We start from the raw sequence: 72,089 nt of genomic DNA, 5'->3' as shown, positions 1-72,089 counted from the left end.
AGCCAGACCCATGTAGCACTTGTCATAGTACAAAAGAATTTCGGACAACTCCAGCCTTCTCATATACTTTCATCAATATGATTATTATTTGTACTGCAGCAGGGCCTAGAGACCAGGCCCCCTCTGCAAACATGTAACAAAGATGGGGCCTGCCCCAATGATTTTACAATCTAATCATAAAATTAGACAACAGGTGGATACAGACAGACTGGGGAACAAGGGGGCAAGGAAACAATGAGATTATACCAGTCAGCATAATAGGCAGAGGTCCACACACAGCACACCAGATGCCTAATCATGGTCAAGTTTTTTTTAATAGGCATCATGGCAAACAAGAATTTTAGGGAGGAATCTGAAGGACAATGTATGTACATTTTTACGAAGAGCTCCCATCTCATGTGGCCTGGGATAAAGCATAAAGGCGCTTGTTGGAAAACTTTACAATTGGGCAATCAAGACTGGCTTTGCACCACTGCTATCTATTATCTCTTCTGGTTAACTACATGAGGGCAAATCCTGCCTTTATTTCCAGCGATGTAAATCTGGAATGACTCCATCAAAGTCAGTGATTGTCTGGATTTATGAACGTGTATATGAGAGTTAATTTAGCCCCTACATTGCCAATGGAGAAACACCTATTCAGTCCACTGCAAGATAAATGTCTCTCAAGCCTGACTCTTCCTTACAAATATATACTGTATATAAACAGAGAAATGACCTTATCAGTAAGATACATGACAAAGGTTGGATCCAATCTTTTAGTCTATTAAAACCATATTAAATATGTATTTCACTCTTCTATCTATATGGCCACCTTTAGTTATTTTTTCATTTAAATGCCACACAGTCTTTAATGTATTTATCCCCACAACGCTCTGAGGTATGGAAGTGCTATTATTGGGGTCATATAGATGGGGAATTGAGGCAGGGAAGTTAAGCAACTTGCCCAAGGTCATACAAGGCATCTATGGAAGAGCAAGGATTTGAACCCAGGCTCCCAAACCAGTGACCTATCCACTAGACTATCCTTCCTTTCTATACCACCTGTTGTATGTTGATCCCAATACGCTTTTTGCAAACTTTAATTAAACCTCACAGCATCTCTGAGAGGTAAATAAATATGGTCGTATCCGTTTTGCAGGTGGATAAACTGAGGCACAGGGAGGCTAAGTGATTTGCACAAGGCCAAATGAAAGGGCAGTGTCAGAGCTAAGAACAGAACCCAGAAGTCCTAGCTCTCTCACATATGCTCTACCCATTCAAAACCAAAACTGATGACTCCTATTATCAATATTTGGTCAAGTTAAATGACAGAAAGAAAAGCAAGCAATAGGCTATCAGATAATATTCCTCCTGCAGATACATGAAAGAATGTCCCCTCCCAAGCCTATATAGAGAAACTTGGAGGCTCACAGATAAAATACATTGAGTTATGAAGTTTCTTTGCTTTGAAAGAGTAAAAGTACAAGGATTTTTATTGTCTGCAATGTTGGTAACATTGCATCATCCAAAAGACCTTGTTCATTTATCAGCATTTCTTAAAAATCTTTTGTTCACAAACTTGTGTATGAGCAAAGAAAAAAATTCAGCTCTATCTAATATCAGCTTGCAGCTGTTCGGTGACAGAAGGACTCAAAAGCTATGGATATGAACATGGGAAAATCCAACCAAAGCAGAATGAAGACACAGCACGCAACAGCTGCATGACAAGAATATGCTGTTTCTGCAGTGTGAGAAAAAAATAGCTACAGTTACAATAAGCATCAGAAAGTTGTCAGTAAACATTAGAACTGTGATTAAACTTGGAAAAGAAGCAGCATTTCTCCAGGTATCTCATGCTCTTCAGGGCAGAAGCCATAATCCCCAGCAGGGGCAGAAAAGTATGAGCCAGGTACAAAGTTCTTTGCACTAACTTCTAAAGGCCAGAGTCAGCAAATCTCAATCTGTCTCTGTCCCCCATGGAAAATGGAAAGGGGGTGGAGACCTGTTGAGCCCCAGCTAGCCTATGTATCCTTGATGACTACATGATTTTTCTCTTTACACCCCACTCTTAATGGAATGATGGTCTTGTTGATAAGGCATTATAGCAAGACTCAGGAGATCAGGGTTCTATTCCAAGGTCTATTTTGGTGTTCCTATGTGACATTAAATACTTTATTTCATATCTAAGTCCCTCAGTTTCCTACCTGTAAAATGCAGATAATGCTTCTCCAGCTTCCAAAGTGTTGTGAGTCTAAACTTGCTGAAGCTCGTAAGGTGTGCAGATACTGGAGGGAGTGCTATCAGAAAGTCTATGAATAAAAAGGAAAACCTGCCAAAGAACAGATGGATTCCTCCCCCCCCTCCCCCCGACTTTGAATCTCAGTGTTAAATTATTAGTAGTGTTAAGAAAGGACCCATAGACTCCAGCTGGGATCAGGACTCCATTGTGCTAGGCACTGTACAAAGACATATCCTCTAGCTTGAAAAGCCTAGAGTCTAAAAAGCCTTAGTGAAGGGAGTTGCAATACTCAGGGCAAGAGGAGATGAAGACCTGCATGAGGGTTCAGCAGAGGTAGAGATGAGACAAGGTAAACAACACTGATAATCTTATGCCAGTGATGACAGGAAGATTAGCAGACACAGGAGATGTGGGAGGAGATCAATTCAGGGTCAAGGAAGAAACCAAGGTTGAAACCAAGTGGAGATAAATGGGAGGTCTGATTAAAGAAGAGAGGAGACTGGTTCAGTGTTAATTGTGGTGTTAGTAAAAATGGCAATTCCACTTAGCTCCATTCACTGATAAGACCCAATCCTATGGATCTTCTGTTCCATTTTTAGAGCTGCTCATTTGTAAACTGCAAGATCAGTTCTGCTCTTATGGAAAGATTGCATTTCAAACTAGTTGAACAACATTTAGCATTCAGAAGAATGATTTGAACACTTGCAGATGAACAGAGACGGAGCCAACTGGGAGGCATGGGTCATTCTTGGCAAACCGTGGCCATCTATGCTGATGGCAGAATGGAGAGAACTGTACTGAAGGGGAAAGATTTACAGGCCAAGAAGAAAAATCCTGGCTCCTCCAAATGAAGTAGTAGAGCTGCTGGGAGGAGGTAGGGAGGAAAGGTGAAGTCTCTCTTCTAGGGAACGTACAGTATGCCAATCACCGTATTACATAGGTGCTGTTCGTATGAATGACTCCCATGCACCACAGCTCCCTATACTAGGCTGGAACCAGTCCTTTCCCGTATCACATTGTCTCCCAGCAGGCTACAATCATGCAGCCCACTGGAGTTACTCCAGCCTATTCCAAAAAGGCCCTGGTAGGGAAAAGACCATCTCTTTCATTTATCTGGGAAGAATGGAGCATCAGTAGGAACTCTTGATCCCCAGTTGGGGCTGTTCTTGGTTGGAAGCTCCCCCATCAGGACAAACAGGTAGGTGCTCCCAACAGAATTCAGCTGGGTGACCTCCTTCCTTTTGACTACTCCAGGACCACCAGTTTTTTCCTAGGCCCATGGAGACAGAACTTTCCTAACCACACAGCCCTTATCAAATGTCATCTCTAACAGATGGGCATTCAGTCAATCAGGACAGAACCATTCTCCCAAGTAGGGCCATCAGATTCGGCAGGTCTTTACCACAGGCTCTGGGAAAAGGGAATCATAGAAAAACCCAATACACAAAAATCATTGTTACCTCCGTCATTGCTGAGGAGATCTTTCCCTTTTGGACAATGGAGCAGTCTATGTAACTCCCAAGAGGCCTGCAGCAGTGGGTTTGGCTCTAATGAATCCTGTGGGGGATCTAGTCTCACCTCAGCACAAGGGCTGTAATGGGCCTTAATTTCCTGCACACTGGGAAAAATCTTAGTGGTTTACTCAATCCTTATTCAAGCAAAACTCTTACTGCTATCAATGGGAATAGAAAGGTATTTGGGATTTGGCCCACCACACAGGAGAGAAAGCTATACCTCTAAACACACACTTATCCTAAAAATACCTGCACTCAAAATGTTTTTTTCTTAACCCCAAGGATCAGAATCTAAAACCGGGGTGGGGGTTGCCTAGATGTAACAGAGGGCAGAGTTTAGAACTAAGGGAGGAATTCACTGCATTGCTCAGGGGCTAAACACAGGGCCAAACACAGGCGTTTACTCAGGCAAACTTCCACCAAAATCAGTGAGGAAGCAGAGACATCAGAATTGTGCCCTAAGAGCTTACAGAGTGCATCGGATATTGTGAATGGGGTGGATTTCACCTTACATACATAGATTGATTACTATGTCTATAAATTGCGCACTGAAATGCCCAATGGGGCCAACTGCCGGCTAACTGAAATATCTGGCTGTAAACATCACCATCAAGAGTCACAGCGTTTTAAAATGCTTTTATTTTATAATTAACTTTAAAATTATATTCTTAGTCTTACTTTGTATTACAGTAATGCGTAGAAGCCACAAGAATAAAACATTACATTACACATGAAAAATGAGTGAAGCAAACAATATTGCTGACATTATTATTACATGCAACATTATTCGTGACATTATTATTACATGCAACGTTATTTGTTTACTTCACCCAACATTTCTGAAATTGGTTCATTTCCCAACAGCAAAGTATTTCAAATATTTAACTCTAATAAGAGTTGCTAATTCTGCAAACAGCAATGAATGGTTTAATTGTTCACATTGACACAGGTTATTTATTTTTTAAATGTTTTATGTCCCTTGGTTATTTTTCAATTTTTGGTTAGACAATTAAACTTTGTTCATTCTATTTGATGTTTTATTGAGTTAATGAGATAAGACCTACATTAAAAGAATCAGGGAGGATTCCATGGTTCCAGGAATGCAAGGAGGAGTTCTATAGTATTGTCCCGATGGTCAAGCAAGCCAGAATATTTTATAAAACTAATATTTTCCAACAGATGGATTTTTATCAAGTTTGCAACAGAAATAATCCAAATGCCAGTGGAAAAACAAACAAAAAGCCCTCTCCCCCTCAGAAAATCCACTCGTTTTCATGATTCATTTGCATGCTGTATATTCTTCTGTACAAAATAAAAAATGGGGAAAAGTCCAATTTGTCCCCAATATGTAGTACCATAGTATCCTTAGACTCAATGATTCACATGGCAGCACCAAAATACCTTGCATTTTTGTAACACTTGAGCTTGGAGGATCGCAATACTCTTTATAAGATATCCTGCAACTTGTCTTTATGCAAGATGCCTCATTCACTTCAGTAGCGAACTCCACGCAGGACTCAGTGGCAGGATAACCATGCAGAATAGTAGAATCACTCTAGTTGCCTTTAAAATACAGTTGCTTCTCAGAATAAACATGACAACTGTTTAATAGCTCACAGAAATACTACACAACTATTTAGGGTAGTAAGAGAAAGAGAGTAACAGATGCAATTGAAATCCCAGAGAGAATTAGGGAGGCAGAATGTAATTATACCAGTTGTGATTTGGGTGGGACACTACAACTAACATCACCATATTTGTGAACAGTTCCACTGACTGGGTTAATGGTAAGCAATGTGGTCTATTGGGTGAGACACAGAGTTGGGAATCTGAAACCCTTGAGTTTCAATCTGTCACTTAATGTATCTGGGCCAAATTCAGTTTGGATGTAAATAGGTACAACTCACACTGTTAGAAGTCACACCTTCTTATGCCAGTGATGACTTTGGTCCTCTGTATATAGCTTTCTCTTTTTGTGAAGTAGGAATATTACTTATGGATGGAATTTTTCAAAAGCACTCGGTATCGATCCAATTCTGCTCCCGTTAAAGTAAAAGGGAATCTTCTTTTACTTCAATGAGAGCAGAGGTAGGTCAACACTGAGCACCTGGGAAAATCCCACGCTACTTCTCTACCTCCCAGTGGTGGTAGTTAATATTCATAAAGCACTGACTATTGTTAGAGTCTGGATTATCGCAGATTATCTGATTAGGTAGTTGGGCCTTTTGTGATATCAGTTATTTACCACCCAGCTTCCAATTGTGCATTTCTAGGATCTCATAACAGAAAGGAAAAGAAAAATCCACCCACTCATAATTTTGAATGCACGCAAAAAATAAAACTGGGGGAAAAGATCTTTATAGTCTTCCAGCCACTCTTTCCCTCCCATTTAACATACTAGATTTAGTGGGAGTGATTCCCTTTTTAAATGTTTCCTGTAACATTCCTTCCCAACCCACTACTTGAAGAATTTGTGTTTTGAACTTTGATTTATTTTGTAGCTTTACATTCAATCTTTCTTTCAATTTACATTTATAAAAATAAATGCTAATTCAATGTTGGCTTGAATAGAACCAATACCTTATGCATTGGATATTGGATGATATGCTATGAGAAAGAGACAAGCCACCCCAATTGGAGGGATATATGCAGCAAGGAGCTGCAAAGATTGATGATCACCCATGGGTTTGTTTTTGGGGTGTGTGTGTTTTATTCCACTCCCCCCGTGAATGATCTGCAAAAAACAAAACAAAGTGTTTTTTCCCCCTTTTCCCAGAAGTCTCAAAAGTGAGAGATGTTGCACAAGCCGGAGGGGGCAGAGTAATAACACAACAGGACTTTGAGAGGTTAATAATAACCAAATAACTTTCAACCTGAAAAATGCAACCTAATTTGTCAGGACAGCAATGAAGGAAGCTCAATCAAGAGTGTGATCTAGTGAAACTGTCATTGCTTATTATTTGTTAAACACAAACTATATCTGGGTGTTGTACAAGGCATGTAATACCACAGACATCTCGTGCCCTGAAGAGCTTACAATCAGTACAAGATTCAAAAGGCAAGGGGCGGGGGGTGGGGGTTGGGTTTGTTCAGTTCTTAGCATGATGGGGCCCAGACGACACCTGGGATTTTAGGCAGCAAATAATAAGAGTGAAGTCAGTTAAACTTCACTGTTGTAAAATTGACAAAAGAGAAGAAACAAGACTTTACATTTTGATGAAGCTAAACTTCTTTAGACTCTCAAACTCTCTGCACCCAAGAATGTGAAAATAAAGGACAATTTAGGGCTGATGTGGATTTAACTAATATCTCCCATCTACCAAAGTTCAGAAAAGTGGCTAAAAATAGTCAGTCTTATTCCCTCTTGTCATGGTTTCTTTGGTCTTCATCATGCTACTCTTTAGCAACTGCTACTAAAACATAATAGATAGGGACAAGCAAACCCTTATAGAAAAGTCACTTGGAATTTAGTAGAAAGTAATGACTATTCTATAAATTTTTGGACTCACCTACAGAATTTAAAAGAAAATGATCTGTCTGCCAGTTTGGAAGGGAGATAAACCATCATGCTGCAGGGTGTAAACCAGCCTCCAAATGATGGAAGTTAGGAAGGAATTTTGTCTATAGAGAGGTTATTCAATAATTGTCTATGACAGGGTTTATTGCACTTTCCCCTGAAGCAGCTGCTATTGGTCTTTGTCAGATACAGAATACTGAACTAAATGGACCACTGGTCTGATCCACTATAGCCATTTCTATTAATAGAATTATTAAAAAAATCAATATAATAAATCTCACTCTATTAAACTCTGTGGGACAGATCTTTAGCTGATGTCAGCTGTCATAGTTCCACTGAAGTCAATGGAGTTCTGCCAATTTATAACAGCAGAAGATCCGCCCCTGTGGGTGAAATCCTGACCCTCCTGAAGTCATTTGCAAAACTCCCATTAACTTCAATATAGTACATTTGTGGGGAAGCAAAACTTAACCTGGGTTTCCCCCAGTGCAGGCTAGTGTGCTAACCATTGGACCTTCCTTCTTCTGTGATCACTAATATCAAATCAATAATTAGTAAAAATAAAGCACCAAAGCATCACTATGCTAAATGTAGTAGGCACCAAAGTATGTCAGTAAATTATTATTTATTAATTAATAATCATGACAAATAATATCAGTGGCCCTCCATAATTACCCCTTCACACATGTACCTGCTCTGCTTTCAACTCTCTGCTGCAAAATGAACTTTTCTACACAAAAAGAAAGAAGAATGGAATTGTTCCCACAAGTTTCCACACACCAATGGCCCAAAATCTGTAAGGTGCTGAGCGCTCTCAGTTTCTGCTGATTTCACTGGGAGTTCAGGAGACCTAGTGTTTGATCCTGATCCTGGTATTAAGGGGAGCTTTTCCACTGACTTCAATGGGTGAAAGATCAAGTCACTAATGCCTTGCAGTACACACATAACCCATTATGGGATCAAGCCATAAAACTGGTGAACTTAAGTAGAAACCAATACAATCAAAGATTCCATAGGTATCATATAGTGGTGGCAATCAACATGCAGTTCTTTAGCCCTCCTTCAGCAAAATGCTCATTGCCTTCAATGGGTTTTTTCTTGAGTAAGGATTGAGCCCTATATCTTCATCTACCTATGTTACTGGCAATTATAGATTCATAGATATGTATATTTTTAAGGCCAGAAGGGGCCATTATGATAATCTAGTTTGACCTCCTGCATAACACAATGCATAGATCTTCACTCAGTAATTTCTGCATCAAGCCCATAACTTTTGTTTAAGGTATATCCTATACTTTAGAGCAGGGGTTATCAAACTGGGGGTCGGGACCCCTCAGGGGGTCACAAGGCCATTACATGGGGGGTCGCAAGTTGTCAGCCTCCACCCCAAATTCTGCTTTGCCGCCAGCATTTATAATGGTGTTAAATGTATAAAAACTTGTTTTTAATTAACAAGGGGGGTTTCACTCAGAGGCTTGCCATGTGAAAGGGGTCACCAATCAAAAAGTTTGAGAACCACAGCTTTAGAAAGCTATCCAGTCTTGATTTAAAGACTTAAATTAATGGAGAATCTATCAAGTCCCTAGGTGAGGTATTCCAATGGTTAGTTATTCTCGGTGTAAAAAATGTGCACCTTATTTCTAGTCTGAATTAGTCTACCTTCACTTTCTAACCACTGGATCCTCTTCTGCTAGATTGTAGAGCCATCTGATGAATCTCTTACCCATATAGATATATGTATACCATGATGATTAAGTGACCTCTTAAGCTTTTCTTGGATGAACTAAATATAACGAGTTTCTTAAGTCTCCCACTATAAGGCATGTTTTCCACATCTAGAAACAGTCTGGTAGCGCTTTAGTGAACCCCTTTCCAAACTAATGCTATCATTATGATAAGGATTATGGCCCCAACATGCTGGGCATTGTACAAACATAGTAAAAGAAAGTCCCTGCCCTGAAGAACTTCCACTAATTAAAGAGAAGACATTAACAGGTGAATTTTGCATAAAATGGAAAGGAAGAATTCATTTAAAAATTCATTACAACACTCACCTTGGAATTCATCTGTTTATCAGTCTAACTGCTCTGCCTGAATGAAAGCACCATCCAGGTGCAGACACTATTTTATTGGAGGGCAAATGTTGCTTGCTGCATGGGTGATTCTATGTAAGTATAGGTTTCAGAGTAGCAGCCGTGTTAGTCTGTGTTCGCAAAAAGAAAAGGAGTACTTGTGGCACCTTAGAGACTAACAAATTTATTTGAGCATAAGCTCACGAAAGTTTATGCTCAAATAAATTTGTTAGTCGCCAAGGTGCCACAAGTACTCCTTTTCTTTTTATGTAAGTATAATATCTCAGATGATATAGTCTCTTGCCCAAAGAATTAAGAGTCTAAAATTAGCAATACAATTGCAACTTTTTTGTAGCTGTATGGGTGGGGTGCACACAGTTCCTATGATTTCTAAATCCTAATTTTCACACACATAACCAAGAACGGGAGGGGGTGGAAAGGTATATTTTTAATATGCTGCCTACTTTGAATTGGACTGTGGACACACAAAGCACAACTTTGAAAAGTTAAAAATCACATTAACAAAAGGTGAGCTCATAAATAACACTTGAGATGATTGAAACTGAAATATTTTTACATCTATTTTACATGTTATGATTCACGCTGTTTGTTTCCTTTCTGCATTTCTCTCAGCTCCCACAGTGAAAAAAAAAACCCATACAGCTGGAAGGGGGTTATTTTAGGTGGAGGTGGGGTAGGGGAGAAGGGTGGATTGCTTCCAGTCAGTTTCACTTTCAGATGCTAATGCCCCAGCCATGCTCCAGTGTTCATGTTAAAAATACACTGCAAGGGACTATTTATTTATTTATTTTATTTAAATAACCCTCTCTCCACTGGGCTTTAAAAAAAAAAAAAAAAAAAGGGTGCACACATTTCCGCTAGTCTTTGGTTTGGAGAAAAGGCATCCGATGAAGTGGGCTGTAGCTCAGGAAAGCTTATGCTGGAATACATGGGTTAGTCTCTAAGGTGCCACAAGTCCTCCTGTTCTTTTTGCGGATACAGACTCACAGGGCTGCTCCTCTGAAACCTCCCATTTGATCTGACAGTGTGCCTGGATATATCTTCAGGCTGCTTAGTTCCCTTATTTTTTCCCCCCAAAGGAGAAGCTGGGGGGTGGGGAATTAAATTACTCCTGGATAAACTCGAGGCTGTACAAGACACAAAATGAAGCCTCTCCCTAGAACTTTCGTCTTAAAAAGAAGAAGAAAGTTTCCTCCGCTATTACTACTCTATTCATTATCATTATTAATATAAAGAACTCTAGCGTATAGAAAAAAGCTCCTACAACTAAGGACAACTCCCTGTCGACCGGACTACTGCCCTTGAAGCCGCGGCCAGCGGGCTCACAGCGGCGCAGCACCCCCCCTAGCGCAGAGCGCGCGGCTTCCCGGGGCGCATGACACTGAGCCGCGGCAGCAGAGGCGCCCGGGAAAAATGCTCCCAACGTGTTGTTGGCAGGATGACGTTACATTTCCGCGAAAATCCAGCATGCGTCTGCGGCTTGCAGCTGCACTTAGGGGCATCGCTGCAGGGAGCGATTCCCCCCCCCCCTCCCCCGCCCGAGGCTGCACACCCAGCCTTTCCAAAAACTGGTGTCGTTTTTGCAAGGTGTGGGCATAAACATAATGCGTGTCTGTTTAAAAAAAAAAAATACGAACAGTGGTTGGTTTAATCATTTCTGCTCTTTGACTGCCAGACCAGCTCATCAGAAGAAGAGGGAGCGTATGTGAAAAGTTTTTTGGGGAAGGGGGTGGTATTCAACATATGGCACTCGATTAATCTCTAAATTGAGACTGTTAAAACATCTGCTGTCTCCAAATGTTAAGCGGTATTTTTTTTTTTAAGTAGCCTTATTAGGGAAGCGCCCCGGGCATAAGGACAAAATTAAGAGACAACTTGTTTTTGCTGCTTTATTCTGAAACCGACCGATAAGTCACAAAGCAGTCGGGAAATGACGGGATTTCTCATGCAGCACATAACTGCATCTACCACCCTCATCGCCACATACAGTCAAAGCAAAAGCCTCTTCTATACCCTAATGGAGGAAAATGAGAACCTCGTACACTTTTTTAACGTTAGCTTTTCAAAGAATAGACGTCGGGAGTTAAAACCGGTTACTTGAAATAATAATGCTTTTTAAGCGGTTGTACTGGAATGAATTTAGATAACTCTTTTTGCACAACACCTCAGTAGGTAAAAGCCACGTTGCTGATCCACAGTTTGCATGGTTTTTATTTTAAAAAAATGAACAAAATGTTTACACAATTCTGAAATGCTCCATCATCACGCATTATTTAAAAATAAAAGCTGAATTAGCATACCTGGACTCTAAGCTCTGAAAGATGTATATACAATTGGGGAAATAATCACTTAGTTTATTCCCCTTGATGATGGGGGTTGTTGTAAGTGAAGGTTCCCGCATATTTATCTCTCTGTTACAAGAATCCTGCTTTCTAACAACATAGTATTGATTTATCTCCAATCCAACGAGAAATCTATCAACTTTTAAAACTTAGACACTTTTGTCAATTATCTTGCGCCAATAGGACATTATATCACTCTCCCTTTTCCTTGAAAATAATAATAAATAATCACAATTACGGGCTTTTGGGGCTACAAAGCCAGACAAGAGAGTTTATGAATTCACTAGGATTTGGGGGGAGGGGGGGCGCGGAGTTCATTGGCACAACGCGCTCCCTGTTTACACGAGCAGCCAGGCAATAGGAAGGGGAAATGAATGAGGGAAGATAAAGTCAAGAGCCTTTCATTGAGTAGCACAGAGTAGCATAGACCTTAATGTATATGCATGGGTGCGGGATTCTCCCCTTCCTTTCCCCAAATGCCGTAATAAAATACAAAATTTGCAAAGTAGATATGTTTCCAGTGCTTTCTATTGCAGACCTTTATTGATAAGCTCTCAGACAATGACGTGATAAGAAGCTAAAAATGATTTAAACCATAGTTTGTATGACGCATGGATTTGAAATCACATGTGGATCTTTGCTTTTTGGGGGGAGGAGGTAGATGACTTTTGATGAAAGATAATATGAATAGTGTATACCTCATTATGATGGCTCTACTCATTAGCAAGTATCAAAGGTGCTGTAGAAAAGGTTCAGATTGTCTTTTTGGTGGTTAAACAAACATTTCACGTCACTGACTAAAATATCTACTCAGTTTCGGAAAATCCCTCTCAAACTTTTTGTGTTTTGTTTTTAAATGTAACTTTATTCCTCATGCAGCTAAACCAAGGCAGTTTCATCCTCAGTACATACTGTTTCGTTTTGAACTGCAATTTGAGGGTTGTGGGTGGGTGGGTTTTTTTGTTTGTTTTGTTTTTGGTTTTGGGGATGATTGCTAATTTCCAATCAGCAATTTTGCTCTTTTATTAATTTTTTTACAGTAGACCGGATACTGATTTCCCCCAGTTGATAAGGTCAGAAGGTTGTATGTGTGTGTCTCCCCCCCTTTTCCCCTCCTTGGTTTCTTTTGATGTAGTGAGGAATGCTTCTTCCTTAAAATATAATCTGCCCAGTAACAATCAGCGCGCAGCAGCAAAAGCCCCAGAGCTATTGGCTATGCAAATAGAGGGAGGGGAAGCAGCTCCCCAAACTCTTAACTCACACTTTTAAAGAGATATTTTCTTTCCCTCCACTTCACCTTCATTTTACTGGGGGGAAGGAAGGGGTGATTAGGAGGCGTGCTAGCCACATACACCTCTTTATTTTCTGCTTGGCCATCTTACTTTTCATGCAAACCCATCTTTAGGAGCATATAGTTCCTCTTCTCTGGTTCCAGCAAGGCTGCAACAGAGACTTAACAAACTTGACACACTTCACAAAATGCTGCCTTGCACAGGCTGGGAGGCACAGAGGAGTGGCAATGAACTGAGGTGTGCTGTAAAAGGTTAAAAACCACCCAGAATAAAAGTTAAACTCCATGGCTAAAATAATAGATAAAAAAAAAAAAAAAGCAAGGGCACGAATGATCCTCATAGCAAATCAAGCATGATGTAAATCACATTTATTGCCAAGTGCAATTTTTTTTAAATGCAATATAAAGGACAGCAGTAAGAATAACTGAAGCAGGAAAAATGCAGTGTTGAAGGCTGAAAGTCACAGAGCAAGTGCGGGACAAATCCGCCCCTCTGCTTCCCCACCCCCATTATATTTCCTAGAAAGCTATATCAGTGTGACCATGCAGTGCTAACACCGTTCTGGCTGTTAGTCAGAAATACATAGACATATTCGAGGAAGTTGCATTGTGGCCACTGCTAGATCTCCCCAAACACCAGCGTGAAAATACTGCAAAATATACAAGCATCAGCAAGCACACAGCCTTGGAATCTTCTTTTGTACGGTCTCTGTTTTGCCTTTAGTCTTTAGTTGGCAAGCAAAGTTTTCCTCCTGGTTGCAGGTCAGCAGGCTTGGGGGCGGGGGGGGGGGAGACGGAGGGAGAAAGGGTGTGTGGGGAAAGGGGTATCCGAAACCTTCTGTTTAACCTGGAAGAAGCAGGAGGATCTCCAGTGAGCAAGGAAATGTCATGGTTAACACGCACAAAACTAGGCTGATATTTAGTGAGCCACTCGGTTCCGTTCTTGCAATAAGCAATTAAAAAAGAAAAGAAAAAAAAACTTATATGGATCCAGCTTGCCCGGTGCAGCAGAAAGTCTGGAGCGATTTTGTTTGGTCGCTGTAACGAAGAAAAAGAGAAGCTGTCATTTTGTGTGTGTGTGTGTGTGTGTGCCCTATACAAGGGCCTCCTGGTTCCTTGTTAGCTTATAGAGGGGGAAAAAAACGCGTTTGATGTTACATCTGACCAGCTGCTGTTCTCCATAATAACAAGAGAGAATACTGCCTGCCCTAGTGAGTTGCGTCACTTTTGCTTCAACTTTAGGCTAGAAATCAAGAGAGCGAGAGAGAGGAGAGACAACTTTCAAGGAAGCAGGAGGGAGCTGGAAAGCCCTGCAGCCTGCCGCCCACCCACTTACCCCTCCTCCTTTGCCCCCTCCTTCCCCTCCTCCTCCCCCCCAAAAACTTTTCCATCAGAGAAAGAGGGAGATCTCTTTGGAAACATGGAGCTGCTGTGCTGCGAGGTGGATCCCATGCGGAGAGCTCTGCCCGACCCGAACTTGCTCTATGATGACCGCGTTTTGCACAATTTGTTAACCATAGAAGAGAGGTATCTGCCCCAATGTTCCTATTTCAAATGCGTCCAGAAGGACATCCAGCCCTTTATGAGGAGGATGGTGGCGACCTGGATGTTGGAGGTTTGTATTAAATTGAGAAGCAGAGCTTCCCCCCCCCCCCATCGGTCTGTCTCCCCTCTTTGCTCCCGGTTCGGGATTTTAGGGGGCTCCTTTGCACGAGGGTGGTGGCTGCAGAACTCATCCTTTTGCAGGCTCCTGAGTTTGTTTTGTCCCTTCTTTTCTTGCAGTGTTTTCCCCCAGATCATGGTTTTTGCTAATTCATTCAGTGCTTTTCTGAGGGGGGGAGGGGGAGAGGCAGACGGGGATGTGAAATGGTTGTGTCTCGGTCGTTTGAGTGCGAACCTGTGAAGAAAACTGCCCTTCCGGGGCTGCTGCTTTGCAAAGAGGGGTGCAAAATGGGGGAGAAGGAAAGTTGCAAAAGTCGTTTGCAAAACAAGGAAAAGAAAACTCTCCTCTTCCCCCAGGCTACTGGATCTGCTCGAGTGAGGCTTTTATGGCGAGGGGAGCTGGCCCAGATGCCGTGCAAAAAACAAGGGGTGACCGATCCCCCCCCCCGATTTTTGCCCAACAAGTATTTCTGTGCCCACGTATGCAGTGCTCAGGACGTGCCATTTTTTCGCCATGTTGCTTTGCATGCAACTCTGCTCAGAAGCGCCGAGCCGCCCCCACCCCAAAAAGAAGGGATCTGAAATACACCCCTTTCTCACCACGGCTGGCCCCCAGCTTGATGGGAGGCTGCTGGGGCGCCCGGTGAGCCGGGGAATCCCTCCCTCTCCCCAATATTTACTCTGCAAGGGCGGCTGTGGGCCCAGAGCCCTCCAGACTTTGCAGCCTTGCGCTGGCCCCCATCATTTCCCCTTAAGATCTAGCTTTGGGGGGACCCCTCCCCGCCCATCCCCCCCAGGCTGGGAAGCCCAGACCCTCCTCTTGGTTTTCATGTGAAATTTTCCCCTTTCCTCCCTGGGTTGGATTTTTGATCATTTTTTGAAACCATTTTCTCCTGCTGAGGATCTAGGCTCTCCCCACCCCACCTCCCCCCCTTGCCGAATCGCGGGCCCAGGGCTGGGGGAACACCCCGCTGGGGAATTTTTACAATTGTCGGGAATGATAGGGGGGTGCCTGGGGATGCCATCGCTCCAAAAACAGGGGCCCCCGGGGCGGTGTAGATATTTTTATTTATTTTTTGAAAATATGACGAAATCCAAAAAGGGCAAAAAAAAAAAAAAACACCCAAGAAAAAATTGGGTCGCAAAGTCTGAGGCGGCTGCTGCTGCTCGATGGGCTTTCGGCTCCCACACTGTGACTTAATTCATTTCTTACTGAATGAACCAAAGGAATGTGAAAGCCGATTGACAGCCTTCCCAGCCTCTCCAGAGATCGCCCCCTCCCCCCAATCTAGCAAAAAAAAAAAAAAAAGAAGAAGAAAAGAAAAATCATTTAGAACCATTAGTAAATTTCATGTGATCACTCATTTTCTTCTCTCTCCCTCTCTCTCTCTTGCTTTCCTCCCCACCCCCACTCCTTGATTGCAGGTCTGTGAAGAGCAGAAGTGTGAAGAAGAGGTTTTCCCCCTAGCCATGAATTATTTGGACAGATTTCTAGCTGTGGTGCCCACCAGAAAGTGCCATCTGCAGCTGCTGGGGGCAGTTTGCATGTTTTTGGCCTCCAAGCTGAAAGAGACAATCCCCCTCACTGCAGAGAAACTTTGCATATATACGGACAATTCCATCAAACCCCAAGAGCTGCTGGTAAGCAGCCCCACTCTACCTCCAGTGTGCCCCCCTCCCCCTCCACCATCAGCGCTTGTCCTGTCAACCTCCCCCCTCCTTCCAGAGCCCGGCAAATGATACATGTCTGAGCCCCTTTATAATTTTTTAAACAAAATTTGAAAAGTTGAAGGTGTTAAAGATTTTCCTGCCCTGATAGAAAATGATCAAGTTAAGTTTCCTGTATGAAAATAGCATGATTGTTTGAGGGGGAGATCTTCCCATTCCTTTTGAATGTCCTGTGTATAATTGCCTAATATTTAATAGTCTTGTCCTTTTCCTGTTTATTTAACACAATGTTAGCAAATGCCCTCAAAGGGAATCTGAAGGCTTTGGTTACTCTTTGTGTTTTTTAAGAGATTTATACATAGTTAGCAGAAGATCTCTTTTTGATAGCATGCACATACATATATGTACATGTGTTTAAATGGGCAAGAAACTTTCTGAGCTGGGTTCTTTGTAAAGGTGCTTTCTTTCTGGTGCTCTGGTGCTGCACTGCCATCCAGTGTCAGACATGCACAACTGGAAATGACCTCATCTTTGAACCATTGCCAGAATCTCTTCTGTTTGTAGTTTCTTTTCTGCTTTCAGTTTTAAAGGAGCTGTCTGCAATCTGAGGGACTTTTTAAAAACCCATGTTATGTCACTTTGCTTTATTCAGGTTAGGTACCAAATAAAATAAATATGCATGGAGGATTTTTATCACCCCTTGGAAAATTTGCTTTCAAACTTTTTTCACTATTGATGCAGTAAGCCTTGTTTCTAAATTTCTTTCGTTTATGGTTGAATCCTGCTCCTGTTGAAGTCAACGGGAGTATTGCTATTGATTCTAGTGAGAGTAGGATGGAGTGCTTCATACTGTGAAATTAACAAATTGCCTGTACAAGTGATAAATTTATAACTTAGAAAATCATGGGTAGCATTTGTGCCTTTTTTGTACATGTAGTTCCCAGTGTTAACTCAATAAGGGTGAAATTTATCGAAATTCAGCTCTGTTAAGCGTAATTGTAAAGAGGGGCCTCCTCCGCAGTGAGGAGCTCAGGCTCAGATCTTAAGATGAGAGAGCTGAATAAAGTTACTTTTTTTTTTAAATGCTTTCTGATTAAATAATATTTGCAAAGTGCTTTTAAGATATAAAGTACTGTGTAAGTGCTAAGTATTATTAGTTTATAAGAGTGCATATTTCAGTCAAATAGTTCTATTCTCACAGATCCTAATTTGTAGGATCTGGCCCTGAATTTACACAAGTACTTCTTATGTGAAACACCCATTGAAGCCAGTGGAGTTCCACCTGTGGAAAAGTTGCAAAATCAATCTAGAAGGAAGGGCCTTGCCCCAAAAATGCTGCTGTGCTTAATGCACTGTTAGTAGTTCCCCCAGTAGTTCTACCTATAGCAATAAATACTGTGGCCTCAATTCAGGAAAGCGCTTAAGCACATGCTTAACTTTGTTGATTTCAGAGGGAGTTAAGCATGTGCTTAAAGGTAAACACATGCTTAAGTACTGTGCTGAATAAAGATGCTCTCCTGACTTGGGGCTTGTGTCTGGTAATAAGTGTTAGAAAGATCAGTCCTTCATGAATTTAATTGTCATTTTATTAAAATATTTTATGATTTTCCTTGAGAAATTATGTAGGACTGGTTTCAGGTTATCCTTATGGAAACGTTTTAGTAGAAGATTTCCAGGTTTTGAAGGGTTCTATATTATCTGAATAGCAATGTTTCTGGTGCAGCTGTTATCTATTAAAGTAGGGTTCTTCTCTGAAAAGTGACTTTAAAAATGCCATTGTGGGGTTCCATGTTTATTGTCTCTCACAGATGCCAGTTCAGATCGACTAAGTTCACAAGTAAAAAAGATGTTTTTTCCAATCGCCAGCCCTACAAACTCAACCTGGGCTCTGCAAGTGCTGCTGGCTTTCTGCAGGCTCATGCATCCTGGAGATTAAAGAGTCTATAAATGGAATGTCGTTAATAATTCTGATGATGCATGAAGTGGAGTGGAATCCAGCTCCCTCTCTCTGATCTATGAGGCCTCTGTAGGACTAATAGCAGTAAAATGTATGAAAAAATTATTTTAGAGACTAGAGGAAGGAAACATGGCTCTGAAGGCACCCAAGGAGCAGATCTGTTGCCTGAGAAGGTGCCATTTTTATATATAACTGCTTTTTGAAGTATAACCACACTTTAATGGCCTGAACCATCATTCCTTGTGCACCTAAAAACTTCTTGTGACTTCTCTGGGAGTTTTGTGTGTGCAAAGAATGCAGGACTGGGTCCTATGTGGTACATTGTCAGATGTCGTACAGTCTTCTTGGATGTGTCGTATGCATTTCCCTTCTGCAAAACTTGCTGTGGCATAGGTGAAATACCGTGTGAAGCAAAGGACATTTCTAAAACAAATGTGGAGAAAATGCCGTGGTGCTAACTTTTCCAGTGGAAAAAGAAAATGTATGTGTTGCTTATTTGTGTGCATAGTTATCCTCTGGGCTTTAAATGGCAATAAATTAAGCACTATAGCCATTTAAAATAAGTTACTAGGGAAGGACCACAGTGACCTTGGCAATATCTAATTGCAGGATAAAGTTTCTGGGTGGGCATTCAAAACTGGATACAAAAAAAGTAAAATCTTGGCAGGAGCTGCCAGGCCTCATTATTTTCAGTGTAGCTTGACATTTCCAGTGTTTAAAAAAAAATGAAGGAAAACAAAGTCAACAACTTCAAAGCTTCAGAGGCATATTGAAAAAAGGTTTAAGCAAAACCAATTTAGCAGTGATATAATTACAGTCAGTAAAATGAGTAAGCTTTTTGTTCTTTTTCGTCAGGCTTGCCTATGGTTTTTCTTTTGTTTTCTTCCTTCAGGAGTGGGAGCTGGTGGTGCTGGGAAAGTTGAAGTGGAATCTTGCAGCAGTGACTCCACATGATTTCATTGAACACATTCTAAGAAAACTGCCTCTACCTAAAGACAAGTTGCTTTTGATCCGGAAGCATGCACAAACATTTATTGCCCTTTGTGCCACAGGTAAGACAAAGTGTTTTGGGTCACTGCTTCCTGCTTTTAGTGGTCTGAGAAAGATAGATTACAGCCAATGGTGATACAAAGGGCCCTGTCCTACATCCCTAGCTCACATGGGAAGGCCCATTGAAGACGATGGGACTATTCACATAAGGGCTGCAGGATCAGGCCTTGAGATCGTATGTTTGCTAATGCAGAATTCTTGCACTGGAGAACAGCAATAATGAGTTAAATCACTGTGGCCTGATTGTGGCCAGCTCTCATTGAAGTCAATGGAAATACTGCCATTGACCTCAGTAGATGCTGGATCAGAACCTTTGATTTTTCTGCTTTATCTGTTCATTTTTTAATTGGTCATAGGTGGTTTCTGAAGACAGATATGGTACATCCAATAATATCAGAAGCTGCGATGGAATGTTAACAGGTTCTTTATGAAGTCTCTTGTTCTCTGAATGTTTTCATGTATTATTATAGGGACTTCATTCTTTAGTATTGTACGGAAAAAGATGAATTGGGGAGAGCATTTTTTGTTTTAAATTGCCAAATATATATGTTATAATGACAATTGCCAAGGTGAAATATTATATGTAAACAAATGTCTTATTTGTGATACCACTATATTATGGAAGGAGAAGGAATGGAAACAACATCACAATTTGTTTTGTGTCTGTGACACTTTTTAAAAAAAAAACCAACACTTTTTTTTTACTTCACTCCAAAGTTAACCAAGAAACTAGGCAGTCATTTTCACTATGTGTTTATGGACAGTCGTATTTTCTGCTTCTCCTGTGTTTAGGTTTAACATACACCATGGAAATGTTTAAATAATTAAATTTAATTTCGTCTTTACATTTATTTATTTAAATCTTCAACGTATTTCTAGTCATTTTAATGTATGTAAAAATCCTTCTTTCAAAAATAAAACCTAGACATTGAGCCTTAAACTACTTAACAGCGTCCCTATTAAATTCTGCATCATGCTGTTGTTGATTCAGATTCAGTTGCTTACAATAGGTCTAGTCATTAGTTCTCTGAGGAGGAGGCAGAATTACATACAGTTCAGTGACAATAAGTCATGTTGCAGACGGAATGTATGGGGCTTTTTGGAACAGGGATTATTTCTACCTATGAACTTGTGCAGCATGTAGCAGAGTGGAGTCTAGACTGGGCAGTTGAGGTGCTACCATAATATAAATAATTACTATTATTTAATGACATTTGAGAGTTGATAACCGTCCTTTGCACAGTAGGCTAGTTCTGCTACTTGTATAGATTTTAATCTTTAAATACTAATTTTATGGACTATATTAATGTATATGCTTTAAATTTGATTAACTTTTTAACCATTGAGATTAACACACACACACATGTGCGCGCACACAATATGTGACAGACCCATGGCTGACATTGTCAAATGTAGACTTCAACTTTCTTTATGCTGTGTTTACATTGTGGGGACTATAGCAGCCTTGCTATATAGTATTTATGTCGGTATATCCCCCTAGTGTGGATGCAGCCTACACTGGCAGAAGGGTTTTTCCATTGCTGTTGGAACGCCACCTCCCCAAGCGACAGTAGCTAGGTTGATGGAAGCATTCTTCCATCGATATAGGTACATCTAAACTGGGGGTCCGGTCAACATTTTTTACACCCCTGAGCGCTGTAGCTGTGTCAGCTTCAATTTTGAGTGTTCACGAGACGTAAGTGTCAACTCATAACTACCCATCCTTTTTGTTTTTTAAACACCTTTCTGACCTTCTTCTACTGCCATCAGACCCTTTATTCGGGCAAGACTCCATTGACTTCAATGGGAGTAATGCTTAAGGACTGCAGGAGCACTCTTGGTCATTTATCAGCCAGTTTTGGCCTGATGAACTCTTTCCTTCAGGATTTATCTGTTGTTCTGTATATACTGGCTTCACCTCTTCTAGTGTCAGCATTAGGGGGTTAATCCTAACATCCCTGACTTCTTTTCTCTCCTGGAAGCTCTTGGTGTTTCACAGGCTCTCCTGCCCACACATCCAGTAGTTACAACACCCTCGCTGTAGCTTTGGTTCTGCCGTCAGTGATCAATCCTTCGGCACTTTGGGTTTTGTTCTTCTCAAACCAGCCTGTTCCTGCCTTTGCTTTGGTGCACTCATCCACTAAAGCAGTGGTTCTCCAGCTTTTTCATTCATCAGGGCACTTTGTGACAGAGAGATGACCAGACTTCAGTCTCCAGTTCCCTACTTCTCAAAATTATTCATACTGCAGATCCTTGGAGGGCCATCAACTGTAGTTTGTGAACCAGTGTCCTAAAGCCTGGGTACCTCTCCATTCTCTCTCAACGACTTCTCTGTCTGTTGACTCCATTCCCTCCCAAGCAACTATCAATATATATAACTCTATTCTTTACTCAGCCAATGACCAGTTTGCACCTTCCTCCATCTTGTATCTCCTCCTACCCTACCTGTGTTCTTTTGTGCATGGATCCTGTTCATGAATTCAATTCCCTTGGCTTGATCAGAGCTCCTTGTCCATCAGGAGATATGGAAAGCCCAGTGTATTGTATATAATCTCTTCAGAGTCCGTGGATTATCACTGTGCACACTGATGGGACTGGCTGTGGACAATGGACTACCTTCTTTTCCTCCCATCCCGTTTGCCACAATTTGTTGTGAGGAAATGATTACATTCGCTTTTCAGGAATCAAAAAAGTGTACATAACCTCACTACGGTTTCAAGATTGGGGGCCTCATTCCCCCTTGATTTACTAGCAATCTGGTATTGCTGTATTATTTGTTTTACAATAAATGCCACATTTTTGTTATATTTCCCCTTCTCAACTTCTCTCCTCAAAAGCGTTATTGTTCTTGTATATGAAGAAAAGTCCCTTCTTGTTGGACTTTCTTCCAACTCTAGTCCTTGTCACCTTTTCTTGCTCTTTACTTCATAGCTATCATCAACCACTCCATCGTCACTTGATTTCTTTTCCCTTTCTCACATAAAACATCTTACTCAGTTCAGGTAAAACCTACTCTTTTATATCGCCATTTACCCTTTCTGAGCATGGTGGCCTCCTCCAACCTATGACCATCTCTCACAGTACAACTTCCCTAGCCACTTTTTGCCTGGCTTTTGACCTTTTCCCACTACCAAGATTGACCCTCTGTGGGTGGTTAATGACCTTGCCGTTGACCGTGGATCATAGATCCGTCTCTTTTCACTTCCTGTTTGACCCCAGTGCAGCTTTCTTTACTATCAATCACTTTCTCCTCTTGAGTGTCTCATGTAAGAAACTGGTGTCTCCTGCACTTTCTTCCTCTAATTTGAATCCTAGCTCTTTAACTACTCCTTTTTCATTTCTGGTGGAACCTTTATATCAGAGGTTTTCAAGTTTTCTCCAGCCGTGACCAGCTGTGATCTCTTGTCCTGTTCGCAGTCCCATAATCCTTTGTGTCAGCAAAGGGATTGGCATCACAGCAAGCAACCATTGCTAGTTTTGGATGGGAGTGCTGGGTGGACAGTGGTGGAGTGTTGGATTGTGATGGGTGATTAGGGTTGCTTTCATAGGAGAATCACTTAGACATGATGGTGAGGGATGCAACCCCATGCTCAGGGTGTCCCTAAGCCTCTGACTGCCAGATACTGGAGTTGGATGACAGGGGACAGATCACTTGCTAATTGCCCTGTTCTGTGCATTCTCCTAAAGCATCTGGCATTGGCCACTGTCAGAAGACAGGATACTGGGCTAGATGGACAGTTGATCTGACCCAGTATAGCCGTTCTTATGGAGAGGAACTCTGCCCTCTTTTGCTATCTAACTTTTTCCTCCTAGGGTTAGATAGTAACCTTAGATGACATACTATAGATGACACCCTTTTCTATATTTCCCCTTAACTCAATCCTTCATCTCCGTGTCTCCCATCTATTTGTTTGTCTTGACCCTGGGGCCAGTTTCTGAAACCAGTTGCATGACGTAAATCCAGAGTGTCTCCATGAAGTCTGTGGAGTTATTCCAGATTTACATGAGTGCAACAGACATAAGAACACATCCCTCTCTTTGCTGCTGGCTGCCCTATAACATAGTGCTACTGAATTATTTGAAAAACCGGAGCTCATCTTGAGCATAAAAAGCTCTCTTTGTTCCTCCTCTCTGACTCAGGTCACACCCTCTGTAACCTAGACCTTAGCCTGAAAATTGAGGTCAGAAATCTCAGGGTCATCCTTGACCCCAAACTTTCGTTTCCCTTCCAAGGCTTTCTTGTCTTTAAATCTGCCTATCACCACCTCCTGAACGCAGAGTTCACCCTTACCCTGACACTCTGCCTCCGCTTAAATCCTTTTCCATCCCTTAATCACTTCCTGTCGTATCTATACTTCCCTTCTTCAGTGGTCCTATACATTTTGATAGGTGCCAGATTGCTGTGTCCAGATACTCCCTCCACAGAGTGGAACTAGATCATCGCTTATTCTTTCACCTTTGCAGGCTCCCTAGTTCAGTTTGGAGTTGTTCTTTTACTTGCGTTACCCTGTCTGCTTGGAGCTACCACACTCCAAGCCATGGAATGGCTCCTTGCGGAGCCAAAAGATGCATGAGTTTTAGAGCTGTGTGCTGGACATCCCAAACTGTGGCTGGAAAGAAGAACAGTCAGCATTTCGTTGACTTGAAATCTCCATTTGTTCCCCCCTCTTTCAGGTCTGTCAGAGTCCAGATTGCTGGCTCCCACCTTATGTTATGTTCGCCTATGAGAGGCAGGAAGTGCCAGTATTTTAAGGTAGTGCTACCCCATTTACTCCAAGGCCTCCAGGTAAACAGATATTTGGATGAAAGTGGAGGCAGCCAGACCAGGCTTTGGACATGCTGAGCTCCGAGTCACGAGCCCCAGATCACAGTGAAGAGAACTTGGCTTGGTTGTTCTATTGTGAGAGAGGGCCATATCTGTGCCTCAGGACATGCCCTGGGCACCCCTGCTTTGTTCAGTCTTCACCCAGCCTTCCCTCTTTCTGCCTGTTTTGAGGGCCATTGTGCTGAACTCTGTAAGGTGCTGTCCCTCCAAAAGAGAATACATGGTGCTATGCAGTAACTCTCAACAGCAGCCTGGATTTTCTAAAATCAGTGGAAAAAACAATGATACAATAAACGCTTTGCTGCAGATATTAATCTTTTGAAAAAAGCATACAGGGTGAAGTGGCCATGGTTACATGATTATTTCTGGTATAATGGGGTCTGAAAGAGGCATAGCCATACAGCGCTGTTGGGACACAAAGAAGGATTTTTGATAATTCAGGCGAAGGTGGCATATAGCAATATATCAGGCTTCACAGCAAAACAAACAAAGGCTCAGTCCTGCTGCTGTTAATGTTTTGCCATTAGCTTCATTGGGGCACAGGATCAGGCTCCAAATATGGTATAACTACATCTGAAGAATCAGATAAGACGCAGCAGATAGAATATCACCACATATGGAATCCTTTCCCACTCCCCCCAACTCTAGCCAGCACTAACAGGGTTGCAATTGATTAAGAGTATACAATAATGCTTTCATATCTTGGTCAATACAGTTAATACAGAGGCATAGTGTGGCATTTAGGGGCAAACCCGCTCCCTGCAGCTCCGAACCTGAGTTGCTGGACTTGTTACTGGGAAGATGCCTGGGGGGAAGTGCAGGACTGGATCCTTCTGCTGCTAACCCTTTGTATCAGACCCTCCCTGGCGTAAACTGGCATAATTCTATTGATTTCAGTGGGGCTGCTCTGACTTTCACCAATTATGGCTCTGGTCGCTAGATTTTTCATTTGTACAGGTTCTAACAGAAGGTGGGTCTCGATCCTTGATCGGGGTTCCTTACTGCTACCAAAACACAATAAATAATATGAATAATAATAATTAATAAGCAGAATAACCATCCACAAAACAGAGCTCATGATCTGCTAAGCAGCATGTTCTGTTAAGCTGCCATATTATACATCGTTACTTGGATCATGTTAAACATACTTTTCCCCATTTATCTCCTATGAAAGGCAGTGGTACTGACTCCAAATATTAGTGTTCAGGGTGCTTGAATATTCTGTGAGACTTTCCTTGGGGATTTCTGATCAAAGCCAATATACGGTCATATCTAATTTGTCTTATTTATGTGATCAGTGACTGAAGTCACTGGGACTCTTCAAGGCAAATAGAATTTGGTCTCCGTCCATCCTGTCTACACAAAGGAATGAAGCACTTAAATCGGTGTCATGTTTGCTTAATAGCCTTTTGTTTGGTTGTACGTGGTTCTAGTACGTAATTGCTAAAATATGCTAAAAAATGGGCTGTTTTTGCCTTTTAAAAACAAAGTAGTTAACATGGAAAATATAAATGCTATGTCTACTAAAAATACAAGAGCAAGAAACTTACTGACGAACACAGTAGAATTCACAACATGTATGCATAATAAAGAAAACAATACACATACTGTCCAACTGAAGTTGGATCAGAACCTGGAACAATTAAACATAACGTTTAGACTCCTCCTCTCGTTTCCTCCAAACTTATTTTTTCAAGTATTGGGCCACGTATGTCTCTGGGGTTACAGCATTGGCTGGGTGGAGTTTCATGATGGATTCATTTAGCCCGTTTATGTTTTGGAGAGTAAATATAATTTTCAAATTGGATAGATTGCTGACCTGATTCTGTAGTCCTGTTGTAGGCAGGGTGGATTTGATTTAAATCATGATTTAAATCGCTAGTCAGGAAGACTCGATTTAATCATGGATTTCTACATAAAAGTGCATTCTTGTTGGTTGTTATAACCTTAATACATATTCTTCACAGGTAGAGGAACTTCATTAAAATATTCCCAAACTGGGTCTCTTTTATGGCCTGCAGCCATTATAGGTTTTCCCTTCTAGTGAGAGAAATGTATGGTGGATCTCAAATCAATGAAGGCTACACTCAGAAAGACCTCAAGACTTCTGGAATATGCTGCTCAAACAGTTTCACTTTTGTTTCTACCGCCTGTCCCTCCCTTCTGAAATTTAACTCCAGACGTCTTCTCCTTGTCCAGATCTATTCCGCCCCCAATAATCTTCTATTCACTGAACTTTTTTATACTTTGCACTTTTAGAGAGCGGTAAGGGATTGACTCTGTGTACACAAATTTTCAGAGGGACAATAGGGTTGAGGTCTGTTATTTCCCAACTCTCTATATTATTTATTTTAAAACATTTTTGTTGTTAACAAGCATGTTATCTCTGGAGACAGAAATCCACAGTTTGAGAACTGCAAAACTAAGCATCTCTGATGCTGAGTCCCATTGGGTAGATAGAAAGATTAACCTAAATAATCTATACAGAAGCTCCTGGAACCCCATAAGATTGGGTGCCTAAATATAATTAACTATTGGAACTCATTTACAAAACTTGTCTTAAACATTACATGAATATATTATCTCATACTATAGAATTATAATTTATGATCCCTATTCCATGATGAGATATCTTTAGATAGGTTTTTTCCTCAAAAAGTATTTTCTCAAAAAAATCCAATTTAAATTAAAAAAATCTGATTTAAATTTAAAAATCATTGATTTTTATCCACCCTGGTTGTAGGTAAAACTTCCAGTGACTTCAGTTGGAATTCTACCTACATCAAGACAGGAACTGCAGACTCTTCATTTGTAACACTGAGAAAAAATTCTTTACTATATCCTAGAAATGAAATCTACCTTATTATAAAGCTGAAACCAGGACACTCACAAAAGGTAATTGTAAGTAGGTAGGCTTCCCACGTTGCTCCTGACACAGTGTGCACGTACACACCAGATATTGTCCAGACTTGCAGGATCTCTCTGTTTCAGCCCTTAGTTCCCTGTTGATTCAGAGAGACTTTCAACCTTTCATTTTCCTAGGTTGGTAATGAGGTCCAGGGGGCCTGGATGCCAGCTGAGTCAGCAGAATAGCTCTGCATCCTGGATTCTACAAGGTGCTGTCCTCTGACAGTTGCCACAAAAGTCAATAGTATCTTGCAGGATCAGACCCATAGTTTTTAAAGAGCTTGTGGAATAAGCTCCTATATACACTGATGATAGGTAGAATATGACTCCATGTGGATTTTGCCCTGGGTGGGAATAGAAAGTGAAACCATTTGTGGTTTCTCGTAATCTGCTTCTTTTCTTTATACTTTTTTGCTATTCAGACATATTGTAGCACTTCAAAATAATGCCCTTGCCATCATTAACCCTCTTTTATACTTTGCTTTGCAATCACATAAATCATTATGAAGATTTAGGGACAAATTCTTCCCTTGGATGCATGTGCTAGATTCCCACTACTTCCATGAGAGCCACACCTACATCTGACAGAAGAATTTGGCTCATAGCATTGACGTGGGTATCACACAGGGTGTGCTTTCATAGGATTCCCACGATATGGCTATCGTCATCATCTCGACCAAGCAATTAAAACACTCCTCTATATTCTTCAGGCCAAATGTTGAAGTCCTTACTCCTTTTATTTTACTTTTTTCCCCCCAAGGCAGTTCTATTGACCCCAATGGGCGTTTTGCCTGGGTAAAAACTGAGTAAAGGTTGTCAGGATTTGGCTCAGTGTCAATTGTAGGGGGAGGAGGGAGGGTGTAGTTGAAAATAACATTGTACAAAAAGCTTGTTTTAAATCTCTTGCTGGAATGTGAGGGGCTTGGAGGGGGTCCTGCGTCCCTGCAGATATGGTGCTTAATATTTATGTTTTGGTTGCACCTTGACAAACATTTCACGTAGTTATTGCTTTGCTTGAATATGGAAATATGTTAATTACAGCCTTTATTCTGCTGTCTGCTCCTTTCCTCAGCCTTTTCTATTCAACCCTCTAGGTGGCCCAGCACAATGTGGCTTCTTTTCTTTGAATGAGCTCTTTCCACGCTAATAGGGTCCCGGGTGATGTGGAGAACCATGTGCACAAAATTGGTGCACCGCCCCCCATTCCTTTGTGGGCATGTCAGGTTAAATTCATATCAGCAGGAAGGTCACTGCCATGATTTTCAATAGCGCGAGATGAGGTGATGACTTCAGACAATGGCGCCACACTCTCCAGTTGGAGACACTTGCCTTACCAGTTGCAGTAGTTAATTAATATGCTAAAAATAGAAGCCAGTGATACAAATCGCTGCCTGTTGTACAACAAAGACTGGGCATGTGTAGCTTTGATAGCCAAGTTTATGGTGCTTGTTATGGAGGGAAGTTAGTGTAGAGCTAGAAGCAATGTAAGACTTTCTGGATGCTGAGCTTTAGTCACTCTGGGCCTCTGGCCATTCGCGAGCTGTCTCATTTGCATTATGAATGACATTAAGGGAACTAACAAGGTTGTTGGGCATAGAAATGTTCTCATGTGACCGACCACACGTGGAAGCAGACCTACAGCAGTGCTAGTTGGCAGGGGCACTGTGGCTCTTTATTCGGCTTCCTAGGAGGAGAGTTTCTGGGAGTACATAACTCATAGATATAAAATAAACGATGAGAAAAACTACATTCAAATAACGTGACGGGCCCGATGTAAACCCCTAGGAGGCAAGGAAATTCAGAGTGAAGACTGGGATTCCACCCTTCACTTAGCCCATTGTGCCGAAACATAGGGCACAGTATGTATGATATCCCAAGGTTTGAGGGCTCCTGCAATACCTACTATTGGCACTGCAGGGAGGGTGAGAGAAGGACAGAGTTTCATTCTGAACTCTGAATCTCTGTGTCTCTGTGTACAAGTCAGATGTCTAATGGTATTTGACTTGATTTTCAGGGAGAGGATTTAATTTCTTTGATTATAGCACCGTGACTTCCTCAAAAAGGAGGAAGGCAGGGATACACTATATTACAGACATAAACCGCCTGTTATTTGTATATGTAGTAATGACATAATTTGGTAATTTAAAAGTTAGGGCCAGATTCTTATCCCAAGTTACACCAATGTAAATCTAGGCTAACCCCACTGACTTCAGTGGAGTTACACTGGATTTGCACTGATCTGCTTAATATCAGAATTTGTCCCATGTTCTTTATCGTATTTTAATATCCTTGTGAAGAGCCTGATTGGGCCTGATTCTTCTCTCATTTACACTGGGATAAATCAGGAGCATCTCCAGTGTACTCAATGGACTAGATCATCAGCTGCTGTAAATCAGATCCATTGACTTCTGTGTTACACCAATGTAAATCCAGATTAAACCCACTTCAGTCAGTGGGCCTACATCAGCCGGCCCCAGGGAACTAGATCAGTGTAAAACCAGTACATATGAAAGGAGAATCAGGCCCATTGAGCCAAAGTCTGCCTTCACCTTTGTAAATCCATTGAAGTCAATGGATGTACTGTAGATTTACACCTGTGTAAATGAGAGCAGACTTTGGGCACTAATTCTATCATGTAAATATGGTTTTGCACACTTTTTAAATCTTATAAACATTTATGTGCTCCCTAGACTGGGAGTGGGGCCTGGACAGTCACTCATGCACATAAATCTTTACACATTTTTAAAAACACCGATTTTCCTGATTTTTTTGAGCCATTTCTGTTTTTAAATTGGATTTTGGGGCCCTGTAGCCCTTCTTTCACATACTACTTCTTAGAAGATACCATATCTGCCCATAGTACAGCACTGCTATAGCATCAGTGGGCAAGTCTTGTGTTTCTTCAGTTGTGCCATCCATTTTTAAGCAGAACTCCCTGTGGAAGACAATAAGGAGCTCTGCTTGAAGTTCAGTTGTATGTTACGGCCCTGAGGAAGGCGTTCAGGGTTTGATCCATTATGAATACGTGCATTTACAGTCCTTATAAGGAAGTAGCGTGCTAGACTCTGATCTCAGTTTCATTCGGATCATTCCATTTGCTTCAGTGGAGTCACTTCAGATATATGCTGGTACACCTAAGATCATTGTGTCTAGCTCTGAAGACTTGGAGGCAGGAATCCTGATGCTATTCCTGGTCTCCAGTTGACTTACTGCATAACTGTGGGTGAATCATTTTATTTCTCAGTGCCGCAGCTTTGCTATCTGTAAAATGGGATAAAACAATAGTTACTTGCCACACAGGAATTTTGTGAGACATAGTTCTCTACTGTTTGTAAAGTGTAAAGCGCACTGAGCTCCTAGAGGGAAAGTGCGGTGAGCTTTATAGAACATATTTTGTGTGAAATGGCTGGCCGGCCTTCAGATGACAACTTCCTCTGCTCCAATGATCCTCTGTGTTCCAGATAGAGCCCTATGAGGAATCCATGTCATACCACCTCTCTTCCTCCTTCCTGAGGCCCCGCTGTGTCACAGACACCATCTTTCTGGCTGAGTATTCTGACCAGATTCCCAGTCCCTTCTTACCCTGTCCTCTTTAATTGACCCAAGGGATTGCTAGTGAGCAAATGATGCATTCCTCCCTGAGAAGAGCATGGTGTCACCACAGCTACTCCAGTCACAGCCAACTCAGTGTGTGAGGGACTGACACAGGGAATCAAACCCAGAGGGCCGAATCCTCAGCTGGTGTAACTTCACTGCGTCAATGGGGCCACACCCATTTACACAAGCTGAAGGTTTGGCTCGGATCTCCACCATGGTAGTTTGCAGGGCCAGTCTCTATTTTTGTAAATAAACTGAATATATTGACAAGGATCTGTTTCACACTATGTACTAATTGGGTTTTGAGAGTACTCATTTTAAATAATAAAATAAAAGTTGATTGTAAACATGCAATACTTTTTCTCCTCCCACCCACTTGTTTAAACTCTCCTCCAATCCCTATGAATAAAAACCAGCAAAAAGATGATTTTTGTTAAGTTACTGTTGAACTAAAGTCTTGAAAACCAAGTTTCAGTTTGAGCAGCGGTTTGCAATCAAGATAAACTGGAAACAGGAGTTTGTAAAGGCAATTTGGATATACCATTCACTATATCAGTGCTGAAAAAGCCTTAGAAAGGTAACTTATAAAGGACAAAGCAAATTGGGATTGTGTTCTTTTGTTTCTTTCTGACATATAAAGAATTCTAGAAAAGATTTTAAAAATTTTTTTTCTTGCTTCTTTATTAAAAGTATCAGGAATGTCAGTCTGGTCTTCCTTGATTTTGCTAGATGGCTCATTAGAGGTCTGAAATATGCATTATGGGCTTTCTCACTCCTTAATTGTAAAGGTGTGGCAGACTGAAGGGCAGGGGGGTAAGAGATATGATGAATTTTAACAAAGACTTCTTTTCTCCAAATAGTTTACCACATATTTGAGTTAAATATGTGTTAGTAGGGCTGTCGATTAATCACAGTTAACTCACGCGATTAACTCAAAAAAATTAATCGTGATTAATCGCACTGTTAAATAATAGAATACCAATTGAAATGTATTAAATATTTTGGATGTTTTTCTACATTTTTAAATATATCGATTTCAGTTACAACACAGAATACAAAGTGATCAGTGCTCACTTTATATTATTTCTGATTACAAATATTTACACCATAAAAATGATAAACAAAAGAAATAGTATTTTTCAATTCACCTCATACAAGTACTGCAATGCAATCTCTTTATTGTGAAAGTGCATGTAGTTTTTTTGTTACATAACTGCACTTAAAAATAAAACAATGTAAAACTTTAGAGCCTACAAGTCCACTGAGTCCTACTTCTTCTTCAGCCAATTGCTAAGAGAAACAAGTTTGTTTACATTTATGGGAGATAATGCTGCCCACTTCTTAATTACAATGTCACCTGAAAGTGAGAACAAGCATTCGCATGGCAGTGTTGTAGCTGGTGTCGCAAGATATTTACGTGCCAGATGCAGTAAAGATTCATATGCCTCTTCATGCTTCAGTCATCATTCCAGAGGACATGCTTCCATACTGATGACGCTTGTTAAAAAAATAATGTGTTAATTAAATTTGTGACTGAACTCCTTGGGGGAGAACTGTATGTCTCCTGCTGTTTTACCCGCATTCTGCCATATATTTCATGTTATAGCAGTCTCGGATGATGACCCAGCACATGTTGTTCGTTTTAAGTACACTTTCACTGCAAATTTGACAAAACACAAAGAAGATACTAATGTGAAATTTCTAAAGGTAGCTACAGCACTCGACCCAAGGTTTAAGAATCTGAAGTGCCTTCCAAAATCTGAGCGGGATCAAGTGTGGAGCATGCTTTCAGAGGTCTTAAAAGAACAACACTCTGATGCGGAAACTACAGAAACCAAACCACCAAAAAGAAAATCAACCTTCTGCTGGTGGCATCTGGCTCAGATGATGAAAAAGAACATGCATTGGTCCCCACTGCTTTGGATTGTTATTGAGCAGAACCCGTCATCAGCATGGAAGCATGTCCTCTGGAATGGTGGTTGAAGCATGAAGGGACATACGAGTCTTTAGCGCATCTGGCACGTAAATATCTTGGGACGCCAGCTACAACAGTGCCATGCAAATGCCTGCCCTCACTTTCCAGTGACATTGTAAACAAGAAGCAGGCAGCATTATCTTCTGCAAATGTAAACAAACTTGTTTGTCTGAGGGACGGGCTGAACAAGAAATAGGACTGATTCGACTTGAAGGCTCTAAAGTTTTACTTTGTTTTATTTTTGAATGCAGTTGTTTTTTGTACATAATTTTACAAAATTAAGTTCAACTTTCATGATAAAGAGATTGCACGACAGTACTTGTGTTAGGTGAATTGAAAAATACTATTCCTTTTGTTTTTTACAGTGCAGATATTTGTAATAAAAAATAAATACAAAGTGAGCACTGTACACTTTGTATTTTGTGTTGTAATTGAAATCAATACATTTGAAAATGTAGAAAACATCCACAAATATTTAAATAAATTGTATTTTATTATTGTTTAGCGGCGCGATTAATCGCAATTAATATTTTTAATCGTTTGACAGCCCTATGTGTTAGTAAAAACAAGCACAAATAGTCATCACTAAAAACCTCTTCTGTCTCAACTGCTTAGATTTCAATTCCTTTTGATTTCATATTCCAACTAGTTCTCCAGTTATACATAGAAATCCAGGGTAGATGAGACCTGAATTGTTAATGTAAAAAACAAGCAGAAATCTCTCATTCCCTCTTTTTTAAAAAGGGGGGAAGGAAGAACCATCTAGACCTTCTTTTTCCATCATAAGTGGGTTTGGAAGATAGATTTTTGTTGGTAAATGTTGGCAAATGTCGATTTCACCCCCCGAAAAATATTTCCATTGATAATAATCAAAATTTACAAATAGGTATAGTAAGAAAAATGCTGCTTGTGAAGTTTGATGTAAGGATATTTATTTTGTATATTTGACCTGTGATGTTGACAATTTGTGTTTTAATGGTTATAAAGCTTGAACTTCTTGAATCTGAATGTCTGTTGTCATTAAATAATTGTCTGACCTCCTCACCCAAATAATTTCCTGCAACTGAAAATTTAAATAACTAGAAATTGGGAAAAAATGAATAAAACCCATAATCCAACTAGTTCTCCAGTTATGCATAGAAATCCAGGGTAGATGAGACCTGAATTGTTAATGTAAAAAACAAGCAGAAATCTCTCATTCCCTCTTTTTTAAAAAGGGGGGAAGGAAGAACAATCTAGGCCTTCTTTTTCCATCATAAGTGGGTTTGGAAGATAGATTTTTATTGGTAAATGTTGGCAAATGTCGATTTCACCCCCTGAAAAATATTTCCATTGATAATAATCAAAATTTACAAATATGTATAGTAAGAAAAATGCTGCTTGCGAACTTTGATTTAAGGATATTTATTTTGTATATTTGACCTGTGATGTTGACAGTTTGTGTTTTAATGGTTATAAAGCTTGAACTTTTTGAATCTGAATGTCTGATGTCATTAAATAATTGTCTGACCTCCTCACCCAAATAATTTCCTGCAACTGAAAATTTAAATAACTAGAAATTGGGAAAAAAATAAATAAAACCCATAATTATGCACAACTGAAAATTTAACTAGATACAAATAGAAGAGTTTAAAATACTGTTGAAATTATAAAAAAAATAAAAATTGAATTCTGCCAAGCCTAATCACAAGGAAGGAAAAAAGGGCACAAACACAATTTCTTTTTCTTTTGCAGGTCACCTTTAAGCCTCATCTATCTGCATCTAGCTTCTCTTGCTCAGTCAGAGCAGAAAGGACTTCAGTATTTCTGGCTGGTAGTCTCTGTGTCTTACAGCTTTGCTGGTCTGTGCTTGGAATAATTCTTGGGTCCGTTTCTGCAGATTTTAACTTCGCCATGTATCCACCATCAATGATAGCAACTGGAAGCGTGGGAGCAGCCATCTGTGGCCTTCAGCTTGATGATGGGGAAAGTTCACTCTCCGGTGACAGCCTAACGGAACTCCTGGCCAAGATCACAAACACAGATGTGGTAAGTGTCCTGAAAGCATTGTTGTTTCTTTGCTGAGAAAGCTGTGGAAAATATGATCAACATAATTTGCTTGATCCTGCTAGCCCATGGGAGTTCCAGGGGCAGAGGACTTGCAGAACTGATCTATGATAAGCTCTATTCTATGATAAGCTCATAGACATCGTTACAAAGCTTTGGAATCAGCCCAAAATTGTGAGGGTATATGTACACTGCAGTTAAAAACCCTCATCTGGCCCATGCCAGCTGACTTGAGCTAAGGGGCTGTTTAATTGTGATGTTAGGGGTTAGGGTCCCAGACCTTGGGCTGCAGACCAAGCCCGAACATCTACATTGCAATTAAATGGCCCCTTAGCCCGATCCCAAGTCATTTGGCATGGGCCAGCTGCAGGTGTCTAACTGCAATGTACACATACCCTAAGTCACACTCTACCTGGCTTTTCTGTGAAAGCACAAGGGGTGTGTTTGTTGGAGAGAGGAAGTGGGTGCAACAAGGGGGCATCTGGCAGTCCCTGCTAGTGTCTCTTGGAATGCTAGTTACCCCAGAGGGAGTAGGAAGAAGGCCTTGGACCTGACTCCCATCAACAGTGGCCAGCAAAGCAGGCCTGTCACAGAGGAGAGTGCACCCTACATCCTTATGAGGGGTGATGATGTGAGCAGACAGAAGGCATTGGGTTTCCCTGAGATCCCCCTGGGAATGAAGTTTTCCATCTCCGATACCAGGGACCAATGCAAGACTGGTCAAATGTGGGCCTGTGTTTGCAGTCCATGGATGGTGCATCTGTTATTTTGATCTTTCATTGACCTATTTTAAAGGTCCTTGATTTAAAGTCTTCATGCACCATGTACAGTATATCCAGATAAAGAAGTCAATTCTCTTTTTATTCCATTTACTATAAATTCATTGAGGATGCTTCTTAGGTTATGAGAAAATCTCAGAAATAACAGAGGGGAATCTGGCAGTTGTTCGATGGTCTATGTGAAATGATTTTGGTGGTCTCAGGTCAGTTTCTAGTGAGTACATCACCCAAACCAAAACCCCACACTCTTATTGGCAGTCTCAGCAGAGAGTTCAAGGACTGTGAAAAGATCACTGAGAATGACCTACCCTGGGCATAGAGGTGGGTCCCACAAGTTCTTGGCTGAGCTATGCTGGGGGGAGCTTCATTGCTGCTGTCCAAGGTGCACCCAGTCTGTGGATAAACATGGGACTTTCACTTCTAGGATTGTTAATTGAGCATGTTTCACGAGCACTCAGACGACAAGCAAATGGGTGCTGGCTTCTGACAAGATGACGCTCTTCTACCATAAGCCCATCTGTTTAGAGCATGCCATCCTAACATGTATTAACTATAAATTGTTGTATTTCTTTTATCTTGCAAAAAGAATATTATGTGCATTTATTATATTTTTGGATGCATTGTTGTTTAAGCCCTGCTGTTTTTTCACCAGCTAATTGAAGTCTTTGCATTTCATTTCTGATTTCCAAGAATGGTCCAGTTTTGCAAAAAAAATTGGCAGAATTTTTTTACTTTTCCCCCCGTGTCTCATTGTTTTTAATGTGACATTTTGAATTTCTTTTAGTTGGAAACCACTTTGCACAGAAAAGAGGCAACATTTTGAATTTCACATACTTTTTAGGTGAAAGTGGTTGTGGTTGTGGAAATTTCACACACTCAGTTGCTGGGTCAAGTAATGAAATGAAATACTTTTTTACACAAAGTATTTGTTGCTTTTTGTACATCTTTACTATAGACACATGTAGGGCAAGAGACTGTGTGAGTGATATATAGCAGTATGCAGCAGGATAATGCAGTAAGAGAAATCACGTATGTTATTTAGGCTGCATGGCCTGGTAAAAGTGGAAATTAATTATCATATAGTGCTCCTTTAGCAATGGGGGACACACACAACCCTTATCATTTGGTGGAGGGGCAGTGGGAGGCACACAGCGCCCTTGGCATACGGGAGGATGAAGGGGCACACAGAGCTTTTGGAGGGATGGGGTGTAGGTGATGGTCCCTGAGATAGAGGGGGATGGGAGAGTGGCACACAGGGAGTTTGTGGGGGCGATGAAGGAACAAAAGGAACCCCTGGTATATGCAGTGAGGTTGTCTTACATAAGCTGCAAAGTATGTACTCCCCTGGTAATAGTGCTGAAAAAAAATAGTATCAGAAGGGAAATAAAACGTCATGTTACCACAAACTGTAACTAATAGGGATTAGGATGAGGCCTTCATGGGGGATACATTATCCCATATCTACCTACTGTGGGGCTTTTTGTGGCTTCCCTCGAAGCATCTGGTAATGTTAGAGACAGGATATTGGACCATGGATCTGATTGGCTATTGCAGTTCCTGTGCTCTTTAAAAGGATTACAGTAATACTTTTCTACTTCTCCCAACTTTATTTGTAGTTGTATGCAGTGAGCATTTTTTAGGATTGGGATTAGGTAGTGTCTGTTTACATTTCCTGTCATGTCTTTGCTTATCCTTTCCATGGAGAAGGAATCGTTTTAAAAGTTTAGGGGGAACTTTTCTAAGGAAGGCACTGGCTCCCATTGACATTCAGTGGAAGTTTGAGCACTTCACTGCTCTTTGTGCCTTTAAAAATTCCCCCATCGTATTTTTGAAGTATTTTCTCTGGGAACAGAAACAAGTGCAGCCACCAAGCCCTATATCTTAGAACTGGAGTCTTCATCAGCGTTCAGAGCTTTTTCCCTGGTGACACTTAGTGGAAGAGAGGCGTCAGGCTGCTGCCTAGGCTGTCACAGGACTACATTTTCAGTTATCACTGAACTCCATCTAGGCTCTGGATATTGTTTCCATAGTAATGAGTGTTCGTCAAAGGAGGGAAAGAGCCCCGGATATATTGCTGATGTGTCTGCAGGCCCTGGTAACGTTAGATGGGTTTGTTTTTGAGTGGCTCTGTTCTTCCTTCTCAATGAGTCCTGTGTTGGGCAGTTGCTCATCTGCTGTAAGGTTTCTCTTGCGCAGGATGCCATGGAGATCTTTTCCATCATTCCTCTTGTTTAGCATGGATGGGAGGTTTGGGTTGCAGTGGAATCAGTATGCTGACAATATTCAGCTCTGTGTCTCCTTTTCATCTGTCCCAGACATTGCAGACCTAGCGTCTAGCCAAGATTGTGGCTTGGAAGATTGCTAGTTGGCTAAAGCTCATTCTGGATAGGACAGAAATGACACTAGTAGAATGGGAGAAATGTTGGTAGGATTGTATAGAGGGCATATCTATTCCCTGGATGGAGGGGCAGTACTCACCCTATAGGGGTTAACAAGGTTTGCAGTTGTAGGGGTGCTGCAGAACCTTTAGCTGCTCCTGGATTCCTAGATATTAGGAAAGAGCATGTTTTTCATTGTTGCAAGCAAAGAGAGAGTGACCATTCCTCTCTGATGTAGCCCTTGCTACAGTAATCTATTCCTAGTCACCTCCAGACTGGTTATTGCAGTTCACTCTACCCTTGAAAAACAATCAGAAACCCCACTAGTGCAGGCTACATTGTTGTATTATTTTTATTTATTTCCAGATGTAATTCAAAGTATTGACATTTCACCTAGAAAGCCCTGCTTGCCTTGGGATTCTGGCTGCCTTAGAGACTGAATCTCCCTATGTGCCTTTTTGCTGGCTGGGGAAAGGGCACAGTGAAGTGTCCTTTTCTGTGGAGTTTCCTTTCCCCTTATTCGCACAGAGCCCAAATTAATTGATTTTCAGGGCATGTTGCCGGGTGTACCCAAGACCAAGCCTGAGAGGGAGGGGAAGGTTTGGCTTACTCTGGTGGCTTAGGGAGGTTCTATGCATCTTTTTCAGTTGACATTGTCAATGTATGTTTTAATGCATGTGGTTCCCTACAGTAGTGCCACCTATTATTAAAGTTGCCTGACATTTCCTGTTATAAGACCCTATTTTTAGTTGCTTGTAAAATTGCCAAACTTTAACTATTTAGGCTGTAATTTTCCGTGCTCTGGACTGCTGCAGGCCAGGACGGGTCCAAGTCCTGGCACCTGAACTGACAGCAGGGAGCTGTCTCTCCTGTGCTCTCATTGACTACCCCCACCCCCATTCTGGGCCCAGGCAGCGTTGCTGAAGAAGCTGCCTGATTCAAATGCAGAGAGGACAATAACCAGATTTGCGGAGGGTAGAGGAGTTTATTGGGACAAGGAGCCTGGCGGGGAGATTGGGACTGAAGGCTAGCAGCGGAGGTGAGAGAAACTGGGAACTGGGAGTTGGGGTAGGAGAAAACTGAGGATGGCTGGGCAAGGAGACTAGGACTAAGAGCCAGGTGGGAAATTGGGACTGGGAACAGGGGGAGACTGGGGCAAGATGCTGGGGGTGGACACCAAGATTGGACAAGAGGGAGGTAACTGGAGGTCAGGGTGAGGGAGAGAGGATGAGGAGCCAGCAAGAAACAGGGACTGGTGAGCAAGGAGACTGGGAACAAGGAGCTGGGAGATTGGTGGGAGGAACTGGGAATGGTTGGGATGGGAGACTGGGGGTGGGGGACAGACTGGGACTAAGAATCTGGAGGAGTGAGACTGGGACTGGGACGACAACCTCCAAGAGCAGAGACTGGAACTGGGCAGGTGAGGAGAATGGGAGTGGGATGAGAATCCATGGGTGGGGAAGAGAGAGTTAAAAATATTATTAAGGTTTCAGAGTCAAGCACTCAAAATTAAGGTTGCCTATGCAACCTTAATTTGCGTCCCTTATGCATATGCATTAAAATACAGACTTTAATTACCAGTCCCAGCCTCTCCACCTTCCCTGGCTCCATTTCCCACTGTACCCTTTCTCCCACCCACACTGCATTTGAATCTGGCAACTTCCTTCTGTGCACTGCCTGGACCCAGCAGGGGCCTCAGTAAGGGCATAGGAGAGACAGGCTCACTGCTTTCACTTTAGATGACGGGACCTGAACCCGGCACAGTTGCAGCAGCCCAGAGTTGCAGCTGCAAGGAAGGTCCTGTTCAGCCCCTGGCTGGAGCATGCTCAGTGTGGATGGACTCTTTGGGGGAATTTAGCTGCTAAAAATCTAAGAAGTCTCTACTGAGCATGTGCAAATGGTGATTTTTTTACAAAGAGTTATAAATTGGCCTAATTTGGGTGGGCACACTCCTGACACAGAGGCCATCCTCTTACCAAATTGCCAGTCCCTATTCCAAAGCATGTGGTTGCTAAAGCTTTTCAAAGAAAAAGTCCCTAGAGTTTTAGAACATGAGCAAAACAGTGTATTTTTCCCTATCGTCATTCTCAGAAGTGGCTGAACTGTTTTGGCTGAAATTTTCCATACACCCAGTATGTCAATTTAAGCCCAAACGATTAATGTCTGGCAAAGTTATAAGCAACTGAAAACAGAGTTTTATAATGGGAAGCGTTAGGCAACCTTAGTAGGTGATTCTACCACCTCTGCCTATAATGCATATCTGTTATTGTAGAAAAAATGTGCTATCTTTGCATTGTTTAAGGGTTAGTATCAGGCTGCATTAGTAAAGGGTAAAGACTACCGTAATGTCCTGCAATGGGGCAGAGTTAAAGTTGTACGTACAACCATAGTTTGCTTTCAGTTCCTGATTTGTGATCACTTAAACCTGTAACTGTAATGTTACAATAACTTCAGCTTTTCTATGTGAACTGCCCTGTTTTTCAAAAGGGGCAGGGAAGAGGGAAGAACGGAGGACTTTTAGGCTCCAGGAGCATCATCATATGGTAAAAGATCCTTCTTATATTGCAAGTTCTTTGGGGCAGAGACGGTCTATTCGTTCTGTGTTTGTACAGCACCTAGCACAATGGGGTCCCAGCCATGACTATGGCTCCTAAGCACTATGATCATTTAAATAGATAATAATAATAATAATAATTAATATCCTGCAGAGGTTACAGGCTCTGCAAATGAAAAACTTCTCCCCCTGCCAACACAAGCAACAACCTTCAGAACCCTGCAGAGTACCTGCGGGGAGGGGATGGAGGGAGCAGGCAGCAGACTTAGCACTAATCTCATTCATGGCCCCTGGGCAGTGAGCTGCTGGGTTATGTTACCCTCTGAAAAGGTTAGCGTGGGTCTCTTCCTGCTGCAGTTAGCATCATAGCTGTGATGGTTAGTAGAACTGACTGTCTAATTCTTAGTGAGGACTAGCTACCCTGAACATTTCAGATTTTAAACTGCAGCCATTTTTGAGTTATGCATGAGCAAAGTAGCATCTTACTATTTTCTTAACAGGAAAAAAAGCATATTTTTTAACCCTTGCATAACTCAGAAATTGCCAAAGGGATTTTGCTTTAGCTTGAAAAAAAAAAAAAAAAAGCACCATCTGAGATAAAGCATGAAAAATTTCAGCTCCAGAGTTAGGAGTATGTGAAAATAGAAGGTTATAATGAAAGGCTGATGTAGCCTTAACTATAATGAACTCTCCTAGGCTTCTGCTGAAGTATATGAGGATGCTTCCTGTTTACAAGGAAATAACTGTATCAGAGCTGCATAAACTTAAATGCCAAAATCAGTGGTCTTTACTATAACATAACTAAGAGGAAAATTTGGTATGTAGTGCTCTAATATTTTTTAATAGATGTTTCATTATGAATTAGGCCAAAATATGTTATTAATGAAGAGAATTTAGTTTAGACTCCTTCCACTTCAATAAATAAACTCTCACTATGTGAGTGTTTCTTTCTAAAACAGAGAGCAAGGTACTGGTGTACTGGTCTGGTGTAAATCTGGAGTAACTCCATGGACTTCATGAGAGTTACTCTGGATTTGCACTGGCATAAGTGAGATCAGAACCTGGCCCAATAGCTGTTACATTACATAGTGGTGGTATACTATGCCAGTATCATTTGATAAAGATTATTTGCTAAATAGTGGCTATACAACATTTGGCAAAAAATAAAATGCAGTGTGAAGGAACTGTGACCTTCACACTCTATGAGGGAATAATTGAGCTATGTGAGAGCTAGGCTTTATTGCTCCTTCTGGCTACCAAAATAAATATCAGGACCTTATACTAATGAGAAGTGGAGAAGCCTGACAGTTTTATGGGTAGTGAAATTACCTTTGTGTGGTACATTTTAAGTGCTTTTTCCAAACAAAAGATAGTAGCTAGTACAGAGTGGTTTCACACAGCTATATGTGATACTGTAAGGTTGTGGGCCTCTACTGTGATCTCATTTTCTTCAACAGAGTAGGAATGTTTCTTCTGTTACTTGTGAAAGTGGTAACTGGTTGGGGAAAAGTTTAAAACCCCCCACCTCTATCCACATGACGTTCACGGAGTGCTCTCTCCATCCCTCAATTGATCACTGCAATGGAAGAATAAACAACTTGAAAAGATAGCATTGCCAACTTTCCAGTTTCTCAAAACCAGACACTACAGCAGGAGTATTGAACTTCTCCTCATCCTCTGTTCCTCCTCTTCCCCTGAGGCTCCACCCCCTGCTCTGCCTCATCCCCCCAAGACCCCGCCCCCACTCACTCCTCTCTCTCGCTTCTCCCCCGTCGCTTGCTGCTCTCCCCCCTCTCCCGTCATTCAGTCCTCTTCCCCACCTTCTCCGTCCCCGAGCTGGGCTCCCTCTGCCCGTAAGGGGACTACTCACCTGCCACCCGCGGGGCCGGGGCTGGGAGCTGCAAGCCTGATGTGGAGCCTGCCTGACTGCCCACGAGATGCAGGTAGAAGGTGGCCCCAGCTGAGCAGGGGCTGGTGCGGGTTGGTGACCTGGTGCTTTCCCCCTCCCCCTCAGCCGCTCGCCCTTAAGGCAGGTAATAAGTGGGAGGGTCATGCCCTGCCCTCCCCGCCCCGTCCGGTGAGCCCTGCACTACAATTATGGGCAGAATTGCCTGGGCCACTCAGCTCGCCTCAGGGATCATTCCCCCGCCCAGCTGTTAGCAAGGGGCCAGGCCCTGCTCTCTTACCCTGGCAGCAGTTCCTCCAGGCCCAAGGCAGCTGCCGAGCCAGCCCCACTCGGAGGTCAGGGCAAAGCGGAACCACATGTGCCGCCAGCCTAGGGGCAGGCCGGCCCATCCCTGCATTCCCTGCTCCTGCCTGGCAGGTATTGCTCTGCCCCGGGCTCCAGCTGATCCCACCAGGCCCGATCTTACTGGGCTGGACTGACACTGCTGGGCCCGATCCTGCGCCACCCCATTTTTGCACCCCTCTCCCGCAGTAGCTCTTTGCTGCCCCTCTCTCCCTGCCTTAGTTACGGCCTTGGAAAATTGTGGTAACCGGACTTTTGGTGTCTAGTCAATACTTCTGACCAGAGACTGTACAGGTCCCCTTCAAACCAGAGTTTCTAGTCAAAAACCAGACACCTGGCAACCCTGTGAAAAGATAAAAGAAAAGGAATGGTTAGTCTCTAAGGTGCCACTAGTACTCCTTTTCTTTTTGCGAATACAGACTAACACAGCTGCTACTTCTGAAACCTGTGAAAAGATAGGAATTTTCATACTGGACCAGACCAACATTCCACCTACTGCAGCTTCCCGTCTCCAGCAGTACCAGATGCATCAGAGGAAGGGTCAAGAAACCCTATTGTGAACAGTTATGAACTATGAGAAAGGATGGCCCAGTGGTTAGGGTGCTATACTTGGGATTCCTGAGTTCATTTCTATATTCTGCCACAGACTTTCTATGTGATGTTGGGCAAGTTGCTTAGGGTGGGATCTATGAAGGGACTTAGGTGTTGCAATGCTGAACATCAGAGAGTCTAGAAGATCACAGAACAACACTGTGATCCACAAAGCCGCGTTAGGCACCTCAGCATCCAGTACAATGAATGGGGAGAGATCTACAAAAGCTAGTATGCTACGTGGGGAGTCACCTAAACTAGCCAACGGGAGACGCCAACCAAAAGGGGGGGGGTGTCAAGCCTACCCCCTTGGATATAGGGCCTAAGTCTGGGCTGCACGGGGGTGCCTAGCTCTGCTTAGCAATACTAGAATGGCACCCCCTGTCCTGGAGTCAGGTGGCTTAAGCACGTAAACTGTGTTTCTTGTTGGAATGAGTTAGGTGACTGCCTTGCTCCACACAAAATGGCTGCCAGAGGAGGTAGTGCCCATCTTATAACTTTTAGCCCGACGGTTAGAGCACTCCACTGGGATGTGGGAGACCCAAGTTCAATTCTCCTCTCTCTGCTAGAGCGGGAGAAAGTATTTGAACAGAAGTCTGCCATTTCTCAGGCGAGTGCTCCGACCACTGAGCTATGGGATACTCTGGTATGGGGTTTTTTTCAGTCTCTCCCGTTGAAGCTGTTCTATTGTGGCTAAGTAACATAAGAGTGGTGGGAGGAGGGGGACTGGACCCAGGGTCTCTCACCTCCCAGTTGGGTGCACTAACCACTAGATTTCAGAATCATTCTCCCTTTCTTGCCCAATGATTTTTCCACAGTGGATAAATATTAAATAGCCATTAGGCGAGAGAGAGAGTGCGCATGAGAGAATGACTCTGTGGTCCAGTGGTTAGGGCACCCTCGTGAGAGACCGTGGATCCAGTCCCCCTGATTTAATAACTCTTTATTTATGTCCAATTGAAAAGCTTCAACAGAAGAGATTGAGGGAGCCTCACATCAGAATATCCCATAGTTCAGTGGTTAGAGCACTTTCCTGAGAGATGGAACACCCCAGTACAAATCCTTTTGCTCCCCCTCTGGTAGTGAGAGGGGGAATTGAATGTGAGCTAAACATTATAAGGTGAGCATCTCCTCTTCTGGCCAGATTTTTGACCTGATCTGGTATGCAGCCTCTGAGAATGCCTACAGGATCAGGCTCCACATGTGATGTAGTCAGACAAACACCTATCTTCCCCTGTTTTGTGAATCACTCTGGGGCTTAGGTGGGGAGATGGGCACCTGGACTCCCAGAAGGCATCAGCAGCGTACATGCCCAGGAGCTGAAACATAAGTGTTGAGGGAGATTTATCCCGAAATGTAGTCACCCAGTGAGTTTAGGTGACTACAGAGTTTGCTGGGAGTTTTGTGGATAGCAGTGTAGCCAGAACTGGGACTTGGACACCTAAACCTGAGATTTAGGTGCCTAGGTACCTTTGTGGATCCCACCCTTACTCTCTCTGTGCCTCAGTACCACCTATGGGGCAACCAGATAGTGGCCCCATTGTGGTTGCCTCTGTACAAATATATAGGGAAAATTTTCCACAGAGGTCAGCACTCAAAATTGGGGAGGTTAGGCACAAGAATAAGTGGACAGATTTTCAGGAGCAATCAGCCTGTTTGGTGCAGGGTGGGTGCTGAGGACTTTTGAAAATCTGTCTATGAAGTGTCACCGTGGGAGTTGCTGGAAGCTGAGCACTTCTGAAACTCTGGCCTGACTGGTGGGTTCTGAGCCCTTCAAAATGTGGCTTTGATCTGTTTTGAAAATCTGGCCCATAGTAAATGACAACTGCTGCCGCAGATATCATAAACACTCTCTTCTTGCCCTTCCTCAAACATCCTACATTAAATCTGCTATGTATATTACTTTTCAGACAAAGAAATAATTCTGATAATACTTTCACACAGATCCTTGCAGATCTCTAGATCTAACTGAAGTTCAGAGTTGCCACATTCTAGAATTAAGTTTTTGTTGAACCACATTATAAAATCATGGAATATCCATTGGCAGTCTGTCTAGAATAGATAGCATTTGAGCACTGTTCCTAAGGCACATAACGTCATTTATTCCCTCTTTTGTAGGGTTTAGGGCCTGTGGTTTTGGAGCCATGTAACAGGGCTTGCTGTGTCCTATCCTGCCTTATTTGTTGCAGGCTGCATTTTGTATGCAAGGAAACAACAGACAAAATAGCCTCAAAAGAAAGGAAGAATGAGATAGTTTCCTAAGTTGTCTTTGCCTGAGTTGGCAGCTGCTCTAGCTCATTCAGCTTTTTGTTCTCCAGTGAGTGCTGTGCGTGTGTAGTAACAATGGGGTGATGCAGTTACACTGTAGGCTAATAGTGGAGTTCCGTCAAATCCATTCATAAATACAGAGAAGGGTGCAATGCTGTGAAAGCGAGCCAGCTTGCAGAGGAAGTAAGGCCTCCAAGTAATGAGCTCTCCATCACAAACATAGCTGTCAGATCTCATGGACTGGTGATAGACTGTGATCATCTGGTTGGAGGCTTGCCCCGACCTGCACCACTGCAGATGTGTGACCTGTTCAAGCTGACAGAAGACATTGATAATGGCTAGCAAAGATTCCTTCTCATATACCCACATAGCCCTAGTTTAACTTTGTCTGATGCAACACAAATATTGTAGGTTTTCTAGGAATCCCAATTTTTATAAACTCTGATATTATTATTGACATTCTTCTTGTTTGTTATTTAATATGCACTTCTGTCTTCTGAAGATCTCCAAGTATTTTTCTACCATTAAAGGACCACTGTCAACTTGAAATCTCAATTCAGCTTAAAAAATGAGTTAATCTGAGGTGTGATATATGCCCCTGAATTCCCGCTGCCAATTTTTTTGGCTTTACAGTCACGTTTTCCTAAAAAAAAGTTTTTCTCTCGATTGTGAAAGACACCCCTCCTCCCCTCCGAACAACAGGAGAAACCGCCTATTCTGGGGAAATAGTGGAACTGAATATAAACAAAGTGTTGTCAAATGAACTAATAAAACTGAAAAATTAGAGGAGGAAAAAACTTGTTTTCCCTAATCCCTTTCAGTTACAGTCATTTTAGGCAGTCCTGGTAACACAGTAAGTAAACAAATTCTGGCAGAAGTGTGATTTTGCTTATTTAAGTATGATGATGCCCCTTAAATTAATTTACCTATACAACACCGCTGTGGGAGAGCAAAATATTATTTCCCCTGTATAGGGATGGGTAAACTGGGGTATACAAGCAAACTTTGTAGCCATAATTCATCACCAGTGAGAGCAACAAAAAAAAGCATCTTTCTGTTAGTAAACTGAATCAATTTGATCTGGAATCAATAAGACACCAACAACATGAAACACAGGATGGCATTTTCACATTGTCACTTTTCAAGCCCTTGGTTTGTGTAGACAGTAGTGTCTCAGAGTTAGGGACCCGTGTACTGCAAATCAAGTCCCCAATTCAGGAAAGCATCCCTATGCTGGTAGCACATGCCAAAGTTCCATAAAGTTAATCATGTGCTTAAGGGCTTTTAGGAATTGGGGCCCAAATGTGGACCAAGTGGGAATCCAGTCATCTTTTGTCCTTAGCAGTGTGGATCACACGTTCTGTGCTGGAATTTATGCAAATCCTTATTCCTAAATGCATGAGTAGTTGCATTCCTGTGCTCTCAAAGCAAAGTGTAAATAACAGGAGACCAGCACTGTTACAGCAATCACCTACTGCACCCCCTTACATTTGTTACATATCGCCTCTTTCTTGAAAGAAGCACCTCTCCTGTTTTCCTGCTGTTTTTTCTTTCTTTAATTTTTTAAAAGAGCTCCTTTTCAGGAATGTTGTTTAAGAGAACCAGAGACATTTGAATAGTCATAAGGTAGGCTAACAGTTCTCTTCTTCAAATACCAGCAAACATTTAGGAAAAACCCACCTTTTTTTGCACAGAGATGTCCTGTGAATTTTTCAGTGTTTTCAGATTGCTGAATTTTATCACTCAGCAAAGCATCCCAACTCTGGATTTAAGCTTTTGAGCTTCAGCAGCAACTGTGAAGTAATGGTATAAACAAAGGGGTGTGTAGTTATAGCTCAGTGGTGTCTTTCAGATAATTTAATTTAAAAAAAAAAAAATTAAAAAAACCCCACTCTAACGTTGTTCTTCAGCTAGTTATTGTACAGGGCAAAAATTGTGGTTTGCTTGCAGATGTTTGATTTGCAAGAAGTTCAAAAATAACATTGTTCATTCAGTGCTAATGTAGATTGGCTGCAAGCATTTTTATCACCAGATTGTCTAAACCTGCTCTAAACACTAGATAAATTGTTTTGTGTTAGATTTCCAAAATATAGTGACACCTCTCTTAAGTGATCTCTCATAGTCAGACCAAAAGTATTTGCTTAGAAGAGGTTAAGTGGAACAAAATTGTATTCAAAGCATTTGGGGATATTTTGTGATGGTTTCTTGATGAACACCTTTGCCTAGTGAGGATGGTGTTTAATAGGCTTTCAGTGTACACAGATGAGCATAAATAAAATTAGACTTTGTTGCATCAATAGACGTACAGTTTCTGGATTGTTTTTTAGACAATGTTCCATAGCATGTTATCTACTTCCATTATGCCTCATTCATATTCCCAGATGTATTTACTCTCTGACTATTTGATAGGCAAACCTAAAAGGCTCTGAGGTTCAGATCAGTTTCCATAAGCTCAGATTTTTCTCTAAACCTCATCTTTGGTTAAAAAAAAACCAGGCCAGAAATCTTGCTGGGACAGGCTTTCTTTTGGTATTTCTACTCCTACCCCAGGAAGTGAAAGGACTTATGAAAATTAAAATAAAAAAGTTCCAGGGGACAAATGGCACAGAGAGGTTGGAAACAAACTGAAGATACTTTCATCAAGAGCTAAGTCCTGAAAAGTACTGAGACCCCTCAATTTGAAGTCAGTGGGCCCTAATGGAGGTAGGCACCTCCCAGAAGGTGCTCAGGACATGGCAGAATTGGGTCCTAAGCTGCCAATAGAGATTCACGCTGGTTCAGTAGTGACTGAAAGTTCTTTGAGGTCTTGCTCATGTCCATTCCATTTCAGATGTGTCCAACCTCGTTTGGGGACTGTATCTCAGTACACTGCAGACTCAGGGGTTATCTGTAATGTGAGCTCCTTTTGAGACCATAACCCCTGAGTCTGCAGTATACCGAGATACGCTGAGAGCCATCTGTCTGGCTTGCAGTGTCTTCCTTCCCCAATTGTCCAGTTGGGTGGTGCAGGTGTTAATGGACAACACGGCTTCCATGTTCTATGTCAGCAGGCAGGAGGAGCTTGATTGTTCTCGCACGAGATGTCAAGCTGGTTCCTGAAAGGCCTTGAAAGACTCTTTCCTCTGGTCTGGGACCTGGATCCCCAATGGGACTTCAACCTGGTCCTCTCCAGGCTTCACGTGTCCACCCGCTGAGCCTATGGCTTCTTGTTCCCTTTCCCACTTGTCGTGGAAGGTGGTATTCCGTGTAGCTATTACCTTGGCGAGACATGTCTCCGAGATTAAAGCCCTCACTTCGAAGCTCCCACACATGGTGTTCTACAACGACAAGGTCCAGCTGAGGTCCTATCCGGTCTTCTGGCCAAAGGTAGTGTTGCACTTCCATGCCAACCAGGACATCTTCCTCCCGGTGTTTTGTCCAAAGCCTCACATGACCAATGAGGAGAGGCAGCTGCACACTCTAGATGTCAGGCGCGCCCTGGTTTTCTACCTGGAGCCCACAAAGCCCTTCCACAGATCGACACAGTTCTTTATCATGACAGCTGACAGGCTGAAGGGACTTTCAAATCTCAGAGGATTTCGAATTGGATCACCACCTGCATCTGTACTTGTTACGAGTTGGGGCAGGCTGTGCCTCCACTGATAGTGAAGGCTCACTCGATTAGAGCTCAGGCATCTTTGGCTGCCTTCCTGGCGCATGTCCCTATCCATGTGCAGGGCCACGACATGTTCTTCGGTACACATGTTTACAATGCATTACACTATCACCCAGCAAGCTAGAGATGACGCTGTATTTGGAAGAGCTGTGTTGCAGTCGACACGTCCATGAACTTAGACCCGCTGCTGGTGGTGCTGCTTGGGAGTCACCTACAATGGAATGGACATGAGCAAGCACTCGAAGAAGAAAAGACGGTTACCTTTTGTAACTGTTGTTCTTTGAGAGGTGTTGCTCACGTCCATTCCATGACTCACCCTCCTTCCCCTCCGTTGGCATTCTGGCAAGAAGGAACTGAGGGAGGTGGGAGCTGGCGGCACCCCTTATACCAGCACATATGCGCACCACTCCAGAGGGCGCCAGAGCCGGTCTCCTACGGTTACCACTGCGTGAAAAACTTACGACACCAGCGCATGTGGTGAGCACACACACCTACAATGGAATGGACATGAGCAACACATCTCGAAGAACACCAGTTACCAAAAGTAAGCATCTTTTTGTGCCACTGGATGACCGTTTGGTGGCCTATGTAAAATGAATCTGGTGATCCCAGTCTAGTTCTTACTGAAGAACCCTGTCCCCAGAGGCAGTGTGTGCAGTATGTGTACATACTCACAGTAAGTGAGGCAGGAGGTGAGCGAAAAGATTTAGGAATAAAACTGTTTTCCTTATTCTGATAACGGTCCTTGTTCAGCATTAGACGACAGTGTCTCTTGTGATTCTTTAGGGGCTAAGATGGCATTGCCGTTTCCCATCCTGTTCTGTGGATAGAAGGCTGCAGCAAAAGGCCAGTGAAGTCAGTTGAAAGACTCCATTCGTTGACTTCAGTGGGCTTAGGATGAGACCCAAAGAGGCTTGAGAGAGGACTTCAAGATCAGCCCTATATAAACTAGCTGCTGAAACAATACAAATTTATTTGTGTTTTCCCTTCTTTAGCTTTTATTTTTCACTTTGGGCCTGACCTTGCCAGGTGCTGAGTTCTTCCTGCACCTACTTACCTCAGTGAAATCAATGAGAGTTGAGGGCACTCAATGTCATGCAAGTTCAGTTCTGTACCAGCCTGTTCTAACGCCTATTGAAATCAATTGCAAAATTCCATTGACTTCAGTGATGTAAAGTTGGACCCTATTTGCGGAGATGGATGGGAGGCTCACATACCAGATTGCCAGATGCAAACATCTTCATAACAACAGTACAAACATATTTAAGTTTAAAAAAGTAAAATATGGAAAAATCAGCGAGAACATGTATTAACTTGGTGCTGAAAAGTTAAAGAAATGAATCGCGTATAGTACCAGGCCTTTCCAAATGCTTAAACCCTGTTTCTAGGTTATTGTGCCTGGAAATTCAGAACCTGGACTTTCTACGTTGAATAACCCAAATCGTGACATAGTGCAATATATTTCTCCTCCTGTTTGTTTTCTCCATGTGAATTTCCATCACTATGCAAAGGTTACTCGCTGCCAAGCACAAAAATTTATCTTTTTTTCCAAACATAAAAAAATAACTGGAATAAACTGCCCGAGGACTGTGAAGTTTCACACAAAAAATTAAGTGCTCTTTTCTTCTGCACATGCTATGATGACAATAAAACTGTGGAATGGAAACTACCTGAACTATTTTAATAGTTTAAACTACTAGACCAGAAAGAAAAATGAGGAAGTTGATCCATGTGACACATGACTTAACAACCCTTCTGAAAAAAACAACCAAAACAAACCGCAGAGTATTTGTCAGTAATAGTCACAATTACCACATCTTACAATAGAATTATTATACTATTCTGGACCATTACTGTAGTATGCTATAGTGTTGTTTTTAAAGGAAATTCCCCGACTTCTATTTTTTTATTTCCTTTTAATTTATAGAGCAGCATTCCCTACCTCTGGGTGCTGTACATAGTAAAATTGCAACAGTTAAAAATAAAATCCAGAAATAAATTACATACAAACACAGCAAAGCAACACCAGACTTTGAGAAACTACATTGTGCATCATTGGAAGCCTGATTATTGACCCTGCTGAGTTGTTTTTAATTCTGTAACCAGTAACTTTGGATAGGAGCAGAGTCCGAATTAAAGTGAGAAAGAAGTGGTAGTTCCACCCACAAACCAAGCCCACCTCCCTGATACACCAAAATGAGACACTTTAGTAAATTGTTGCAGATCTTCATAATATGTTCATTCTTTTCCTTTCTCCCATAATAGTTAGCATCCCATTGACATGAATAGTGACAATTCACACTTCTCAGAACTATTATTTCAGGCTCTGTGCACAGTCAGACAGACAGTCCTTGCAGCAGTTAGCCTTCAGATTGTGAACTTGAGTGTATCTTCTCAACTATAAGTGCCAGTAATTTAGGATGAGTTTCATTTGTATGCTCCAGTCGATTTTGCTGCCACAGCAATGCTAAGCAGCTGGATTCCAGTGGTGAATCTGGCCCTATTTTTTTTAAAGTAAACACTTCGTTTCTGCAACACAAGGTGACAGCCTCCAAAACGAAGTCCCAGCTTGGTAAATTGGCACTAGCTAGCCAGGTTCAACCCCTGGATGTGTGCTTTATAGATATGAATAAATAAAAATTACTATTTTGATTAGTAAATTATATTGAAGTTGTTAGAACTTGACAGACAATATATTGATAGTTGAATCATAGTATAGGCCTTGTCTTATGGATTTCATTGATGAATTATTGTGTTAAAACGAATCTTCAATCTGAACACCATATCCAGAAACACTAACATCAACCTTATTGTGGTTCTCAGTATAATATAAAAAGCCATGCACATAAATAGTAGTCCAAATTCTGACCTGAAATACCTTGTAGGCTTCAGCTATAAAATGAGGACAGAGGTACTGACCCACTTTTGTATTAAGTGCTTTGAGATTCTCAAGCCATGCCTACGCTGTAAAATTAAGTTGACATACAGCCGCCACAGTAATTATGTCGATTTTGCATGTCAACACTACGCTCCTGGTGTCGGTGGTACATGTCCTCACTAATAGCGCTTGCATCGATGCAGAGAGCAGTGCACCAGGAGTAGCTATCCCGCTGTGCATCTCGCCATCATGTAGCACACAGTGTTTTAGTGCATCATGGGAGCAAATGAGTGGTGCGGGGGTGACTGGGAACATGGGATCAACGTCCCATGATGCAGTTTTCTCCATCCCATCATTCCATGTGCATCTCTTTTAAAAAGCTCTGCAAACCTGCACGTCCACCATCTCTGCGAGAAGCATGGATCCTGCACTGCTCTGCTCTTCAATATTGTGATGAGCGTTACGACCACAACATGCCTGATCCTGAAGTATTTCCAGAGCCATGAGGCGGAATATGTTGATTCCTTGCAGGCTGCCTTGCTGTGCTCCAGGGAGAGAAACAATTCAAGGTTGTTGTTGGCAGTCATGGAGAAACTTCACACAGTGGACCGCCGGTTCTGGGCCCAAGAATGAAGCACTGACTGGTGGGATTGCATTCTTATGCAGTGGCTGCAGAACTTTCGGCGCCTAAGGCCATATTCCTGGAGCTGTGTATGGAGCTCACCCCAATCCTCCAGCGCTGTGACATCAAATTGAGAGCTTTGTACATTCACAGTGGAGAAGCGAGTGGTGATAGCTGTGTGGAAGCTGTCAACGCCAGATTGCTATTGATCAATCAGGAATCAATTTGGAGTTGGAAAATCCACCGTGGGGGTTGTTGTGATGCAAGTGTGTGGGGTCCTTAATTGTGTCCTGTTACGAAGGACTGTGACTCTGGGCAACATGCAGGACATAGTGGATTGTTTTGCAGTAATGGAGTTCCCTAACTGCGGTGCGGCAATAGGTGGCACGCATATCCCTATTTTTGCATCAGACCACCTTGCCATGGAGTACGTCAACAGAAAGGGGTACTTTTCTATGGTTTTGCAAGCACTGGTGGATCACGGGGTCGTTTCACTGACATCAACACTGGGGGCTGGTCAGGGAAGGTGCATGATGCACACATCTTAAAGAACACAGGCCTGTAGAGAAAGCTGCCAGCAGGGACTTTCTTTCCAAACCAGACAATTACCATTGGGGATGTTGAAATGCCAATAGTAATCTTGGGAGACCCAGCCTACCCCTTGCTCCCATGGTATACACTAGCCAGCATGACAGGAGCAGGGAGTGCTTCAACCACAAGCTCAGCAGGTGCAGAATGTCAGTTGAATGTGCCTTTGGCTATTTGAAAGGCCGCTGGCACTGTCTACTCACAAGGTTAGACCTCAGTGAAGAAAATGTCCCTATAGTGATAACTGCCTGCTGTGTGCTTCATAATATCTGTGAAGCAAAGTGGGAGCGGTTTCTGCAGGAGTGGAGGTGGAATGGCTGTCTGCTGCTTTTGAGCAGCTAGGTACGAGGGCTGTAAGAAGAGATCAACGGGGGGCTAAACAGCTCAGGGAGGCTTTGAAGGACCATTTTAACAATGAGCCACAGTAACGTATGTTGCTGTAGTCTGCTGTGCCTGGCACCCTAGTATGAACATTGTAATGAGTGTTCTGTATGTGGTAATATAGTATTGCAAATGCACCTATTGCTATTATTTATGAATGATGTCAGTCCCAGCCAGCATATATTATGAACTAATAAAGATGAATTAAGTTTCCATAAATAGACTTTTATTCTGAACCCATACAAAGATAAGAACGGCCATACTGGGTCAGACCAATGGTCCATCCAGCCCAGTATCCTGTCTTCCGACAGTGGCCAATACCAGGTGCTTCAGAGGGAATGAACAGAACAGGTGATCATCAAGTGATCCATATCCTGTCACCCATTCCCAGCTTCTGGAAAACAGAGGCTCGGGACACTTCATAGATGATTTTACATCCCTGCCATCCTGGCTAATAGCCATTGGTGGACCTATCATCCATGAACTTATCCAGCCCTTTTTTTAACCCTGTTATAAGTCTTGGCCTTCACAACAGCCTCTGGCAAAGAGTTCCACAGGTTGATTGTGTGTTGTGTAAAGAAATACTTCCTTTAGATTGTTTTAAACTGTTGCTTATTAATTTAATTTAGTGACCCTTAGTTCTTGTGTATGAGAAGGAGTAAATAACACTTCCTTATTTACTTTCTCTACACCAGTCATGATTTTATAGATCTCTATCATATTCCCCCTTAGTCATCTCTTTTCCAAGCTGAAAAGTCCCAGTCTTATTAATCTCTCCTCATATGGAAGCTGTTCAATACCCCTAGACATTTTTGTTGACCTTTTCTGTACCTTTTCCAATTCCAATATATCTTTTTTTGAGATGGGGCGACCAGATCTGCACACAATATTCAAGATGTGGGCGTACCATGGATTTATACAGAGGCAACATGATATTTTCTGTCCTATTCTCTATCCCTTTCTTAACTATTCCCAGCATTCTTTTTGCTTTTTTGACTGCCGCTGCACGTTTAGTGGATGTTTTCAGAGAACTATTCACAGTGACTCCAAGATCCCTTTCTTGAGTGGTAACAGCTAATTTAGACCCCACCACTGTATATGTCTAGTTGGGATTATGTTTTCCAATGTGAATTACTTTGCATTTATCAGCATTGAACTTCATTTGCCATTTTGTTGCCCAGCCACCCAGTTTTATGAGACAAACATATTTAAAACTGAATGAAATTTTATAAATACATGGGAAAGAACCTCTGAAAAGGAAAGAAAAGTAATTTCCATTTCACAAACACACATACATTGACCTGTGAGAGACACAGTTGGTGTATGTGCAGCTGTGATTGTCTGTACTTTCCCCCAGGGTGGAGTGGTAGGGGTATTGCACTGGCCCCGGATGCCATGTAGTAAAGGAAGGGGTGTGTAGGGAGGTCCCGGAATGCAGTTCTCTGTGGGCTGCAGGGGGAGACAAGAACGGATCTGTTGAGCCTGAAGGTCAGTCAGAGACTGCAGCATGTCTGTTTGCTCCCTGAGAAGGGTTATCATCTCTTGCTGCCCGTTTATCTTGTCCTCACTATCCCTGTCCATTGTGTCCTCGAACTTCATCCTCCAAGCCCTATGCTTGGTAACTGAAGCACTGAGGCTTTCAGGATCTCCTGGAACATGTATTCCCTTGTCCTCTTCTTTCTCCTTTTCTGGCTGAACCACTCCACTGGTATGGATGGAGAGACCCTCAAGGCCACTTTCGCCACTGCGAAAGAAACAGTGGACAGAGGTACTATTGTGAGTGCATTCACTCTGCTTGATCACACAAGTTACAAGCACTATATTCTCACTTCTGCTTGTGACTTTAGCTGATGTCTCACTCCAGAGGGTAACAGAGGCTGAAAGGGAACAGCTCCTGTACACATCCGGTGCAGACTAAGTGTGTATGGTGCTAGCCTGTGTACTGCAGTGGTGCCTGCTGAAGTAATTGCTGAGTGGTGTGGGAAAGCATCCTACTGTGGCAGAAGAAATAGAGCAGCCCTCTCCAGAAACCTTTGGCAGAGGATTGCATACTGCCTCCAGGAAAGCTTCCTCGAGATCTCTGTGGAGGATTCGCAGGCCTTCAGTGCACATAAACAAACTGTTCTTCAGGGCTCCCTCTGCCTAACTGTTGAGAAGCAGATAGCAACTCTACCTCTTGGTTATTTCACTACCTCTTGCAACGTGACTAAAAAAGAGTAAATGAACAGATGTGTCCCTGCAATGTCAAAGCAAACTACATACTTACCAGAGGTTCCTTCCACTGCATCAGGCTCACCAGCCTTGGACTGCTGGGACTCGCTTGACTGCTCAGGAGTCAAAAAGAGGTCCTGACTTGCAGTGATGCAGCGCCACTGGATCCCCTGGTCGCCTGTTCCCCATTCTCCTCCTCCTCTTCCTTGTCCAACACCTCGTTCTCAGGGTTCACTGTGGTGGCCTGTGACTCCAGCTCCCCCGAAGTATTCGTGGGGTCTTGGGGATGGTGGTTGGGTCTCCGCCGAGGATGGCATGCAGCTCCTTGGAAAAGTGGCATGTCTGCAGCTGTTTACCTCCCTTGCCTTCTGGTTTTGTCTGTCGCAGCTCCTTAATGTTCACACGGCACTGCTGCGTGTCCCGCTTGTAGCCCTTCTCCCCCCATTCATAGATGTCGACATTTCTATGGCTGGATCGGAGCTGTGCCTGCACAGCCTCTTCTCCCCACAGACCCAGGAGATCGACCACCTCCTGTGTACTCCAGGCAGGAGCACGTTTGCTGTGTGGAGCTGGCATGGTCAGCTGGGCAGTTGCTATGTGAGTTTTCCATGCCAAGCAAACAACAAATGGAATTTAAAATTCACAGGGCTTTTAAAGGGGAGGGGCATGTACCTGGCCGCTGAGCAGAGTTCAGAACAGTGACCAGAGCGCTCACAGTGCGGCATTGTGGGACACCTCCTGGAGGCCCCTAAAGTCGACGTAAGTTATGCAGTGTCTACACTGCCACTGTGTCAACCCAACTACGTCGACCTAAGCGATACACCTCTCGTGGGGGTGGAGTTATTAGGTTGACATAGCGGGTGAGTTACGTCGACAGGAGCAACGTTGTAGTGTGGACACTTACAGAGTAAAGCAGCTTATGTCGACCTAACTCTATATAGTGTGGACCAGGCCTCCGATGTAATTGTGACCCAGAGACCTTTTGATGCCAACTGGCAGAGGGTATAACAGGTGCATATGGGTTACAGGGATCCCAGGGTCTGGTATTTTTAGTTCACCAAAGAGTGTCATGTGAGGACTCAAAGCCTATGTGTCACCCTGGTCTTCAGTATCACTGCGAAATGCATGTACAGATGTTGTGTAAGGAGTTATGTATATACCCTGAAAATTATGTTCTTAAGGTCAGCATTAAGGGAGTGGTCACCAGCAACAGTGAAAAGCAGGTTTTTTTTCAGACAAGGAACGTTTATCTGTCTGGCTGTTTACCTGTAAATTAAGTATTTTATGGTTCACAGTAGGCTTCCACTCAAAAGATTGGGCTGCATGCTAATGAAGGATTGTGAAATCTTCAGAGAGGAAATTAACAAGAAGAGGTAAACAGCAGAAATCAGCTTGTTTAGGGGTAATACAAGAACTTTTGAAACTGTACCCAAGGTACAGATGAACCTCTAGATATTTGTTCAGTCTGTAAGGACAAGCTGTCAGCGGGCTTGATTTTTATGAGAACGGGTCTCTGCCAGACTGGTTGAAAATGCTGGGGAAAGAACTTGGGGTACGCTTTCTTGCAGGAGATAGACATTCCTTGTTAGTTAAGTTTAGTTTTCAGAAAGCATGTTATTATTTTGTTTTATATGTAACCATTTTTTTTCCAGTATTCTTACTCACTATCACTTGAATCTCTGTTCTTTGATAATAAATTTATTCTTGTTTTCACTATAAATACATCTAAATGCTGTGTGTTCAGCAGAGCTGTGTTCTAAGGTGTAACTAGTGAGCTGCGGTGTACAGTTCCTTTGGAAACAGTGAGCCTGGTAATTCTGGGAGAGTTCCGTGGATAAGGGGCTGGACTCTACAGGGAATGCTCGGAGAAGTTGGGGTTGGTGTGTGCCTATTGTTAACCTTTACAGAGAGAGCAAGGCCTGTGGAGGCCTGGGGGCAGTACTTGTGCTACCAGAGACTGGTGATTTCAGGGAGCTGATCCACCGCAGACACAGACAAAACTTCCTCACGCTACGGGCAGGGTGCCTCACAGCCCTGGGAAGTGTCATTTTAGGGCTCTGCATAAATTAAATGGATCTTTATTTGTTTTTGCTATTAATTATTACTATTAAAAGATGTATAATATTATAAGAGTATTCTGAAACTGACTTAACTGGGTGAAGATTTTTAGGATTTACGTTACATGCAAAAACTCTGGAGTTATGTAGAGAATTGGGTTGTAAAGCACTGAGATGGGTACTTGGCTGTGTAAATGCCTGATTTGTTTTAGAAAGACATTCTGCTTTGCAATTTTGGCCCTTAATGTTTTAAAAGCATACTGAGATCTTTGTATGAAACGTGCTTTATAAATGCAACGTTTTATGATATTCTGCAAATGGATATCCCCACTCTTCCAGTTTTTTATGTCTGAGCCTGATCTGCACTATTTTGCCATCAACTTCAATGGGAGTAGCGTAGGCCCTGTTTGAAGGAAGGTTAGCATGGCTGGAAACTTCTGTTTGGTGATAGGGAGATGTACACGCTCGATGAAATCTTTCTAATGTGGGGGGGTTCATCTGTGCTAGTAAACTCCTTTGTGACCTTGGGGCTCATCCCTTGATTACCTTGCATTTCTGTCAGTCTATCTGCAAAAGCTGTTTGAAAACGAGATATTGTGTCTGATGATACATTTATATGCATTTGCATATATAGGTCTTGTCCAGTGAACACAAGCACACCAGTACCAGTTTATAGAAAAGGGAAACAGACCACAAACAGAAGACCCAATTCTATTGTAACAAGCAGTTGCCGGAATATGCTATAATGGACTCACTGGGCATTTTAACATAAGCCCAATCATTTTACTAACATTTTACTAACATTTTACATGTTACAGTTACTACCTCTTAAATATGTGAATGTTGGTAATGGACCTAGAATGCACATGTGTTCTTGAGCATGGGATTTATCTGAATTTTTTAGGGTTTTTGGCAGAAATATATTTGGGGCGAGAGGCCCAGCCCTCACCATTAAATGATCAATTCCCTGACTATAGAAAGCGTCCATCCGTTTCCCAGCAAGATGAATAAAAGCAAAAGTTCTCATCTTAAAATAACTAGACAGATTTGTCATCACCAGCAGGACCATTAAAAACAAAACAATCAGTCCCCCTACACACCTCTTGCAAAAAAACCCAATAGAAATACCCCAACATGTAATGGCTGCAGCATTGTAAAAAATCCAGATTTTTTTGCTTCACCTCCCATCACCAATAAATCCAGGGTATTTAGTTTCTTTTTCTCAGTGACTTGTACGGTACTCCTTCACATCAGTCTTCCTGCTCCATTCTTAGCAAACCGGGTATTCAAACTTCACATCTCTCCAAGAGCAGGAATCCTGTAGGTGTCAGTCCCTTGCTTTCTGATAAGAATGTAGCATATATGCAGAGTATAAGGAGGGATAGACAGTACAATGCACCTCATACCAAAAGAGTTGGTAGGAGGTCTAATTTTAGGCCTGACATGGGGTCGCCAGTTTTGGTTGGACGTATTCCTGGAAGTTTCATTACATGACATAATCTTCAGTTAAAGATTAATCTTCAATTCTCAAAGACTCCAGGACAATCCTGGAGGGTTGGCAACCCTAGCCTGCCATCCTCAACAGGACTCCTTTTACAATAAGGCAGCAAAGTCTTTTGTAGATTTACCAAAACCAGAGAAAACGTGGTTTTGGTAATTAAGCGTCTTAATATGGGTAATTCCTGTTGGCATGGTTTCTACATGAATTCTTAATACAGGATTACGGGCAAGCCTTCTTGCTCTGGTATGGTGCATAGACAGTGTGCACGAATACCTGTTGTTGGAGTGCAGTTAGCATTTTGAAACATGTCCATTCAATGACTGATCCAGTGTGCTGACAGTACATGTAGTCCAGTGGATAGGGTACTTGACCATGAGTCAAGAGATCAGCATTCTATTCCTGTCATTGCCACCGACTCACTGTGTGGCCTAGTGCAAGTCATATAGGCCAGCATTTTTAGACACGACCTCTCACTTTAGGCACTGCGTTTGTGTGGGGGGGGGGGGGGGGGGGGGGGGGGGGGGGGGGGGGGGGTCCAACTTGAGGCACTATCTCAAGTTTCTAAGTTGCTGAGCATCCCCTGCTCCCATTGACTAAACTGGAGTTGTGGTTGCTCAGTGCATCTGAGTATTAGCTAACTTACGTTGTTACTCATTGATGTGTCCACAATATATCTCTAATTTCCAGAGGGCAACCGGCCTATACACAGAGTGTGGGTATGAATGCAGAGAGACAGAAATAAGGGTGTTTCATGAAAAGTGAAGATGAAGAATTACATTCTGGTCAGATGTCCTAAGAAAAACTGACCCCAGGAAATTAAAAGGAGTATGCTGTGGAATGAATACATGATCTAAACTCTCCTTCTTCTGAGGCTAGGGTACATCTTAGAGGGCTGTCTCATAATCAGAACAGTACAGAGTGACTATATCTGTCATTAGGGGCACATTGCTATTTCAGACAGATTGCCATAAACTAGTGCATGCCTGTGGGGTTCCTCTAATTTATGATAAGGGCTACACTGATGCCAAAGAGCAGGCCAGATTCTGCATAGTGCAAAGGTGACTTAAAAGACACCATTGTCCCCACTGCACTTCATGTGACATACAGCCTAGAATCTGGTCCCTGAATTCTGTGCCAAAGCTTTTCCAAAGGGACCTTGTGTAAACTTAGTTCCTCTTCTGTAAAATGGGGAGAATGGGAGTTGCCTGCCTCCTTAAGGTAGGGATATGAGGCCTTGCTCAGTAATGACTGTGAAGTGCACAGGCTTATTAACACCAACAAGTGGAAGAGATGACAGTAGAACTTATGGTTTCTCCCTGATGCCCAGCACACCTTTCCTCCAATGGAACAAGTATATTGAAACAGGAGGTAGAGTGTTGGCACCTCAAGCCAAAGAGAATGTCATTTCCCCTCACTTTAATCTCTGCCTTCTCCTAGGCTAAGAGGCCACAGCAGCTGCTACTCCATCTGTTACATCCACATTAAATCTAGCACTCTAGCTCTACTCCTGAGGCATGTTTCAGTGTAGTTGGTATGTCAGAGGGCTTTCTGGGGCTTTTAGCAGCAAGGATCTCATGGGCTCTACTGAGCATGTGCAAATGACAATTTTCGGAGGCTTTTAACTTGGTTATGTCTCGGTGTATGTTCCTGGGGAGAGCATATGGCACCTGACCCCACACTTCTCCTAATCCAAATTGGAAGGTCCTGCTCCAAATCCTGAAGGTGCTAGAACTCTTCAGAGAAACTGTTGGGATTTTTTATTAACTCTTGTCAAACTACCTGCTTTCCCTAGTCTGATTCTTGGAAATGGCTGAGCTGTTTTTGCTGAATTTTTCCCAAATCAATTCAGCCTGAGACACAGAGTAAACATGGCAAATTTCAGCCGAAGGGATAGAAGTTTGGCAAAGTGACAAGCAACTGAAAGCACTGGCTTATAATGGAAAGTGTTAGGCAACTTGAACTATGGGAATCGCCACTTTCTTCACCTATAGTTAAGTGTTTAATATCAGTTTCACCGATCTTTGTTGGGGCATCCATCTCTGGAGCACAGAGCCATGGGTTAAAGAAGCACATAGCTATGACAAACACAGAGAAGTAACAATCCACCCACTGCACGTCACACGGGCATGACACTGCAACACAGATTTTAAGTATTGCCTTGCTCTCTGCTACTGATCTAACAATGGTATTGATCAACGTTATTCTTGATAACAGTTGATTCTGACTATTAAGCTGGAAAATACGACGCCATCCTGGTCCAGTTATGCCCAGGCAATAGTGATGAACCTGCCTCTTGTTACTGATGTTCTAATGGTGCCGCCATGATCTGTACCTAGCTTACTGATGCTAGAATTGAGCTGTAGCTCACGGAAGCTTATGCTCAAATAAATTTGTTAGTCTCTAAGGTGCCACAAGTACTCCTTTTCTTTTTGCGAATACAGACCAACACGGCTGCTACTCTGAAACCTAGAATTGGGTAGTGGCCTCCACATCCTTGGTAAGTTTCTTGTTCATGATAGGACCAATGTCTCATCCAGTCCACTCTTCCTTGTATCTGATCAGCATAACAAACCATCCCCTTGTACTCTTTTGCTGGTATATATATATATATGTACAAATAATGTTTAGGAATGGTGCTCCAGGATATAGGCATGATAATTTCTTTGCAGAGAGAGGGTGTGACTTTACTGCTAGCATTGAGTCTCCAGGGTCCAACACAAAGTGGTATTCCTGGCACAGAATGAATTTTATCACCTGGAATAATCACACCAGCACAAATTGTATCAAGCACATAAATGTCACCTATGGAGCGGACATGCCCAGACATACATGACTTATGCTTTCCCAGTCAGGCTAGGACAACAGATGTACATTGCAGGCCTGGGATGAAGCATACCTGTGTGCAGACTTCAAACTCTACTGGTTGCCACTATGTGGGTGAGAGTGAGGGGGCTTGCCAGATAGGTCCCTGGTTTGATCCGTTGTGCTGCAGTACTTTGTTCTGTTCCTGACTCAACCACTGACACCATGTGTGACCTGATGCAAATCACTTCTCCTCTGTAACTCAGTTGCTGAGTCTGTGAAATGGGAATAAAGATACTTATCTAATCCTCTGTGCAAAGTGCTTTGAGGTCTGTGGCAGAAACATGGTTATGGATATTTGTAGTTTTCTGATATTACTACAGTAGAACCTTAGAGTTACGAACACCTTGGGGATGGAGGTTCATAACTCTGAAATGTTCAAATGAACAAAACATTATGGTTGTTCTTTCAAAAGTTTACAACTGAACATAAGACAGCTTTGAAAATTTACTGTGCGGTAGAAAACTGCTACTTTTAACCCTCTTAATTGAAATGAAACAAGCACAGAAACAATATCCTTATCTTTTTAAATCTTCTTTTTAAAACTTTCCCTTTATTTTTTAGTAGTTTACATTTAACACAGTACTGTACTGTATTTGTTTATTTTGGTGATGGTGGTGGTGGGTTTTTTGTTTTTGTCTCTGCTGCTGCCTGATTGTGTACTTCCACTTCCAAATGAGGTGTGCGGTTGACTGATCAGTTTATAACTCTGGTATTCGTAACTCTGAGGTCCTACTGTATTGTTATTGTTACTATTTTAATTTTGCCTGCACCCTGAACAAGTGTGCCATTTTCAGTGAGACATAGGTGTCCTAGCTTTGGCCTGCTCTTTCCCCTGTTATTGGAATCATTTTGGTTGTTTCAATTTGAATTTACTCCGTGGGTGGAAGATGGTCCGTGCAAACTGCTGACAATGGTCTTGGTGCTCTGTGTCGTGGATTATCTGGTGGGTCGCTTCCCAGTGCGTTTGTCCTGTTTCTACCAGGGTTGTCTTTCATGAGGCTCAACTATCAAGCAGTGTTTGGAGGCAGGATTACATTTTTGGGAGTCTGGATACAGATTCTCTGAGCTTGGGGGCATCTCCTTTTTACCTCTTCGTTGCTGACCCTTCTAAAGAAAATACTTCAGTGTTCTACAGTAACGGCCTATTTCATTGCAGTGCTGTAAGATGTAGTACTTTGGACCATTACTGGAGAGTACTGTAGACTTGATTTTATTAAAGGCATGTTTCTTCTTGCACAGGGATGATATACATTTTGCCCTGCAGAGTGAATGCAGGAGCTACTGCAGAGCTAGGTATAGTCCTGCCTTTGGATTTATACCTGTCCTGCAGGAGATTGCCAATGAATACCATTGAGTTCCCATTCCAAAAGGCACTACTTTCTTGCAGGAGAGTTAGAATTTTAAGGTGCCAAGATTGTAACAAATGTGGTATTTGCTTTACTCCACCCAAAGGACTGCATACGTGGGTGGGCTGCTTCTAGTGATGCGCAGCCTGTTTCTCTTCATAGCACGATTCTAGGGTGAATGCATGATTTCCATTCACATAGCCTCTGAACGTCTTGGTTTTCCTCATTTCTGCTTGTCTTGAAGTTTTGATTGACACAGTGGGAAAAGATTCACTAACAGATCACTTTGCTTCTATTCTCTAGGACTGCCTTAAAGCCTGCCAAGAACAGATTGAGTCGGTGCTAGTAAGCAACCTTAGGCAAGTCCAGCAGCAGCAACAGCAAAGCAATCCTTCAAAGATGGTGGATGAACTGGACCAGGCCAGCACTCCCACAGATGTGAGAGACATCAACCTGTGAGGACGTCAGCCCAGACAGTCATGCTTGCTCCCCCTGCTCTCCCCCCTTTTTTAGAGTGAAATCTTTTTTTTAATCTGCTCCCACATAGAACGTATTTAAAGCTCTTTTAGATACAAAACAAAAAAAATGAGTAATTTAAAAAAGCATTTGGTGCCTGTGATGTTCTACAGAAGGGAATCCCACGATATATTTGATAATTGCTGTTTGATTATGTATCGGTGATATTAAGTGCTTATAAAAGCATAAAAAGTAGCTAGATAAATGTAAGCCTGCATTTGTGGGAACAAAGTAGAGTATACTTTTTTGTGCGTGCATTATGACCTAGTGCATACACACCCTTTTTTAAACTTAAGAAAGGAATTGTGTGTGTGATGTTATGGCTTGACTAGATTGCAAAGCAATAGAATTAAGGGGTTAGGGCAAAGTGGGAAAAGATCCCTGAAGTGATTGAACCATTTTGGATGCAGAAGAGATTTGCTGATCTATCACCTCTGTTATTAGTCAGAACTGTTTGTTGGATCTCTGTAAGTTAGTTTTGTTTACTCTTGCTGTCTGTGGTAGCTGCTACCTAAGAAAGAAGATGCTTTATTTTGCCAGCCGGAAGAGCAGGTGTTTCTTCGCCCGCCCCCACCCCCCCTCACCCCCCACCACTGCTTCCTACTTTTCCTCCAGAAATGGTTCATTCTAAACACAACAGCATCTTTGGCTTAAAGCTGATCCTGCTATCCAGCAGTGGTCCAAGCCAAAGTATAGAATGCTTGCATTAGATGGCAGAAATATACAGATTAAAAATGACCTGTCAACAAATCAGACCACCTCAGAACTTTGGATTCCTAGATGCAGTGGATCATCTGTGAAAAAGCATTATATTCATTCACAATGCTAATGCTACACGTCAATGTTAACTTTTGGCAGCTCCTTAGTTTGGTGTAAAGGCAATTAAATGATGCTCTGCCCATCTTCCTTTTTAACATATCCTCACTGTGTTAAAGAAGATGTGATTACCTTTGATCCCCCCTCTCCCTCCAGAAAACACATTTTCCAGATTTTTATAACTTTACTGGTCCACAGTTAGCATTATTATAAACCATTTCATTCGAAAAGCACTTTGAAAATTGTTCCTAAGGGATAAATGAGATGGTTTATGACAATTGTGCTGAGCAAAAAAAAAAAAAAAAAAAAAAAAAAAAGCAGCAATGCATATAGCTTTTAATAGTCAATATTTTCCAGTATCTGATGTACTTTGCTAGTTCTGGTGTTGCTGGAAATTCCAACACCTGCTTCGGATGACATTCCTGTCACAACATTCCGGATGAAAGTCTGACAATTCTGTGTATTGTTCAGTGTCAGAAGGATCTTAATACCACCCGCATGCTTATCTATGGACAATGAAAGAAAATTGCTGGTGCAAAAGACACAAATGGTAAACATCAAGGTGCGTGACTTTGATTTTTATTACAAAGGTGTATTCAGTGTACTTGAATTTATTTTTCCTGCTCCATCTGTAAAGAAGAGGCATTTAGATGGCAAAGGAGATGGGGCAATTTTTTTTTTTTTTTTGCACAATTGTATTAACAGATTGCAAATATACAGTTTGAAGCTGTTGGATGAAATGTTAATGTTTGCATTTTTTTAAAGATAAAAATCCAGAAAGAACATGCTACTTTGAAGAATATTTTATGAATGGACTCTGCCATATTTGGCTAGATGAGGGTAGAAAATGGAGTAAGAATCTAAGGGGTTTATTTTGTTTGGTTTTTTTTTTTTTTTTTGCGCTGCTAAGAAGCTATGATTTGTTTCATTCTTATTCACATTAACAGTACTTAGCTGTATTGTTTCACTGAGTGTGCTGCTATTTTATAAACATTTTTATAATATATTATTTTACTGCTTAAATTTCAAATCCTGAAGTAGACGGTTAAGTGGAGATAAGATGAGTTGTTAGATTTACTGGAAATGCCCTGTACAGTTGTTTTCTAATAGCGTGCTCATGATTTTTTTTTATTTTATTTTATTTTATTTTTCTGATCACATCCTGCAAAGACAGTATATTTACCTCAGGTTTACTGGACAAAAAAGGTTCCCATTTTCACAATACCTCACAACTTTACAGTTCTTTCCGCTGGGAGCCTCATGGAATGGTCAGTGCAAAAGGCAGCCAAAGCCTGTGTTTTGGTGAGCAAAGCACAGTTGCTTCAGTTGTGTAGGGGAACAGTTGTAGATTGCAGGGACATTGGGCTCCCGTTTGGTCTTAGGTGTCCATTTCATAGTGGAAAAAATACATTAACATGAGGATCCGTTCAGCAAAGATTTCTGCACGTATAGGTCTCAATCCTGGAAGCACTTAAGACCTGATTCTCCACTGTATGTCACCTTATTTAGTCATTTGTATTTGTGCAAAATGAGTGTCTTGTGGATATTAAAATGTTACCTCAGACATAAGTAGAAAATTCTGGTTTGGGAGCATTTTACGCTTACTTTGCCCCGATGCAAAATGATTACTCAAGGAGCTGGACAGTGAACTTTGAACCTTTGCTACCTAGTGTAATGCTTTACTACCATAAGTAATCCCACAGGGCTAGATCATGACTTTGTGGTTGTCTGCATTGTTAAGCTGCCCCTAGAGCAGTCCAGAAAACAGATTATGACCCCTGAAGTCACAGTCCCCTCCTGGTCTCCTGTCTACTTCAAAAAGGGAATAAACTGCACCAGGTCTATACTCGGTGCAGCGTATGCATCACAATGCACCAGTGCAGCTACATGGCTGGCCACGTTGAGGGTGGGGGAGCCGGGGCTCTCCCCCTTTCTACCCACCTGCGTAGGGATGGGGCTGTCCAGCTGTGTGGTGCCCGCTTCCTTGCCCACGATGCTGCCTGTCATACTGCTAGTTAGCCACACCATGATTTGGCATATAGAAATCAAAGGGCCTACTTGTGGTAGTAAGCACTTGGCTCAATAGTGTTTGTGGAATCAGGCCCTTAATTTGCAGTGGATTTAGAAATAATCAGCCCAGTACTTTTGTAATCCTCAAAGGGAGTTTTACCTGAGTATGGACTACAGGATTAGGCCCAACAGTCTTCTCTCAGTGGCTGGGTATCAAAAGACAAAACAAATGGTCTTAAAGTAATACTGCCAGGCTTTTTGAGCCCCAGATTTTACATGCTTTTAACACTGCATATTATAACAGAAAACACCTAGGGCTATGTTAAGTGTTCTCAATGAAAACAGAAAACATAGCTCCAGTTCCCACAAATTCCTTTGGAGGGCACTCCATGCAATTTCAGCTGTCTGTCCATGCAAAGGTGTTTGCAGCATCAGGCCCTGAGATATTTGAGATTTTTGAATTTTGTTTCAATTTTCTGAAATCAGTCCAATTTTGCAAAACAGCCAACGTCCTGCAAAATGTTAAGTATTTTGCTTAAAAAGATAGAGCAAGTGAAAACAGTAAAATTTTCACTCTAAAATGGCCATATAATTAAACAGAAACCTTGACATTTTCCAAACTGTGGAATTTAGTTCTTACAAAGATAAACATTTTCACATTAAAAACATGAAATTTAGCAGGTTCTGGTACAAAAAACTCATATTATGAAAAAATCATGGAAAGTGAGATTATGCCCCCCAAAAATCTGCACAGCCCTGCTCCTTATAAGATCTTACTGTGACATATAGAACTTTCATATGGACATATACCAAAGTGATTTATGGACTGGACCAAATTTTGTGCTGACTTGTGCCCTTAAAACACCCTTGATTTTAGAGGAGCTGTACATGTGTAAGTCAGCATAGTATTTGGCCACTGTGTTTGTGGAGATCACTTCACCTGCTTCTGGTCTGGAACACAGCAGTCGTGTGCCAGCAACACTAAACAACTGTTTGTAGAACTGAAACTGTAAGGAGAGAATGTAGGCCAGCAGAATGGAACGTAATTACCCAACGCTGGAATTTGGCCAGGACAGCAAGGTTAAGAATTGTGAAGAGTATCATAGGACTTTTAACAACCACAATGGTCAGGACCTTGGTTTTCATTTCATTCAAAAAATAGCACTTTCCCAAGCACAGTTCCTTCTAGCACCATGCTAGGCATTGGCTCGCTATGGACTCAGAAGGAAGAGTGCTGTCTGCTGAATCACTAGCACCATTTCCTGCAGTGCATACGTTTTCCTTGAAAGGTTCATCATTAAGGCCTCTCTCCTGCAATCAGATCTGTGCAGGCAGTCTCTTGCACCCATGTGGAGCCCAAATGACTTCTGTGGAACTCAGTGCAGGCACTGAAGTCCACTTGTGCTGATCTGATTACAGGAGTGAGATGTAAATGTGAAATTCCCTATGTTATGGAGGGCTAACTGCCTTTCTGTACCCCTGTGTAATGCAGAGAGGGGTCTTCACGTCATCTTGGAATAGGCCAGCTTGAAGAGAGTTCTGGAGACAGGAAAGTGAATACACAGATTAGTTTCCAGAAAGGGATGTGGAGAAGCTACATAGGAGCATTTGACCTGTCAGTAGATTAGGGATGAATTTCATCCCCGTCACTCCAGGTTTGTGCCCTGCATATAGCACAATTACTCAGGCATTATGCAGTCATGGGCGAATTTCACCCTAAAGAACCTGATAGATTATAACTCAGAGCCTTATCCTGCAAAAACCTGTGCATGTGAGAACTTCACCCGTATGAGTACTCCCATTGACAATGGGACTACTGTAAAATTATTCAGGGGTATATGCGTTTGTTGAATCAAGTCCTCACTGCATTACCATGTAGCGTTAGTTTTTTGTTTGTACCTTAGTATTCCTTTAAAAACTGCCTCTGAGCATGATATAGTTAAATAATGTAGTCCTTTATTTTGTGTAAAGCTGACACATAAAAAGTACAGTTGGAGCCCACATGCACAATTTATTTCATAGGACCTACACTGTGTGCAGTCATTTTTAACAAATACATTTGATGCTGCAGTGGTGTAGTAAAAAATAAACAATTACTATGTGGTTAGAATCAAGAGGGCATTTACTATTATAATACAGAGCACTCAAAGTATGTAAAATCTGGGTCCTAACAACTTGACAATATCACTTAAAATGAAAACTATCGTACGTTTTGCACAATTTTCATTTCAAACTGAGGACAAGAAAGTCAACATTGGTTTGTTGTTTTTTTGTCTGGCATCAAAAACTGCTATCTCAAAGCACCAGTGTGTGATTTTTTTCAAATACCATAATCCAGCCTTTTTCTCGACAGCCCACTTTGAAAAAAGTGCCTTGCAGATTGTACCTTCCCAGATCTTTGATATAGTATGGCAAATATTTGTCATTTTTAGTGGAATATTTGGTTTTTCTATCTATCTTCTGTCTTAGGTACTTATATGGTCCCCATCACTATAGTATCTGAGTGCCTCACAATCTTTAATGTATACATGCTCCTAATACCCCGGTGAGGTAGGGAAGTGCTATTATCCCTACCTAATGCTGCTGGTCTTTGCTTGAATAATTGGATAGCTCAAAAGTTCCCAGCAACTCACCCGGCCACTGGATTTTTTCCACTATGTGTATTACCATGTTATCATGTACCTCAGAAATCACTCTCAGTTGCACAGTTTCTGTTCTCAAACTTTTTTTTTTTTTTGCTTTAATGAGTGTGATGCCATATCAAGTCAAAGTTATCCTCTCACAATGTGCTCTTTAAGAGGTGTGGATGTTTATATGGTCAGGGGATGCTAGAGAGTGCGGTAGTAGACATGATCAGTGTAAACAAAAAGTATTTAGAAAGTATGTGAGATTGTTTTTTGATGGATAAGATTCTGATAAAGTGTAGTCTCGATTACCTTTTAAAAGGTCGTCTCTGTTCAGTGTTAAGTCATTTTTATTAATAACCTGTTGTTTTGACTAGTTTAAAGATGGTTTTAAGAAATGTGTTTTGACGGGATTAGGTATGCTGTATGGACAATAAACTCACCTTGACCTGAACTGCCTGTCCTGTTTTTAGTCATTCAGCATGAAAATCCTGTAAAAAGAGGTGCATTTCTAGAGCCCAGTACTCTTTTCATAAATTGTTCTCCACAGCAAAGCAACTTATGTAGGTAAACTGTACATGTAAAATGGCGCCCCATATTTAACTGAGTGTCATGGTAAAATAGACCTACTTTAAAAGTTAGCTCATTGGTCAAGACTTACAGCCAGATTCTGCTATGTTTCTCTCATGGAAAGGTCCTGTAGTATTTGATAGAGGTAAAACCACACAAAAAAAGTGGGTTTTAAGAGTTCTTTGGGGTCTACAGACATTTCTCTAAAAATGTATATAATTTATTGGAAAAAGAAAACCTTTCTGTATGTTTTCCAAACCGGCCTATAGAATTCTATCTATAGCAGTTTATTTAATTCTCTACTCATTTCTATAGAGTGTTTTTAAAAAACAAGAAAAACCTACAGAAAACTTAAGTTCTGTTGGACTTTTCCATAAGTACTGTGCAAAATTTGGGGAAAAAAAAAGAAAAAGAAAAAAAAGGCTTTGTGTTGGACAAAGACATGGAGAATTTGAGGAGAAATGGGCTTCCAGGCAACAAATCTCCTGCTTCAGACTTCGGGCAGGAGAACTGACCACAACCTTCTGAGGTTCCACCATCTCCTTCACACTCACATGCAGGGTTTTAAGCTCATGGATACATACTGTAAGCTGACCATTCCTTCCCATTCACTTGTGTGGTGTGACCACAGTGCCCCTTCTCCCCCACTCCACAGTGCCTTATTAAAGAGACACTGCAAAGACTTCATGATCTCTGAGTGGCCTTCACACTGCTTATTCAGTAAAAACAGCAGGCCAGATTATCTGCTGGCATACCTTCATTGACTTCAGTGGAGTTACTCCTGCTAATGGCAGGAGTGAATTTGGCTCAGAATTTCAGGTCTTGTTTGCCCATAAGGAGGATCAAGATTCATCACTAAATGAGGAACCACTTGTGACGGGATCCCTGGGGTACAGCCTGGAACTGTGGGACCCCTTAACTCTCCAACTTGGGCTATCTCTCACAATGCTTTGCCAGTGACAAGCAGCAAACCCCTCCAGACGCTGTTATCCCTCAGCCACCAGCATGCAGAGGCACACCCAGCTAAATTGCATGAATACTCTCCAAGCCACTCATGAACTATATACACAGGGAAACACCAGCAATTCTCCCAAGCCGCCAGCCTTGCACCCCAGAAATATACCATGTTACACTGCTCAAGACCATTTCTTGAACAGTGCAAGCTCATTAATTAGTTTGCCACTTTGTCAAAGGAAAGTGGACGTGCACCAGCCTTTGTAATCTGAGCAGATTCCCCAAGCACTTTAGACAAACTCACTGGTAAGGATAAAACATTACATTAAGTTTATTAATCTCAGAAAGATAAATTAAAATTGATTATAATTGATTATAAGTGGTAGGCAGATCAGAGGTATTTATCTTATGAAAATAAAAAGTAAACATGCATTCTAAATCCTAAACTTTTAGACTAAGCAAAAGTTGAATCAAACAGCTTTTTCCACCCCACTGGATGTTGCAGGTAGGTTACAGTTCTTAATACACAGGAAGAATTTCCTTCTCAGCCTGGGATCAGTCTCAGTTCAAAGTCTTTTTCTCCCCAGTGTTCTTGTCGTCTTCAGCAGAGGGAGGGTGGAGAAAGATGATCTCATGATGCCCCTGCACCTTATTTTGTACTCTCAATACATGTCCTGGTGGGCCTTGCTGAGTCACAGAGTGGAGCAATCCTCATTGTGTGCTGCACAACTGTCTCTTAGGCCTTGTCCACACCACAAAGTTTTGTCTGCAAAAGTTATGCCACTTTAATTAAAGCGCTTTAATTAAAACAGCTATTGCATGTCCACAGTTTGCGCCTTATGTTGGTGGAGCACACCTACACTAGCAGCTCTTGCAAAGACACAGAGCAGTACACTGTGGGTTGCTATCCCACTATGCAACTGGCCTCAAGGTGCTTTGGGAAGGGTTTGCAATGCCTCATGGGGAATGTATAGTGTCACATGATGCAGGTTTCTTGAGAGTGGTGGTGGGG

General features: G+C 42.1%; 1 protein-coding gene across 5 annotated transcripts; it reads left to right on the top strand.

Moving 5' to 3' along the window:
* The first annotated feature begins 13,546 nt into the window (after positions 1-13,546).
* On the top strand, positions 13,547-70,007 carry CCND2 (cyclin D2). 5 transcript variants are annotated; one of them, XM_037913506.2, is made up of 6 exons: positions 13,547-13,740; positions 14,373-14,593; positions 16,066-16,281; positions 19,158-19,317; positions 34,499-34,647; positions 63,891-70,007. In XM_037913506.2, the coding sequence occupies exons 2-6, from the start codon at positions 14,399-14,401 to the stop codon at positions 64,044-64,046; spliced, it is 876 nt and encodes a 291-aa protein (XP_037769434.1). In that variant the 5' UTR covers positions 13,547-13,740; positions 14,373-14,398; the 3' UTR covers positions 64,047-70,007. The 5 variants fall into 5 exon arrangements, with proteins under 5 accessions (XP_037769434.1, XP_037769426.1, XP_043384056.1 ...); XM_037913498.2 differs by having other exon boundaries at positions 14,221-14,593; XM_043528121.1 differs by having other exon boundaries at positions 13,547-14,593.
* The last annotated feature ends 2,082 nt before the right edge of the window (positions 70,008-72,089 follow it).

This window comes from Chelonia mydas, chromosome 1 (assembly GCF_015237465.2).
Source record: "Chelonia mydas isolate rCheMyd1 chromosome 1, rCheMyd1.pri.v2, whole genome shotgun sequence".
Lineage (NCBI taxonomy): Eukaryota > Metazoa > Chordata > Testudines > Cheloniidae > Chelonia > Chelonia mydas.
The sequence above is the reverse complement of the archived record's forward strand: the minus strand, read 5'-3'. Positions and strand labels throughout refer to the sequence as shown.

Bases quoted from the DNA above. Each gene is read 5' to 3' on its own strand.
- CCND2 (XM_037913506.2), top strand. From the start codon at position 14,399: ATGGAGCTGCTGTGCTGCGAGGTGGATCCCATGCGGAGAGCTCTGCCC. The intron at 16,282-19,157 runs GTAAGCAGCCCC...TTCTTCCTTCAG, and splicing joins TCAAACCCCAAGAGCTGCTG to GAGTGGGAGCTGGTGGTGCT. The intron at 19,318-34,498 runs GTAAGACAAAGT...CCGTTTCTGCAG, and splicing joins TATTGCCCTTTGTGCCACAG to ATTTTAACTTCGCCATGTAT.